Source organism: Colossoma macropomum, unplaced genomic scaffold, assembly GCF_904425465.1.
Source record: "Colossoma macropomum unplaced genomic scaffold, Colossoma_macropomum, whole genome shotgun sequence".
Classification (NCBI taxonomy): domain Eukaryota; kingdom Metazoa; phylum Chordata; class Actinopteri; order Characiformes; family Serrasalmidae; genus Colossoma; species Colossoma macropomum.
This window is the reverse complement of record NW_023494803.1, coordinates 17,977,377-18,049,465: the sequence shown is the minus strand read 5'-3', so window position 1 is coordinate 18,049,465 and position 72,089 is coordinate 17,977,377. Positions and strand designations below refer to the sequence as shown.

The window sequence follows — 72,089 nt, the reverse complement described above, 5'->3', positions numbered from 1 at the left end:
CAGCTTTGGTAATCAGTGTTCCTCCTTTGTAGTGAGGAGAATTGTAGTATCACTCAGTAGTATCTTCTGGTTTGTCAGACACTAGTGGGTGCTCCTGAGCAAGTCCAAAATGAACTTCACATGGAACTTTTGTGCAAAATCTTGAACATTTTATAGAGGGAAATGTAATAATTGTCTGAACACAGAACAGCATAAAATATTTTAGTGCTGCTGTTATTTTGAGCACTTTTGAATTCCACGTATAGAACTTTATCACAGTGACATCAGTGAGCGCAAACTGTTTTTCTCAGTTGATGAGCTGCACCGTTCGTCAGTCAATCAGCACTCAGTAACAGTAATGATAGGTGCTACAGCCCAAAATCAGATAGACACCGTTTAGTTTTCTCTCATTTTTAAAGGAATGCATCTTTCTGCTTTCCAAAATTAAACTTATTAAATTATTTAGTTTTTAGCCATTTAGCTCTGTTTACCCCCATTCATTGAGGACTCACTCGCAGGCACCCTCTGGTGTTTTGCAGTGACAATTGGAATGGAAGTATTTATTACTGTTTTTTGTAAAGTTAAAGAATGTGTGCCTACATTAAGTCATCATTTTGTTCCATTAAATGTTTCTGATGCGCTCTGGGACAATGTGCAGTTTGTGGCTCTCACTACAGCCGAGTGAAGATGAAAGTATGGCAGGAACCGAAGTGTTGAGTGTGTAAAGAGGGCAGAGCTTCAGCATGTGAGTGTGGCTTTATAATGACTCCTTGAAAATCTCAGTCGTTAAACTGCCAGTTGGACTTCATTAATTGCTGCTAACAGACTCTCTTTTACTGGTTTACACTTTATATTCTCTGTAACTGGATATATTCTGCCCTCACTACAGTAGGCTGAGCAGGTCAACTGGCTAACGCTACAATAACAAAACACAGACTTGAAGTTCAAGCTTTTAAAGAAAGAGTTACCTAAACTTACATACTAAGTAAAGAATGTCACTTACGTGTCTGTTACACGCTTAAAATATCTTGATTTAAACTGAAAACATGACATCAAAATCATATATACCGCCATGCTAGTCCTGCTTCCTTAGCGCTAACATACCACAGTGAATTTATGAGCAGCATTAACGAAGATCAGATTTCTACATTAGACATTGCTGTGCAATGACATTGCTGTATGGCTTTCTGTCTGTACCTGACTTTCAGTGTAAACACAGTTAAGAAGATGAAATGAAATGACTTTATTAGTGTGAGTAACTGGTGTAAGCCATAAATAGAGTCTCTAGCGATTCTCTCACGCAGGTTCAGGTTTCTGTTGACAGATTGATCGATTACAAACATCAGCACCTGAGTATTTAAACATCCCAACAGTAAATATTATCAATATTTTTATTTATTCCCACCTTTCATGTTAGGATGTTATGAGCATTTAACATATTGTCTGTTTACGCTTTACACCGGAAATTCTGTCAATAAATCTTTCAAGACACCAAGGGGTGCAGGAATAAGGTGGATATGCTGCTTAAAATGTCAGCACCCCAACTTAAAACACCTTTCTTCATCAGTCTACGCATGTTTTACACTAAAATCCCATTTTAGAAATCATTACTTAAATGTACATTTTCACATATGGGCATTTTAAGGTCATGTCCATCTGTACACATCTTTTACAAATGAGTCCCCTGAGTTGAATGCCATTAAAAGCTACCGCACACAAAGTTATTATATGAAATGGTACAACAATGAGATGATATTACGATAGTTTTGATAAGGTTTTGGCCTAAAACAGAACTTTTTAAAATGGATTCATGCAGAGAGGTATATGCAGGGCCGCTTTTGTACCATTATGTAAACAGTTCTTTTGGATAGTGAATAAAATGGCTTTGCTTGTGTTGTAGGCATTGTGACCTCTGGTTCCTATCACCACTACTTTAATGAAATCAAAGTCAGTAATTTTCTCTACAACAAACTATTTCACATCAAACTACTCTGAATGACTGTTTACATCTTAACCACTGAATTAATGCAGAGATGTTAAAGAAAATCAGTGGATTTCCCCTTTAAGAATCTTTTATGCTTCTCCTATGAAGTTACCGTTTTGAGATATGAGGTTTTGTTACTACATTGACCACAGGAATATTAGTAAATATTTATAATTTGGCATAATTCTTTCTTAAAACTCTTTTCTGGTTGTCTAAACAGGATTTACTGCTGTTGGCAGACAAATTTTTGGCTTCTGCAACTATGAAGCCTTTCACACAGCTGCGGCTCCACAGCTGTGAAGGAATGTTTACCATGCTATCCACTAGAATCTACTAGTCCTGGGGTAGCTGTGGTGCTGTTGAAATCTTTGGGCTTGAGCAGACTTCGCTTTAAAAAAATGTATTAACATAATATTTGTATAGTTTAGGCACCCGTGGTCAAATGACATGTTTTGTTGATTTTCTAAATGAAATAATTACTGTTTACTTGCTAAATTTAACATTTATAAATTGAACTTAAATGTTAAAACATAAGATGTGACCTGTTCAAAAGTAATGGAACATTTTATATTTTATGTTTTCTCCCCTCAATATGTTAAACTCTGCAAATATGAAATAAAATTGTGCATTAATATTTGAAAAAAAAAAATTATATTTAAGTTTGTTCCCAGTAGAGAAAATCAGCAAACATAATTTGACTGGGGTGTTCAAACTCGTGCATATGAGTGTTTACTGCAACTTAAATACAACAACAGTTGGCCATTCTCATATTGTTGCAGTGCAACAGCTATGTAGCATAGCCTTTCTCACACAAAAACTCATTTACAGCAACCTGTCATTTGACTACTGTAACATTCAGTTGGTTTAGTTATCACTATCTCTCATCCAGACAGCTGTATGCCTTTGGATGTGTAGTCCAAGGTGGCTGACCAGCTCATCTTTTCTTCAGTATGGCTGATATTAACTGCCCACCTCAGGTTTGGAGACACATTGCTTTCTTTTATTACTTTATAATTAAAGAGAAAAAAAAAACTGTAAAGGTTTTGTTAAAGCAAAATAACTGTTTTCTAACACTTTCTAACTCATCAGTGTGTCTTCCTTGGTATGAAGTTGATATGAAGATTTGATAGTGTTTTGTTTTTTTTGACAAGAATTTGCATCACTCCCAAGATAGTGGGGGAGAGCAGGGCACAAATTAATGCAGGGTGAAATGTAACATGGATATATCATGTAGTTAAGCATATTCAAGTAAAACATAGTTTTAGTCAGGTAATCATGGTAAACATCATTAGAAAATTCTGACAGATATTTCTCAAGATTCACACTGAAGACAGTGAAAGAAACTTTTTTCATTCAGTTTTTAATAACTAATTTGTGTGTATACTTCAGAGAATTCACATCTACAGTCATATGCAAAAGTTTCAAACTCTCTGTCAAATGACATGTTTTGTGAAATTAAGTTAACATGAAAACAGTGAAAAGAAGTTAACACACCCTCTACAGGGAACACACTTAAATATGACATTTTTCTGCAAATTTTAATGCACATTTTCTATTTATTTGTTGAGATAAACATATTGAAAAAAAAACCTTAATACATAGAACTATGCTACAACTTTTTATTTTTCCAATATGTTAAATTCAGTCAACTTATTTAACACATGTTAACTTCTGTAATTTGTCCAAAACTTTAGTATATGACTGTATGTTATTTTGATAGCAACATTTTGAAGCATTTAAATAACTCAAGTGAGAACTAGCAAGGCTAAAGTACAGCCTCCACACAGTGGGGCAGTATTAAAACTAAACCTCCCTAATAAACTGAGATACGACATACATCATTATATCAGTTCATTTTTTAAAATGATTTTTTATGCCCAGATTCATCAAACGTATATTGTACTTACATTTTATTGTGCTCATATTTCCAAGCTGGCTTAGCACCATTATAGTTTACCTGCTCATACCTACTTTATAATTAAATAAAAAAAAACCTGCAAAAGTTTTGTTAATGCAAAAAAATATCTATTTTTAATGCACAGATTTATCTTACTTTTTATTGTGCTGATATTTCCTCTTCTGTTTGAAGTCAAAAATAAATTAGCTGCTTTTGACTCTCTTTTCATTTATTTTGATACATATGTTTTTATGTATTTAATTTGGAAAGCTTGTCTGGTTTAAACAACATAGAATTGTATTGAATTAAAAATGTTTGCTTTGCATTCATTTACCTAGGAGTGGGCTACTTGGAAAAAATAGTATATTGCCATACTTAAAGAAGCACAGTAAGAAGAAATAAAGAAAGACACAATACATATCATGATGTCTTGACACATGGACAAAATGCACTAGCAGTGTCACATTTAAAACCTGCTATCAAAAACTATGAATGCAATGATTTTTATTAAACATTTCACAGATTGTTCTGCACTAAATCCAGTTAAACAGGTCTAATTATGCTCTCTTTTTGATGAAACATGCAGTTGGCAAATGTTCTTTAGCACTGACGATATTAATGACATGCTCAGAATTGCATTTTGTGTGTAATGCTAACAGAAATGTCACAATAACGATAAAATATCATCAGGTTTACCATACATATTAACAAGTGTTACAACCAGCCCATCCATTTTCTGTGAGTTTTTCAGACCACATCATACATCTTTATGTATAAAAGTTACACATGCAGGCTCAAAAAGGTCTTGCTTGATGTTTATGCCTCAAATGCAAAATCAACATTATGCTGATGAAGATATGAAGACAATAGTGAATAATTCACTTACTCCCCAGGTGACGCTTACTTTACCAAGCTTTGACTGAGTTTTCCTTGAATACTCCTGCAAAGTGCTCACAATCTTCAGATTCATCAGCTTGGGGAATGGGTCCGTAGCACAGCCAATGTTACAAAACGTTCTTCCACATGTTGCATGCAATTACACATTTCCACCAGAGAGGTCTTCAAATTCCCAAAAAAGAGAATCTCAATGATTGAATTATGCAGAAAATTTGAAAAATCAGTAGAATTTCTCTTTAAGATTTAAGATTAAGATGTTTTGAAGAGCTAGGTGTACACAGACAGGTCAATATAAAATGGTATAAAACTGTATGGCAGAGTTTTAGTAAGTGCACCAAAGGCTAATTATGTAGTGCTACGGAGCTCAAAGTTGTAATACTCCTACGTTTTCCTGTAATGCTGCTCTCTAGCTGTGTAACTGCCGCGGGCTACAGATTTTCAAGAACCGACAATAAAACTGCTACAAGTGTCTTGACCAGTGTTCTGCTCTCTGTCTTACCGCACGTAAATTTCCCTGTAAGCTTGCCACACCACTTCTACTTTCATGAGGTAGTTTCTAAACTACTGTATCGCCTCCACTTGAAGGAAATATAAAAAGGCCCAACAAAGTTGAATGTTGCTTTTGGCAGGCTGCTGCTCCTGTGTGATACAGCGCTGGTGCACTGGGTTACAGCAGAGAGGAGCAGGGCTATTTATTTTTACTGGCACTGTGGCTTAACGCTACCTTGGAGGTGGTGTGCTGTTCAGGACTATATATCATACCCCCTGGCAGCCTGGAGGGAGGAGAAGAAAGGGCTGGGGAGAAAAGGTAGAAGCAAAAAAGGGGAGGATTTAGAAGGGAAAAGGGGGCCTTCACTGCTGGAAAGTCAGCCAAAGTGCAGGCTTGCTTTAATGGCTCCTCGTCTGCTGCTTGCTCCCAGCTCAGAGAACTGTGGCAGACACCCTGTCTCCTGTCCTCGCAGCTCCAACTCTGTGTGGCAACTTTAATATGAAAAGCAAACAGACGTTCTGAGTGTGCGTATGTACCTGTCTTTCCCTCCGTCCCCTCAGCACACACTGTGGTGTTTTTAGGTAGTCTGAGCTACCTGTGCTTCAATGCTATCAGCATCAATGCCATATTAGCTATTACGCCTCTCCGTCTATTGTATTCTAATATAAACTAATTTAACACAATTACAACGAGTGCTCTACACTACTTTTTTGTGACATGTGACATGGATGTGCAGACAGTATCAACAACACTGACTGGGAAGCTCTTTCACTGTGTTGTGCTTAGTCATACTGTCATTTTTAGGATTGAATATTTCAGTCGTTTCATAAATACTCTCATTTTGTATGCACCCACATACAGCCATGTGTCAGTCACACATAGCAATGTTTAGTGCAAGTAAGCCTTTCTTTGTGCACCACTAGCACAAATGCAAATTCATGTTAATATTGCTAGCACCAAGCTAACCTTTGTTCACCTCAGCAATTCGTAGCAGCTGTAGCTAAAACACAGTCAACTGATGACTATATAGACATTCACTTAACATTTCAGTCACATTTCATCTAATCCTTTCAGTATAGATTAAAACTTAGTCTGTAACCAATTATTTCTGAAGGGGCCTAGTTAGCCTGTAAGCAGGTCAGCCTACTTTAATATCATATTTTGTTTATGAAATAAAGGGCAATACTTGTGAAATATACCATGTTCTATTATATTATTACACTAAATATAGTGTGTTATACAAGGAGATTCACTCGAAAGAGGCCCTAAATGTTCTGTTGTAACTTCTGTTAGGATGAAGCAATCTGAACTAAAAAAATACGCTACATACCTTGACGTGTGTATAATCGATTGTATTACATGCGATGCTGGAAGTGATCTCTGTTTACTGTCAGACACATGAAGGGGTATGAGGGTATGCACCCGGAAGTTACAAACGGAGATTAAACGTCGCGACTGCTGTCCGGCACCTACCCCATCGCTCTGATGCAGGGGCTTCCCGGCTTGTTTGAAGCTTCATATACTGAGGAGCACATTGCACGTTGTTTCATTCAGATTGCTTCATCCTAGAGAGAGTTATTGCAGAATATTCAGGGCCTATTTCGAGTGAATCTCCCTGTATTATTTTGCAGGTAGAGTAGGTAGTTATAATGGCAAACATTAACATCAAAGTATATAAGTGAAGTTAAATCATGGATAAATGCAACTGGTAAGATGATTTGCTAGCAGGTTGCTATGAACATTTCAGTTAGTAGAAAACTGATAACAAATGATAAACTGTGTGAAGTGTGTTTCTAAACCAAAACGTTTATTGTTGGAAGGTTTTTTTATATTCACAAATGTGAAAAAAAAACATGTGAAGAGTCACGTGAAATAGCATACAGCTTTCATCCTCCACTTTAAAGTTTCTGAAAGTCAAGCTAAAGTGACGCTATTTCCGGTCAAGGAGCAAAGTGAATAGTTTTGAATATAATAACGATAACATTCAAATAACATGTGAATAACAAATAACAAATAACAAATAACATTCAAATTACCTTGGATTTTAAAGTGATCAAAGCATATCTTGATCAAATTTGCTGTAAATACACCATCACAGTATTTTTGTCACTTCTTGTTCTTCCACAACACTTTAAATATTGCATAAAACATCTAATAAAATGTACACTGTTTAAATTAGCACTATACAAGTTACTGTCATGTATAAAATTGCAGAAATGATCAGTTTGACTTTATAAAGTGTTTGCAAACATTTGAACTGTGGTGTGTTTTGTGTTTGTACAAAAAGTGTTTTTATATAATTGGAAGAAATGAAAAGAAAGAGCTGCAGTGTATGTGTTTTTGAGGACACTATATTTAGCTGGTACTCCATGTCAAAAACTTCAGGCCCAAAGTAGCCCTGCAACAAACACCAGCTGTATTAGTCACCTGTAGCAGACAGCCTGGAGTCAAGCCCAGACATCTACAAACTGCCCTTCTCTGAGGTGCATGAGTACTGTTCAGAATTTTCAGCATCAGCTGAGTGACCTCATGTGTCATGCAGAAACTGCTACCAGATGCTGCTACCTGCAAGAAGTCATCGCAGATGAAAAGGAGACTTGGGCCCAATCCCATTTCTTCTTTTTACCCCTACTCCTTGTTTTCGAGTGTCACCCTAACCCCTTTGAACTGAGTTACAAGGGGTAGTGGTTGAAATCTTGCCCTACGAAATGGGACAACCCTCAAATAATAATAATAATAAAAAAACACTGCTTCATTAACAGCTACTAGCGGTGCTCTGTAGGCAACCCAGCCCGTCTTCAGTGATAGCAGAGAAGGGAAAAGTTCAGCGACCTCGCTACAGGGCTTTAGTTAACGAAACATTAGCATGCTATTAGCGATGTTTTATGCTTGTTATGAAGAAAATGACCATAATACATTGAAACAACATTAAACTAAGAAAATACGACAGTTATTGTAATTTTTTAACGGAGAAAATTCTCACATGTGTGGGTTTCTTTGGTCGCTCGCGCAGCCATCTTGCCGGTTTTTCTTTTTTTCTGATGACACTCCGTTTGGAGTGAGCCTCTGAAAAACCTCGGTTTGGAGGGCCATATAGCCCTAACACTTCGCCCTACCCCTCCATCTCAACAAAAATTGGGACACCCTAACCCTAGACGTGAACGTGCAAAACAGAGGGCTAAGGGCTAAGTAGTAGGGGTAAGGGGTGAAATGGGATTGGGCCTTAAAGGTAGACCTGGAACAGCATCATTGTCCACCAAGTGAAGTGAAACTCCCAGTACATTTGTCCAGATAGTACTTTCTTGAATAAAATTGCATTATTTTACTTTTACCTGAGTTTATTCATTACAGAGTAAAACATCTACAGTTTTCACAACTGAACATCCAACCTGAGGAAACTGCTTAACTACCTAATTAGCTAGGACACTGGCTAACTAGTCTTAGCTAATTAGCTAATGTATTGTTTTACTATTTTCTTTTGTCAGTTTGAAAATGTAAACATTGCTGTTATTAAACTTAAAGCTGTTATATGTTTGCTACTTTAGCTAGCTAATATAGTTGCTAGTTAATGTATCCTGTTAGCTTTAACATATCTAATGTAAACTAAGGTAAGCAAATATTTTAGCCTAGGAACCTGATAGACAGTAATCACAAATCCCAGAAAAGGCGTCCCTCTGCCATATTGTTGATATTGCATCAGCATAATATGAATAAGCAGTCAAAATATCGACAATATTAAGATACAGTTACAAGCTTGAAATTGTAATAATAGCAGAACCCTTTTTGGTGCTATACAGAACCATATACAACAGTCTCCATCAATCTGAAGAACCATTTCACCATGCAAAGAACACTTTATGGTTCTTTGAGTTTTTAGTTGTATAGAGAACATCTATCTTTACTAAAGAACGCTTGAACTATTAAAGAACATGAGGGGAGGGGCATATTTGACTATAAGAGAATCAGGAACTGCTAAAACACTTTCATATTCGTTATCAAACTCTCTGTCACTTTGAAATTTTCTTTCATTTATTGGATATCAGGATTGCCTAAGAGTATGATGAAATGTGAGAGTTTGATAGTGAGTGTGAGAAAGTATGATAGTGTGTGTGAGAGTTTGATAATGAGTGTGAGAGAGTCTGATGGTGTGTGTGTGAGAGTCAAGTTTGAATGTTGGCCTAAAAGGCCTTTCATGATGAATAGTGTTTATTGAATATGCTTAAAGTATTCCTGAGACAATGTGCTGATATCCACTCAGATGCGGGCCGGTTCTTAGTGCAGGGGTGTCTGAGGAGTCGAAGGTCACGGACATCCAGTTGTGTTTTTGGCCTTGCACGTTTTTGGCAAAGAGGCAAGGCTCAACCCATTTTTGCTCTGCTCATGAAGGTCTAGGCCTTTCCTGGATGCTCCTTTTATACCTAAGCATGGTTGCATCAACCGTTTAAGATGTTTTTTGAACACATTAATATTTCTAGTCTTAAATTGTTCCCAACTTTTTTGGAATGTGTTACAAGCATCAGTTTCAGAATAAGCCTGTATTTATTTTGAAGTTGATAAGGTGAAGCACTAAATATCTTTATATTGTTTTCATTTAAATACAGGTCAAAGTGGATTTACAAATCACTGTTTTAATTGCATTTTACATACTGTCTCAGTGTCAATATGATACTGGTGACCTACGAAAATAAATGACCTATTTTAAGTTAAAGTTTGAAACAGACTTTTGCATGGATACAAGTGAACAACTTAGAATTTACCACTGAGCGAACACTAGCTTGTAATGTGTGTGTGAGACAGGGAGCCAGAACATGGAGCTCTTTAAGCTGAAACATTGGACAATTGTTTTGCCATAAATTCTCTTATGGCAGCCTCCAGTTTTGGCACATGGAGGTTTAAATTCTTTCATTGCCAGGTATTGGGTTTCCCCCAGTTACCAGCTTCTTTATTTAACTAAATATAAAATATCTGTTTTCATTTGCGAAATCTAAACATACGTTAAGTTCAACATTTATTAGAGTAATGAAAGGAACCTCATTAATTTCACATCACATTCTACAAGCGTAGTGGTGCAATTTGTCTTCCTTTTCCTTTTTAAGCTCAGAAGCATTTTGAGCTGATGACAGCTCACTGCTTTTTAGGCTGTTGGGCATGTGTTCATACATATTTGACCACCAGTTAAGTCTAATCAAAAGTTTGAAATATGAAGTAGTTGTGGGCAGTGCCACAATTCAGGTTTTGCGAGTTAAATTGGCTTAGCTTGGAAAAAGAAAGCGTTCTTATGCACTTTGACGTTTACTTTTTTGTCATCTCTGCTAAAATTATGTCCTTTGAGCATTGCTGTGTATGCTGCAATCTGTGAAGCCAAATGTGGAGGAGCTGCTTCTGTTCTTTAATGATGTCTCAGAGTGTCCCATTCAAATGTGTACAGAAATTGAACTGCTGGGTTGTGTTCTGAACTCAGGGGACACGAGTGAAGAAGAACCAGAGGGAAACATTATGCATGCAGGCAAAGGCTGAGTAGCTTATTGAGCAGCTATTCACTTTCTCTTTACGGTAGGCACTGACACCGACACCAACTACCCCACAGCCCAGCACAGAATAGCATGAATAACACGTGCACGTCTTAGACCGAAAAACAGAGCCTCTTTGCACCTCCACTTAGCATGGTCAAGCCTCCCACGCTCCTACAGTAGTGGGGCCTGTGTCCGAACGCCACAATATTGTTGGTTATTACTATTTTTCTCCATTCGTTGGTGAATGGAAACATAATCAAATCTCCGAAGGCATTTTGGAGGTGGGCAAAAATCATTACATTGTGAATGAAGATTAAGGGAAAACAACAAAAAGAGCCTATATCTACATTTTTCTTGCATTTAATTATTTTACACCTTGTGGTCCACTTATAAAATTTGGTGGTCATAATTCTTTTTACATAGCCATCTTCCAACTTCTGTTTATTACAAGAAAACAGACTGGTTTTGTTACTGTGCCTGTAAGGCTGATATATGTAAATGAGCTCTGTTCTGATTGTCCTGTATTGTGCCTCATTCCAAAAGCAGCCCAGGATGAAACACTCCTTATAACTTCAGCATTAGTTGGCAGAATAGGCTGAATAGGTGGCTGTACATAAGTATGTTGCTTTTTGTGATATCACAGAAGCAATCAATCCAAAACAGGTTGTTGTTTCAACTTTGTTTCTATTTATGGACGGTATGGAATGAGGAGAGAATAGCATGCTTTTAGCAATATTTTCATACTACATCAAACTCTTTTACTTAAAAAAGACCCTTATATAGACCCTTTAAATTATATTAATAAGAACAAAGGCATGAACTAACAAGGTTCATTTTGATTTCAGGCTGACTTCAAGTCTATACTTAGGCTAAATAAGATATTTAAAGGTGAAACACCATTGGCACCGCAGCTTAGTCAAGGACTAGACTCTATCCATGTCCACCAATCCAGGTCTTTTGTGTATACCTTAACAATGTAATGTTTGTACGTAGATATTTAAAAATTTGTTTCTTGGTGGTTGTATTCTGGTAACTGGAAAAATGATTTTTTTTGTACTGCAGACTTTCTTAGTCTTATTACATTATTGCAGAGCACTTTACACAATTGTGCATGTAAACAAATTCTGAGGCCGATGTAAGTCTATGGTGTACATGATGTAGCCTGAGCTAATCTGTGTTCACTGGATTCCAGTATTATTCAATCAGTGTTTTATTGTTCTCCATCTTTCATTTAATATATCAAACATTTTATTGTTTTTTCTTCAGAGGATGGCAGTGATTTATTTTGGATCACATGACCTTTTTTGGACCCCCTTACAGTAATTTGGTTTGTTCTAAATCCTGGCTTAGACTGAAGAGAAGAAATAAGAGTGTTGCATGCAAAAGTTACATAATGCTAACTCTGGTTGAGATATGTATGAGTCAAATGAAATAAAAACAGATATAGTATTATGTGAAAAAATAGTATTATGTGGTACAGATGTGTTGCCCATTAAACTATCAGTCATGCACAGTCATGCTGAAACACATTTTCCCAGATTTTTGGTGAAGCACTATATAAAGGCCATGAACTGCTTCTCTTTCAAAGTGGTTTAATATCTACATATAAAATTATTTGGACAGTAGGCCACAGGAATTAATTAGCCATATTGTTCCCTTTGTATGTTTCTTTTTGCCATAAAATGACCTCTGCATCCATGGAGAACATTGACTCAGTAACGCTTAAAAAAACCTGAAATTAAAAAAAGTCTCCTAAGTCCTTAGGCTTGGTGTAGGAACTGCAGTTGAAGGTCTGTAATATCAACAGGCTGAGTAAACCATGTCTCTGCAACCTTTTGTTAGTTAGAGAATTTGGTTAAATGTCTTTCATCCCTGCACTGTTATTCTTCCTGATCCGCTCCTCCGCTATGGCTTAGCACATCTTCCGCCACCTTCTTGGAACTTTCCAGAGTCTCTTTGCTGTGGAGCAGTTCTCTGGGATGATTTTGTGAAGCATCACACCATGTTTGCTATAAACTAGTCATGCCCAATGTAATGCTTGTTTATCTTATTAATACTCTGCCTATAGAATACATGTAGACATGTACCAACTGCCCCCAGTCATGTTTGGACACAAATTCTTTATATCCAGCTAGCATTGCTTATTACAGTATTTGAATCACTTATACCAAAATATGTCTGATTTCCTTCTCCATTACCTGAAATTAGTACATTTTAATTGTTTATCTCCCTGTAACATTTTATAATGGTAGTTGTTTTTTTAAACAGAAAACTTGAAATGTTGTCCCCATCTTAAAAGACTGTGACGTTTAGAAGTCTTAACCCCTTAAAAAGCCACGGCCTGCCAGCAGGCCCAAAATTTTGTTATACAATTCTATAACCTAATAATAGCTAAACTACTTTGCACAGAAGTTCTTATAGATACTGAATAATAAGCATTTGTATGTAATAAGCCTGGGATTTTTTTTAGATGGTTGTGCCACTCGGGAGCCCAAGAACACAGATGAGTGGAAGTCAAGAGAGTAAATGCTATATATTTAGGTTTGCACCCTATTCTGACCCAGATATTAGCACTATATGCCCACCACCCCACTGTGACTGCCTCCCTTAGTTGTTGTGGCTATGTCCACCAAACCTTCAGCTTGGGCCATCTGGTAGCATCTGTAGCACTGGTCCAGTGCAGCCATACATGTCTGAGAACATGTAAATATGAGTTACTTTAGTTTATTCCATTTAGATTCATAAACATTTATGTAAATGTGGCAGTTTAGCCAACGTGGCCAACTTAAAAGGTTCTTGAAACTATATTTACATAAATCAAACAATAGAATAGAGAAGGGTTTCAGTCTCTGGACATTAAAGTGACAGGTTTTCATGACTAATAAGGAGGTCTACCCCTTCAGATGAGCAAAGAGTAGAGCAAAAGCTTCTCTAGTTTATGTTCTGGGTTCAGATTAGCAACTGTACCTTGCTATACTGGACTGCTCAGTGGAAAAAATCCATTAGTTAAACATTTCCCATCAACACATTTGGCCTAACATTTCTGATGAATGTACTGTCAACGCTATACTCACTGCAAGTTTGTTCTGATAAGTTGTGTCTGAGTTTTTCCTTTGCTTGATGGAGGAAAGAACTGCTCGAAAATGGTTGTCACTGGCTGAAATGTGTGTCAGTCATTATTTTGCAAAAGGTGAATTACCATATATAACACTATAACAGCAATATGATATATGTGATATTTTGTCCCCTTCATGCAACCCCAATATAAATCATATTATCATATTAGTATCCTGTCTAGGTCTCCTGGCTTAATACTGGACGAGGTGGCAAAATACGGAAATTTAAAACGTGGGGTGCAGAATAACTATCACAAATCTATCAAATGACACCAGTGATTGTTGTTGGTATGGTGCCTCTGATAGCATTTATGCTCTTGGGAATAAAAGTCAGACTGTTGTGTAATAACTTTTCTCCTATTCAATCAAGGATCACTGCACATAGCCATGTGTTTTATTATACATTACCACCCCACCATAACATATAGCATGTACATAACTTCCAGACTGTGCGTTTGCCCGGGCCTGACCTCTCTCACCTGCTTGTCTCTTTGCATGGTGGCCTGCTGATACACAGTGTGCTGCCACAAAGCTAATGAGATATGAAATTAGTCATGAGCACAGCATGACAAGCAACTGAACTCACTGTACAGGTACCAATCCCACTGGCATATCATAAATATTTATGGCCCCTCAGTTCGTTGAATTATTCATTAGACCTGTAGCGCTCATCAGAAAATGACAGATTGAAAACAGAATTGTAAACTTTCACAGATTGAAAACATTATTTATGGTTTCACAGTAATGCCTTATATAAAGTAGCTTTTCTTTTCAGGGAATTGTGAGGATAGCTGAAAGTGGGTAATTAGAAGCAGTGGCCCGTCAGTTTGACTTACATAACTCGTATCTTGTGTGCTCAGTTTGGTTATTGTTTTGTCTGGTTTTAGCGCTTGTGTGCATCTACCCAGATCCACAGACGAACCTCAGTGCCCATGTGTTTTTCTGTCATTTATTTACACATTTATAGCATAAGATGTCATTTGACCTGAGCAGTTTGGGTTATATAATGAATGTAGGTTGCAGGGGTATTTTACAACTTTACAAAATTAGGAGATTTACCTTTTAGATATGTGCGTTTTTTGTTTGAATCATCCTTTTTTATATTTCTGTGGGATTAATTATAATTTAGTTGCCCAACATCTTTCCTAATTGCAATGAATCTCTCAAAGAGATTTCTAGCATCCTGAGATTATGAAGGATGTTAGCCTGGCTACTATGTCTTAAGCTTTATAGTGCAAACACAAGAGAGTTCAATTTGAAATTACTACCATGGATCGAAAGTAATTTATTGTAATTAATGTGTATCATATAACTTAAAAAATGTATTTATTGTTTATTTAATTAATTACCAAATTCTCTAAAATTCTTTCAAAACTGCTGAATTTGCAGCCTTAGGTTCAGCCTTAATGTCTGATGCCATAGGATGTTATATACCAGGTCTGTGTAATAAAGGGTAACTAGAGTTTTTGATACATACAGTAGCTTTTTTGGAGCTTCAACAGGAGTCTGCATTATCACAGGTAAATGAATCCATATCAGAAATTACAGACCAGGTTAGGAATGGCAACAAATGGAAACACAGAACAGAATTAAACAGTGCTATTCACAAAGCAGATCTCAGATCAGATCCCTCCTGTATTTATGACAGACATGTCAGAAAAACTGATTCTAGATCAGAACTCCTACAAAGATACAGATCCAGAAAACTAGAAATATGACTGTTATCACTGAGAACACATGCAAGCCATTATGAAGAACTGTGTTATTTATGGGCCCTAAAGGTCCAAAAACAAGACTTAGATACAGGTGATAATGAGCAGGTGTAGAACAAGAACAGGAGAGAACCATTTATGAAAGGAAGAGACAAGACAGTGGGGGATGAGGGAGGTGTAACACTGCAGCAGAATCCAGACACTCGCGGTGTAAAAAAGCGAAAGGTGTTTTAATGGAGTTAGGCAAAAAACAAAACAGTTCTAGATTAAATACAGACACATTTCATGTTTTACGTGAAGCTTGTGACAGATATATTAGCATGTAATTTACCTTGTAGCAGTTTCACAGTGACTCTTTCAGTAGAGAGGTCTTGCATAGAGCTACTGCTGTTTTCCATTTCTAACAATGCATTGATTAATATATAGGACTTATAGAAGGCCTAGAGGGATATTTTTCTCACAAAATTGTGCCTGGAAATCAAAACGTGATAGGTTGATTCTGCTGTCACTTCCTCATTATGATGATGGTTAATCTAACGCGTTAGGCCTTCTTCTTAGCTCTTGATGTCTTAACCAATTGGAGAGCTCACTTAGCTATATCTATCTAGATACCACAGAGAAAAAATATTTCAGTTTATGTGAGGCTTTGAGAATTTAACCTTCTTGCTTCCATCCAAAACAATGAAGCAAGAGTAGTACTGTAATACTACTCTGCAAAATTTAAACACCAGCAAGATTCTATTGAATAAAATGACCGGTCATTGTTTACTGATGCAAGACAACACGTTTAAATCTTTTGTTTAAAAATTCAAATGTTTAATTAAAGAACACTGCTCTAGAATATGATATGCTTTAGTGTTCAGATTTCCCTTCACTGGAACTAAGGGGCTAAACTGTGAAAAACAGCCCCAGACCATTATCCCCCCTCAGCCAAACTTTACAGTTGGCAGTATGCATTCAGGCAGAGTTTGAGTTCTCCTGCATCCACCAAACCCAGATTCATCCAGATGGGAATTCACGATGCTGGAAAATGTCCCAGAATTAAATTTTTTTACTAAAATTTGCAAAAAATTCCTCAGGAGAAAAAGCATTAGATAAAAGGTGACACAAATATCTCATGTCTCCTTTTTGAGTTGCAGATACAGATAAAGATGGGCGTTAGTATCTTGGCAAATCTGAGCACAATATGTTGTAAATGTAAAATGTGAGGTGTAAGATATATAGGCCTACAGCAAATATAGAACTAAAACTACAGCAGCCTATTTCATCTGGTTAGCTAACCTCTTAGAAGCCAACAAATTACAGGAAAAAAGACTCAAAATGACAAAACATACTGCAACAAGAGTTACCTAAAATTAGGTAATTTAAGCAATTGTGTGAAAAGATTTGTGTTTGCTCGAAGTTCATTTCAGTTTTTTTTAAAAGCACAGTATTGTTCTTCTGAACAGTTTGTTTTACGTCAACATAAACAGTAATAAGGACATTCGTGAGGAAGGTGGTGATGCTGTAATTGTAATGACAGTTGGAATAATATGTTAAGTCCTGTGTAATGTTTATGGTCATGACATAATTCCACAGGGGTTTCAGAGAGAAGGAAAACATTTTTGGGTTAACCAGAGCAGCCGAGGAACCCTCACGGAACTACTTGAAAATAAATTGAATTAAGTTAGGTTTCAAATAACTTGTGCTTTCATAATGTGCACAGTTAAGTTCTTGGGCTGATGAACTATTTAGCGGTTGAAAGATGATTGATCTTATGTGGTTTAATTTAACTGAAGTATTTATTCATTTCACATGTACTGAAATGCTAACATGAGGGCATTGTCTAGATAAGTTACCAACTGCATAGCAATCTCAGAGGAGTGCAAATTATTTGGGTCCAATATTCTGTATTTTTTCACAGTTTGTTTGTTCATTAAAGCATAATATACTTATATTATTACCACATCAAAACCAGTCAAAAGGATACTGTGCAAGCATGACTTTCCTGCTTTGTACACAGAAGTCCTTTTGTTTGCTATTGGCAAGCCATTCATTGCTAATCTTCAAATTGAAGTTGAAACCCCCACATTTTTGGTAAGGAAACAGTTTCTAAATAGGGAGTGATAATGAGGTGTGATTGCTTATAGGTTAATTCACAGATTAATTTGTAGAGCCGGTCCTGGCTGTAGCCCAGAGCAGATGTTCTGTCACAGTGTGCTCAGAAGCACAGTTGCTAGCTCGCTAACTTCACAATAAGATTTGCTATGAGATGATTCAATTGTGGACAGCCTTTCAGGACAGAAGCATGCATGCCATCCATCCCTTCTTGGCATGTGGTTTCAGTTGTCTCTTTGTCAGGACTAAATATGCAAGTCTATTTGTTTGCTATTGTTTATCTCCCAGCCTGGAGACCATTTCTTTTTCTTTTTTTTTCTCACGTGTCTTTCTGTTAGCCAGTGCTTCTGAAGTCCTTAGTGTACATAGCGATCATCAGAGTATAACTGCGGCTAGTACTAGATTGTTGGTAATAATGCTGAAATGAGTCCCAGACCCAGGAAGCCGCATGCAGACACCAAGCGCTACTTTGCACTAGTGGTTCGCGTGTGAAGAGTGGGGCGAAGGTGGGAGGAGACTTCTTCTAGTGGATGGTCTCTGTCAGAAACAAATGTCTTCAAGGGCCAGAAATGTATCACTCCCCCCCTTTTCAGAGTCTCCTTCTAGTCAGACACACTCACCGTTTTGTTTGTATAACTTAACGAGATCTGCATGACGTCCTCCTCTGATTTACTCCCAATATCATGCTTTAAAGCAGCTGGAGGAGGAACTACGTTGGAGGTAGAAACACGGACAGGGAGAATGGATGGAGTGAAAACTGAGGAGGGTTGGAGCAGAGGGGCCATCCAAGAGAAGAAAGATAGATCGACTGAGTTCTTTATTAATTCCAGAGGGAAATTGTGCCATTACAAAAGCATACAAGGCACGGCAAAGTTACAAAGACACAATAAAAACAATGGGCCTCATTCACCAACCGTTCTTAGGAAGAAATTTCTTCTTAAAACGAACTTACGCAGTTTTCACAAAGATCCTCACATTCACCAATGTTTTCTTATTTGGGATTTTTTTCTTAGGTAAGAACAGAATCTACACATTCAAGAGCACAAAGGTGAGAACAATAATGCAGTTAAAGAACATGCCATGAATCTGACATAGACTTTTTCTTAGGACCTTTCTCAAGAACTAATTTAAGAAAAAAAACATAGGAAGATATTAGTGAATGAGGCCCGATATTGGATAGCGTACACATTGTATACTGTAAAATGTGTATAGTGTATGTAAGTACAGGGTGATTCAAAAAGATTCATATGATTTCAAAGTGCACCTAGGAACCAATCACATACCAACTGAAAGAGGAGGTCACCGGAAGATGGCGACCCCTGAGCAGAAAGCGATTTGCGTTCTCCACTTCAATACGAGTGAATCCGTCATAACTGTGCAACGTGATTTTCGTCGGCAGTGAATCTTCAACAGCTCAGAGCATTTGCCGTTGGTTCCACAACACTGGATGGTCTCTGAAATCATATTGAAAGAGCCGTGAGTACAGTGACACCCAACAAGCTGAATCGAGTATGGGATGAATTTGACTATGGCATTGATGTCGTCTGTACAGCTGGAGGAGATCACATTGAGCACTTGTGAAATTACATCATAAACTTTATGCTCACTTAAACCAATTACAATTTACTGCATTGTTCTGTAATGATTTACAAGTGAAATAAATCATTTTAATATCCCTGTATAATGTTGCTGTAGTCATAACCTTTATGGAACAAAAATAATGTACGTTTTTCTTTACATCCAAAATATTTGTGCAATATTTGCCAGCATGTGAGACGTCTTAGCACTAAACTTAACAAACAAAGAAATTGTGTATCAAGTCTATTTAAGTGACAAGAAAATACTAATTTGTGTTATCAGAGACATAAAGGATTTTTTTATTTCCTTTGTCCAACATGGTAATCAAGTTTAATCATAACCTGCATAATTCAGCTGTTAAGTAAAGATCAGGCTAAAGAAAGTGAGCCTTTTTTTATTTTTTAAAATGATTTTATTAGTTAACAGTCCCTTTTAAATAAATGCAGTAAATAAATAAATAAAATAAAATAAAATAAAATAACTACCACTTCAGACTAGAATTAGAATATATCTAATGGTGTTAACCATACATATCTGTAAGCATATTTGCTTGGCATATGGGAAAATCTTATTTCTCCAAAATGGTAACAAAATGTTCAAAACTTTACTGCACAATAATGTAACGATTCCAAGTAATTTTGGACCATTTCTGTTGATCACTTTGTCATGAAGTGTTCACACAATGCAAAAGTCAGCTGGCCCTTTGGAATGCTCCAATGCAGCACTCTCTCCTGAGACCAATTCTGATATCTGAGCTCACTGGCCAGTATAGAGACAGTCAATTGTATATCAAGATTTCTTTCTAGGATTGTAATATATTTTTAAATTGACTAAGAAATAGCAGTAAATGTGGATTGCTCAAATTTGTCCAGTGGCACACTATAAATAATGGTTCATCTGTTCAAAATAAATAAATAAATAAATAAAATCACTCAGGTACAAGTTTTTTGTACTTTGCATACCACTGTGTCTGATATCTCATCTGTTTATACAGGTCAGTATGGGGGCCAATATCGATCCAGTGTATCAGATCAGTGCATCACTAGTAAAAACTGAAAAAAACAAGATAAGAGCTTTTGATATGGCAGCAATAATAACTAATTAAACTGAATTTTATTAAAAGAAATAAATACAAACATAAATGGAGGAAGACAAAAATATTTATTTTGTCCAAAAATGTTTGATATCATCTATAAAATGTATCCCGCATGGCAGATGCATTGATGAAAGCTGGCAGAAAGACCATCTTTCAGCAGGGGCTTGTCAGAGGGGTTTGTGAACTGTGTGTGTACTGTAGCCACTCTCTGAACGGCCTGTATCATCACCCCGACCCCCAGAGCGCTGCAGTGTCATGACAGGAGAGAGAGAGGGAATAACAGTGTGTGGCCTGTTCCGAATTAGCTGGTGTGAAAACAAGACTCCCTCAGAGTCTCCCATCACACTGCTGCTTTCTGCATGAGGCCTGCACCACATGCAGACTCTGTGTGTGTGTGTGTGTGAGTGTGTGTTAAGGATAAAGGGTGTGTGTTTTGGGGGGATGGAAATATCAACTTAGTAAGTACATTTAGGATTCATGTACACATAAATACTGATTGGTATTTTGACAGTGTGTTTATTCTGGCAGAATGCCAGTGACCACATAGCATGAACTGTACCCCTTTACTAGGGAGTAACCCACTGTTTGATACATGCACTTTTACAAATAAAAGTTTTTAAATGGTTCTTGGTTTGGATGTACGGTCATATAAAAAAAATCTCTTAATTAAATATCTTTACAGTATTTGGAGATTCTTTAAGTGCTTTTTACACAAGCCACTAAAGGAAATTTGTAGGAGGTTCCTCAGCTGAAGTAAGCATGTTTCTTTTATTTTTCTTCTGTAACTTTAAGGGAATATATAGTAGGAAAAAAATAAATGAACATAGACAGCAATGATCTGCAAATCCTTTTTGACCAGTATTCAACTGAAAACAGTGCAAAGACATTTATTGTTTTCACTGACTAATTAATTTTTTATTTTTTTTTGTATGTTTACATTTATTCTAAATAGCCTACAACATGTTCCAAAAAGACGGGACAGAAGCATGTTCATCATTATGTTACATCACCTTTCCTTTTAACAAATCGGGAACTGAGGACAACAATTGTTGTAGTTGTAAAAGTGGAATTTTTTCTCATTCTTGCTTGATATTACACCTCAGCTGTTCAACAGTCCAGGGTTTCCATTGTCATTGTGTTTCATAAAGCCACACATTTGATATATGGCTTCCCCTTTGCGTTTTATATATATATATATATATATATAATATATATATATATAGAAATATATATTATATAATTTTATATATATATATTATATATATATATATAAAACCTTGCCCTTTATGCACAGAGATTTCTCTGGATTTTCTGAATCTGACTGAAACTTTTCTGAGACTATTTGCTGATGTAGTTTTTTCGGAAAATGGTGTCTGAATGCTCTTTTACTTGTTACCTATTCCCTATTACCCATCCATTTATTCCACAAACTTCCTTACATTGGCCCTGTCATAAAGTTGAAAAGGTAAAATATCTAATATGTCTTCTTTGTGCTGTTTAAATTAAATATATGTAAAAGACAGTTTACATCACTGCTTTCTGTTTTTATTTGGATTTTACCTACTCTCTCTACTTTTTTGGAATTGGGTTTATATGCAAATAGCATATGATATATGATATATGATTTACAAAACTGGATTTAATAATGGACTGGGTTTTTGTCTTCATGGGCAAGCAAGTCAAGACTCATGCTATTTTTTGACCGGGACAGTTGTATACAATTTTTTATATTAAGAAAGGTGTAGTGGGGCTGTCTGTTTTACCTCGGCATGCGTCTTTTTCACCCCTCATTGCTCACCAGCAACTCAACACAGTCACAATATTTCACACACAGACACGCATACAGTGTCCTGACTAGTTAGCGACAACAGAGTTGTCGGGACTTTTTTTTACAAATATAATTATATTTATTAAAAATATCAGAGTCTATTTCATTCCACTGGGAGAATAGCCACTAGGGGGCCTGCAGAAAGATGCTGAACTGTTTTAAAATGTTCTTCACACTTAAAACTTTACACTACAAGAACCATCCATTGAAACTTACTTTAGGGAACCAAAAGTAGTTGTTCTGTGATACTTCTCATTTATTTTGAAGAACTTCTATAAAGTGTTCATTGCATGTGTCCAAGTACTACTCCAAAAACCGCACTACTAATCTGCTCTGGTAAAAGTGAAAGGATATTTCAAACAAAGATGTTTGCCAAGAAAATGATCAAGCTCCATCGCTATGGCTGAAAATTGAAAGAACATTGGATCCTGACGCTGTCACTCATGCAGTGTTTTCACATGTCAGTGGAGAATTTACAGGGACTGGGGTCACGACTATAACTCATTAGTGTTGCAGTCATGATTGAATTTTGGGGGTTTGGCCTGAAAGTTGAGGTCTGTTTGCCTGACAGGACACTCTACCTTGAAACAAGTCATTTTATTGGACGAGCTGCAAATACTGCCAGTGTTTTCAATTTGTCATTTTCAGACAACACAGGCATCTCTAGCTCCTGCTGTTTCAGAGCCTGGCTCAGTACAACCCACATTCTTTTTAATCTAAACAAACTCAAATTGAAATATGTATCACAATGGGTGTAGAGTTAACTGTATAGTGTACTGCTAAGTTTAGAGCTGTAAAGTGTCTAGTGGTTATTTTGTGAAACATTTCACCCTTTCTGTTTGACACTGAAAGAGCTGTTGTTGCTTCTGGTTCATCGCAAGCCTGTATATTCTGGATACAATTTGAAAATACAGTAAAGCCCTCTTGTTAAACCATTCTGAAGCAGTCAGGAACAGTGCTGGAGTGGGAGTTACATGATGCAGACCAACCCACAACAAACTCTACTGTATTTTTTCTGCTACACACACACAGCATTGTCTTTGTGCAAAATCACTTTTTCTGCAATGACATGAGACTTGGTGAAAACTTTTTTTTTAAATGTAACATAATCATGACAGTCAATATACTACAAACTAATGCCAGCTGAGCAAGTTAAATTCAGGATTTCTCACTGCCCACCTGCTCAGCTAAATACACACCATCACACTAAATTTGATATGCTCTTGATATCTCTAGGCTGATGTTATCTTCTTATTTGAATTTTCATTCTGCCTTAAATAGTGCAGCAGTTACACAGCATCACCCATAGATGCACCTGAATGTAACTGCTACATCATTTAAGGTGTAAGGGGAAATAATAATAAGAAGCTTCAGCTTAATCTAATCTATAGCTACTGAACAAGACTCAGTTCCAATTAGTAAACTGGGGTTATGCCACTAGATGTGGGGGCTGGTTTAACTCCTAAAATACTACAGATGTACACTTGGATGTAACATTTATAGTTTGTCTGAGCATTCATGTGCCTATGTGTGTGAATTCGTACTTCAGCTCACAATAACATAATAAAAAAGCCCGAAATGCTACTGGCCTACTTGAAATTTTATCAACTCTACTAATTACCCACTGGTCGTAATTTTTATATAAATATAATAAACTTTTCAGTAACTGCTGTTTCTTTGAGCCACTGGTTGTAATGTTGCCTGTGCAGGTCTCTAGCAACAGTTTTGATATCTGTTTAGATACTAGACCCAAAATGCATGCCAAAAACAGTGAGCTCCAGTGACTTAGAGGGGAATTCCATTGTTTTGTTTTGTTTTGTTTTTCTGCATAATTCAATGTTAGAGTTGTAAACAAAGTCGTTCAGAGAGTTTTGAAATACTGTATTGTAGAGAACCTTGCAAAATATCTGATTTCTTTGCAGTGGTGGTCATGAGAAGGAAGGTTAAAAGGTCTACAACACTTGCTACAACGTTTTTATATTTCCTACAAGTAGAGGCGATACAGTAGTTTAGAAACTACCTCAAGAAAGCTGAGTCGGTGCGGCAAGCTTACAGGGAAATATATGTGCGGTGAGACAGAGAAACACCGATCAGGACACTTGTAGCGTTTTACTGTTGGTTCTTGAAAATCTCTTGCCTGCCACAGTTATTCAACTAGAGAGCAGCATTACAGGAAAACGTAAGAACATTAGAACTTTGAGCCCTGTATTGATACCTATGTTTTTTTCAACAGCCTTCGGTGCACTTTGCTCACTAAAACTCTGCCAAACAGTTCTATATTGCTTTATGTTGGCCCATCTAAATTTACCCTAAGCACCTAGCTTTTCACATGATAAAATAATAAAATAAAATAATATAAAAGAATAAAAAAATTAAATAATAACAACAATAACTTGCATTAACTTACACCATGAGTTACTTCTTAACCTTTTTAATTCCTTGGAACCACCGGTGGTTCCAAAACGCATTTCGTCATATTCTTTACTTCATAACTTTCATATTTTATAAGCTTCATTCAAAAAGTGGGTGTCATATGAGAGCTGAGTCGTCTTTCCAGTCAAATAGAAGGGTAATGTAGTTTTAAAACTTTATAATAGAAGAAGCTGAACTTATAATTTTTTTTCTACTGAAAGTCGACCCATTTTTTCCACAAATCTGAGCTATAAACTGGATCTCAGATGGTGTCTCTTCAGTGATCTGCTCTGTAAAAATTATTTTTTATAAAAAAAATACAAAGAGCGACAAAGATTCTTTGGCTTTCAGCAGTAAATTGTAAGTATATAGCATTATGTTTATGATCATAAAACACATTTTCTGTTAATATGAGAGGGAACTTTTACAACAAAATTCATGCAGTTACTGAATAATTTGTCTTATGATTTGGGCATGTAAATTCAGATGGAAAAAATCATTCCCACGAGCATAAGAGGTTAAAGAGGAATTCTACTCATTTTTCAAAATTTCTGTGTAATGCAATCATTAAGAATTAACCAGAATTGTTAATGGGGGTTTCATCTGAAATGGTTTATTAACATGTACTGACTCCAATTTCCTTACAATGGTGGTTATCGGAACTGGGATTTGCAATGTCTATAATACAAATACAGTTTAGTTTATGACCAGTGAACATACACATCTTCTGTTTACATATATATATATATATATATATATATATATATATATATATAAATAAGTAATGTTGATAACACTAAAATGATGGTAAATTGGGGAAAAAAGTTTTCTTTGGGTACTATTTTACTTTACAACACCGTACAGATACCACTGAATCAACAGTGTGTTTTAAAAGTATTTTATAGGCAGAAACTTTGCCACAAAAAGTAAAGAAAAACAATGTCTCAGACAGTGTATCCATAACCATTTCATGTGGTGAGTTAGCTTTTAGAGACATTAAACTCCTCAGATGTCTGGTTCCTATCACCACCACTGTGAACATGTCTCACTTGGCAAGTTCTCCTGAATGGAGCATTCCACATCAAACCACTCTGAATGGCTTTGTTTACATCCTCATAATGTATTTTGTTTACATCTTAAGGATGTAATTATGCAGAAATTTAGAAATACTCTTCAAAAAGCTCAGATTTATTTCCAAACAATTCAAAGAAATATATTGTGAAGCATATATAGACAGCTTGGGCGGCACGGTGGCGCAGTGGGTAGCGCTGTCGCCTCACAGCAAGAAGGGCCTGGGTTCGATTCCTAGCCAGGTGACCAGGGTCGTTTCTGTGTGCAGTTTGCATGTTCTCCCCGTGTCTGCGTGGGTTTCCTCCGGGTACTCCGGTTTCCTCCCACAGTCCAAAAACATGCAGTCAGGCTGATTGAACGTGCTAAATTGCCCCTAGGTGTGAGTGTGTGTGTGACTGTGTATGTCTGTCTGTCTGCCCTGCGATAGACTGGCGACCTGTCCAGGGTGTATCCTGCCTTCCGCCCAATGACAGCTGGGATAGGCTCCAGCACCCCACCGCAACCCAGAAGGATAAGCGGTTTCGATGATGGATGGATGGATGGATATAGACAGCTTGTGAAACAAAACAAACAAAAAAAACAACATTAAACTAGTCCCACAGTGCATCTGTAACATAAGATAAACATGAAAAGCAATTTTCACATTCACTAATAACAAGTAGCATTATAATTACTGGATTATTGCAATTCTTATGCTTTAACTTAAATGTTGCTAAATGTTTTGCAGCCACATTATAAACACAGTTCAAACACAAATGTTTCAAAAATCTATTCTTAGACAAGATGCAGCAGTTTAAATGTCTGCTTTCATGACTACTATGATGCCAATCTGGTGCAGTCAAGAGAAATAGCTAAAAATATCCAACAATATGTAGTTTAGGTTTATTGTTTACTATGGTTTATGGTTTCCACTTCAAAGTTTTGGAAAGTATCACTCTCTTTTGTCCAACAAAAGTCTTTTCTTTTTATGGCTTCTTGCAAGTTAAATGCATAATTATCTGCTCGTTTGTTAAAAAATATAGATAATAATGGAATCAATTGCATGAACTGCTTTCTAGGTTGCTTTTTTTTCTTTTTCGAAACTCATTTGTGTACAGAAAACAGACATTTACGCATAAGCATGTACTTCATAGTGCATAACACACTCTGCTACTGCAAGCAATAGGTTTAAATCTCTCAAAGGGGTGGCAAGCCTGACACTGGCATGGGGTTTAAAACTCATTTATGATTTTATGCTGCATTAAGTAATTCTCCCCTGGGTTTTGCAGCAATTGTGTAGTTAAGTGGATTCAGTGTCAAACCATACGAGTACTTTAAACTTAAGTCTTGACTACTTTTATTCTCAAAATGTAATTGATGTAGTAAGATTGCAGCTATCAGGAACACTTCCACCTTAGCAATTTGTTCACCAATGCACCTCCTCTTCCCAACAGAAAATATCATCACGCTGTTGGCCAGATCTTTATTAACGTCTCCATTCTCATCCAGGAACCTTGATGGATTGAAAACATGTGGGTCCTGCCACTTCTGAGGATCGTGGTTGACAGACCACTGGTTGATGAACACCACTGTATGGGTAGAGCCTCGATGGTCACATCTGAGGTGGTGGAGTGGGGGATGGTCATGGGCACGAAGCTGGTGTAGCGCAGGGTCTCGAAGATGAAGGCATCCAGGTAAGCCAGGTTGGCTTTGTCCTCCATTGAGGGCAGTCTGTGATGGGCCAGCACTTTATCAATCTGCTCCTGGAGCTCGGTCTGCATGTCTGGATGTTTGACCAAAAGAAGCAACATCCAGTGTAGAGAAGTAGAGACTGTATCTATGCCTGCACCAATGATATCAGCCACAGTGCTTTCAGCATGTGCCTCTGTCAAACCTGTGTCCTCATCTGCATGACCTACCGCACCAATAAAGGCATCGCTCATGTCCCTTATAACTCTGGGTCGTATGTCCTTCTGTGCTCTTAAACTTTGTCTATCACAAAGCTGAAAAACTCTTAATTCAGGTCTTTGAAGGTTTGGAAAACACTTTGCACTGGATTGGGGAAATACTGAAGCCAAGGAATGACATCCACCAAGCTCCCAGCGCCCACCGTCTCGCTAAATTTATCCACCTTCCCCAGGAAGGTCCTGAACACCAGGTCGTCATGTGCGTATCGTTTCCCAAAGCAGAGAGCGCAAATGATGTTAGCTGCAGCGACTCTCAGCTCGTGCGCAGGATTGAAACACTGCCCCTCAGAGTTTAGTCTCTCAAACATTTGAATCAAATCCAAAGCCTCGCCTACTATGTGGCTCTCAAACGATTGCTTAGTTTGGCTGTTTGCTGAGAAGAACGCTCAAATGGTGATCTGAGCCAGCTTTCGATGCGTCTTCCACTGTCTTCTGTAATTGCTAAATGTCATGCTGAGACCTCCAGAGACTGAATGAAAAGACACAATATTGGGCCTACCTGCAACTTCAGTGCTGTGCTGAAGCAGTGCATTGCGAATGGTTGTATCGCCGTTGAGGACAACTATGTCGCTGCTACCCAGTCGGATCGGGTACACGTTGCCATACTTCTTCACCTAGCATAGCATTGCCCACCAGTGGCCAGGCAAAGGGTCCAGGCAGCTTCTTCTTGAGAGTGACATTTCGGATACACAGACCGACCTCCAAGCACAAGAGGTAAATGAAGGAGCCCATGAGGGCAAGATGGACCTGCCCACTCCATTCTTTTACCTCTGACAGATCCATGAATGCTCCTAGATAAGATCCTGTGAACAAAACTAAGTGAAGAAAGACTTTTTTTGGGTTGTGAAGGGTCTCAAATGACAATACTGTATTATTTTTATGTGTTGAAATTCTACATAACAAATTAGTTCATTTCTGGAAGATGAAGATATTACTTCACATGAAAAACGAAAGAACATGTCCAGCACCTCCACACTTATCTGTTCGCTTTCTCCTGGTGTGTGAGGCAGACAGATCAGAGCTTTTATAAACAGGCAGTTATGTACAGAGAGCAATGTAGATTTCAGCCTTGGCACTGACCTGTTATAGACCTTACCACTGTGGGAGGGATTTGCCATGCAGATTGCTGCTGCCTCTCTCCTCCAATTGTACAAAGTGCGGAATCTAGGATGCCATAAATGTCTGGATCACTTCTTACATCTTGTTTGTGTTAATATGAGGTAGAATGAACAAAAATTTCTTTGCTTTGTTTGGTGCTATTTATAAATTACTTTTGGACACTTACGAATTTGCTTATTTATGAAAAGCCTGAACTTCAATATACAGCAGATTATTTTAATGTCCTTCTTTGTATCAGATACAGTATGTAAGACAATATTAGCTAAAGAAGAGGCATGATTCACTTTAGGACAGTTAATATTTGTTTTTTACATGGATGCGGTTATTAATTTTGTTAAACAGCAGTTGTTTATTAGTCTGATTAGAGATGTTAAAATACTAGGCATTTTTTCATTGTTTTTATGATTATTCCATATATTATCAGATATAATTACATATTTGAGGCAACTGCTGTGTGTGCTCTTTTTTCCACCATGTAATACCCACTTAGTGCTAGAAAAATAATGTCATAAATTGAATGAAGGATGCAGCCTATGAACACTTTGAAGTTTTTAATGATCGGCACGATGAAAAGATACAAGCAATCTTAACTTAAATGTGCCCCATAAATATATAAACAGCACATATTTGCCATGAGATTTTGTGTGCATAATGGCTATGTTATGTAAGTGTAATGATATGATTTTGAGGATTGTGGCTTACCCCAAAGAGCTAAGCAGTAAAGAAGAAACAGAAACTTCACCAATAAAAGTAGTAGTAAGGCTGTGCAAAGAAACAATGGACTGAATGAGGATAGATGGCTGAATATGTGTAATGGCTGGTGTAAGTGTTTATATATGGAGACTCACAGAAGGTATGAAATAACAGCCCATGTATTCACATGATAAGCATGATATTATGAGAAATAAAATGTGATGCTTTCTGACAGAAAGCACAGTCAAACCTTCAAAGGCTACAGACCCGCTTACGCATGTTTAACTCTGGAACCTGGACACTGTAGTGAAACACTATAAGGAACAAGGAATATGACATATGGGTTGAACAGAGGAAAGCAGTTGCATATTTTTAGTGTTTTAAAATTTCACCTTTATTTCAATCACTTTTGAATTAGCTTATTTTTAAAAAGTGAAAACAAAACAAACAATGCATCATATCTATGACTGCTTGCCTGTACATTAAAAAAAATGGTTTTGTTCCTTGGCTTCAACACAGCTTTAGAAATTCCTGAACACATCTTGTATGGCTTGCAGAGCACTTGAAAACATTCAGTGCAAACATTTTAGCATGAAATACATGAAATGCATGGTTTAAAAATATCCCCTAGGAACCTGTTTGACTTAGGTTGCAATGACAGGTGAAATACAAAAGGACTGAAAGTGAGAAAATGCTTTTAGTAAAGTTCAGTAATACTACATTTCCTAGATTCCCAGACCCAGATTAAGCTTAAACCTTGCAATTTTATCACAAAGTCTAGGCTTAACCCACATTTGGGAAACCTTGAGCCACTAAACAAATTCACCTCACGTTCATTTTCCCCCAGTGATACAATGTCCTACTCACTGTATACCGACTACTGTCTAACTACTCTTATTAGATTTTCAATAACTACAGACAATAAGTGATTACTGAAGCTACACTTTCATTCACTTAGGGTACAGTAGATGGTGTTAACTATAAAATAGATGCTAATACTTAAAAATACCTGAAATATATCAGAGTACACATAAACTCATATGGATAAATGCATGAATATACAGTATTCCCTTCATAACGAAGAGGTGCTCCAAGCTCTAAAAGCAGCTCTCCTTCATTATGATCCAACACAATTCACAAACAGACAATATTTTGGTGAATAATCAATAATGCTTATTAAAAAAAAACAAAACTGGAAACCCTGTTCATATTGTTTCGACAGAGGATGAATACACAGTGTGAAATGTTAAACTGTAGTTCAACTATGTTCTCGGTTTCTCTTAAACTACCAGACAGAACACTTGATTTAATATAAATGCAACCAAAGCTTTTTCTCATTAACAAAAAAAATGTGTGAATAGTCATTAAATATTAAATATGTAATTTATAAACAACAGAATTCAGTGCATTATTAATACTCACTGTTACATGTAATACATTTGCAATCATTTCAGTCTTTGCTGGCCTTGAGTGATAACATCAGATGGGTGGCAGGTTAACTTTATTTCATGCTGGTGACACAAGGCCAAGGAGCTTCCCTCTGAGCTTGGCTGTAACCGTGTAGTTGACTGGCTTGAGCGCTAACCCGTATGAGCAGTCCATGGTGAGGGGTTGAGAGGGGTTGCTCTCAAAGGTGCATTGGTGCAGCAGAATAGCCAAGAACAAGAAGACCTCAGTCTTGGCAATCTGGTCACCAATGCATCTCCTCCTACCTGTGGAGAAGATCATGACGCTGTTGGTCAGGTCCTTGTCAAGGGCTCCTTTCTCATCCAGGAACCTTGATGGATTGAAGATGTGCGGGTCCTGCCACTTCTGAGGATCGTGGTTGACAGACCACTGGTTGATGAACACCACCGTGTCCTTGGGGATGTGGAGACCCTCGATGGTCACGTCTGAGGTGGTGGAGTGAGGGATGGTTATGGGCACGAAGCTGGTGTAGCGCATGGTCTCATAGATGAAGGCTTCCAGGTAAGCCAGGTTGGCCTTGTCGTCCATTGAGGGCAGTCTATCACGACCCACCACTTTATCTATCTGCTGCTGGAGCTCAGCCTGCATGTCTGGATTTTTCACCAACAGCAGCAGCATCCACTGCATGATTGTGGATACAGTGTCCTGCCCTGCTCCAATAAGATCTGTCACCGTTCCCTCCACAAAGTCCTCAGTCAGCATGCTGTTCTTTCCATGCTCAATCACGCCGATGATGGCATCGCTCATGTCTCGGGTTACGTCAGGGTTATACGTGTTTCTGTGCTGCACTACCTTGTCTTTCACAAAAGCAAAGAACTCATTATTGAGGTCCTTGAAGTTCTGGTACACGCTGCGCACCGGGTTGGGAAAGGACTGAAGCCATGGCATCACATCCACCAAGCTCCCAGCGCCCACCGTCTCTCCAAACTTATTCACCCTGCCCAGAAGGGTCCTGAACTCCGGGTCATCATGCCCGTACCGCCTTCCGAAGCAAAGAGCGCAAATGACATTAGCAGCGGCGACTGTGAATTCATACGAGGGATTGAAATATCGCCTGTCGGCACTCAGTCTGAGAAAGCTCTGCACTATATCCATGGCTTCGGCAACCACGTGCTGTTCGAATACCTTCTTGGTCTGGCTGTTTGCTGATGAGAAAGCCCGCAGGGTAGACTGAGCCACTCTCCTGTGCACCTTCCACTGCTCACTGTAATTGCTGAAGGTCATACTTCTCCCTCCTGAGACTAACTGAAAGGAGATGAAGTTGGGTCTCCCTGCAAACTCTTTGCTGTGCTGTATCAGAGCTTGGCGTATGGCCGCGTCTCCATTCAACACCACTATGTCATTTTGGCCGAGCCGGATCTGGTAGACATTGCCGTACTTCTTGGCCAGCTTGGAGAAGGTGATGTGGGGCATCTGGCCTAGCTGCATGGCGTTGCCCACCAGTGGCCAGGCGAAGGGCCCAGGCAGCCTCTTCTTGTGGGTGAGATTCCTGATCCACAGGCAGGCCTCCAGGCAGAAGAGGAAGATGAAGGAGACCATGAGAGCAGGTTGAACCTGCCCACTCCATTCTTTTATGATGCTGCTTGTCTTCAAGTCAAACTCTGGCTCTGGCAATGCCATCTCTGCCTCTGACAGCCTACCTTCTCAAAATGAATCAAGACGAGTATCTTCTCAGTGGAGAAAGTTGTGCCAGTTCAGAGAACTTGAGTTTCAGGATCCAACAGATGATTCAGAGTATTAAGGTATCTCCTGCCACTGCAGACCTCAGCTGGAATAAGCCTTCTGCTCAGCTTTTGTAGCCACTAAGCTGAAAGGGGGCTCTACCAACGTCTTTTATATATGTTTGCAGCACAGGGGCTGGGCTCGATCTTACTCTTTTTACTCCTCCCATAGCGGTAGCCCTGGAGAGCCGCTTACATTATCTTCGTGCCCAGAGCCATCAGCGCGCTCTGCGCCAGAGTGGAAGGAGCGCACAGACGGAAAGAGGAGGCGAGATTCCGAGCAGCTCGAGAGCCTCCCCGAGGACAGAAAGCAGCTTCACCTTTTCAGCGGACTAAGATGTTCCTTCATAAGACGTTTTCACGCGCGTGCTTTCTTGGCTTGGACACAGTTTCGTGCGTTCGCGTAAAAGCAGCGTGGAGAGAGGTGGAGAGAGGTTCTCCGCGCAAAAGGCGCGCGGGTTTGTTTTGGCCGTTTTCGTGATGTCACTTGCTTTAACGCTAGAAACGCTGAGGAATGTATAATAAAGATTATCTCGTGTGTTTAAATGCTCTCTGTCCGTGTAAACTGTGCTCACTCGCTGCAAAGTTTAACTTGGAGACTTGGCTCCGGCAGCGTCGCGTGCGTGCTTGTCTCGCTCTTGGTCACCCAGCATTAGGAAAATGTTATTTTAGGTGTGATGCAATCTGACAAAAGCGTGTCATTCCAAAGGAAAACACCGAGAGAGGCTTTCATAATAGACCTTTCGCTTCTTTGGCAGCGCGGGCGGGAGATGTTATGAACTTTAAATAACACGAATAGCTCCACAGTGCCCTGTGGAAACTGATTTTTCGAGGTTGCTGTTACAGATTCCCCTGTTTGCGCGCGCTGCAGACTCTGGCATGAGCTCCGTATTTCCGCACTGAGCGCTGATTTACTGTGTTCAACGCATAAAAAGGGAATCGGCGTCCAAAATATAATCGATTTCAGCCAAACGCTCAGCCATCTGAAGGTATGAGTGACTAAGAAAATACAAGGCTGTAAAGTTTCGTTATTGATGTCACTTGGCCAGAATGGGTGATTTAAAACATTCTCTGTCCACAATAATCCCTCCTGGTGTTTATTAAGCACAGATTGAATTCCTATTAATATCTATCAATGTGAGAAATGACTTCAAGGGAAATTCCACCACTTTTTCAATATTTCTGCATAATTCATACATCATTGAGGTGAACAGTTGTGCAGAGCTGTTCAATGTAGGGAAACTTTTACTGGACTTTTACTCGACTCTCACTGGATGTCTATTCAGTGGTGGTGACAGAAATCAGGGGTCACAATGTATATACTGCAAATATAGCCCTTTTTTTTCACTGACAAAAACAACCAGTGAACCTACTACACGTGTGTTCAGAGTTTTTATACTGTCACTTTCAAACAACAGCAAACAAAAAACAAAAACAAATGTGTCAAAAATGGTGGCGTCCAACATTGGAGAAGGCAAAAACGTTCTTTACCTTGAATGTATGTTAGTGTACAATGTAAAGCAATTTTATTCCAAATCATTTTGTACCATTTCTGCAGCTGCTGTGCTCAAATGATGAAGAAAAATAAAAATAGAAAAAAGAGTTTTTTTTTGACAGCAGCAATGAATATTGATTAATGATTAATGTTCATAATGATACAAAAGAAAAAAAGAAAAAAAGTCTTCTTGGTGATTATTTTGCCTTACAACGCCCTGCATGTACTCTGGATTTTAAGAAATACAATTTCGGCTAAAATCTTCTCTTCAAAGTAAATTTGGAAACAATTCATGTAGTAGCTTTCCACAAATAGTGACAAATTTATTTATTAGATTTATTATTACTATATTTATTATATTTTTATCCTGATCAACACTACATATAAAAACTCAGAAGACATGTAGGTTCACTGGTCATTTTGGATAGTGAATAGTGTGGTTATATTTGCATTGCACACATCATGAGTCATGATTATAATCACCATCACTGTAGAGAAAACATATAAAAGAGTTGGTAATATTATAAACTATATAAAGAGAATCTGTACATTACTCCAGATAGAGCATTTCACATCAAACCACTCTGAATGACTGTTTACATCACAATTATTGAATTATGCAGCAAGTTAAAAAAATGGATGGAAACACACTATATGGTAACATCATCATTATCATCAACCTTCATTCCCTCCCTGCAACACAGTGAGGGGAGATTAGAAAATCGGCATCTCCACTTGATGCACATTTGATGTGAATGTGCTGTAAAGCATCTATCCTAACTGAGACTTTCTTTGCAGACAGCTGTTTAAAGTATCTGCATATTCAGACACTTCTGTGTGATTTCCCCATATAATCTACAGCCTGATCTCACTGCAGGTGAAATTTATTAAAATTTCATATCAAAAAGACTCCAGCCAAAGCATGACTACATTAAGATTCTGCAAAAGACACGAAGGTAATGAGGTGCTGCCTCTGACCCTGTTTTGTCAGTGATGTAACAGGCTGCAGATTTACATAATGTGTTTGTGCACCTCAAGTGCCCTGCATAGCAACAAGTGTCTCTGCTCTTTTATATTTTGCTAAAACTAGCGTTGATAAGGATGAGGCAATCAGGCTTGAGATAATAAAGAAGCACAGATGCAAAGTTTTACCAAGAACTCATCATTATATCGCTGCTATTGGAACAAAACCTCGTATCTCCATTTTTGTTGTTATTCAGTTTTTGACATAATTTGACAAAATACATGTTGCCTTTTACACTGTATGTAAAGTTCATGATGAATGGACCAAAAGAAATGGCCCAAAATGACTTAGAAAAAAATCTGGTTCCATTGACTTACATTAAAATTAACGTAGGTTTTTTCCTTCTCCTGAAAAGCTATCATTTTGGAGATACAAGGCTTTGTTCCAACAACAGTGATATATATATATATATATTTTAGACGGTAGGCTTTCCAGCCTAAAACTAGCATTAAATTTGTTATTTGATTTATATAATATTCTGTACTGCAGCACTGAATCCCTCAGCCTCGCCAGTTTGATGGAATGGACCCTTTTCTGATATCACAAAGAGTCATGCTTACTTCTGGTTAAGCATTAGCTGGGTAAAACTCCCTTCTGCTTCATACAGATGGTATTTGATTGATGTCACACTTGTCGCCTCCATCATACTGTTTAAATACCACCGGTTGACACAGTGATGACAGTGGTGCTCGTAGAGCCACTGTTTGTACACCATCAGTTAATAAAGCAACCTGACAGATAAAATAACCATGGTGCATGGTTGTAGTAACAACAGCAAAAAAAACGGTATAAACTTTTATAGTGTTCCTGCTGTCCTGTGTCGAGAGGGGAAAGAGGCTGAGGAGCTGAGCCAGTGGAGAAATCTTTGGAAAGCGAGAATCAACAGGAAAAACTTTCAGACGTCTCCCTTAGGTGAGGTGGAGGTTTTGTGAACACTTAGGTGAAGGATGAACTCTGTAGTCTTGCCTTTGATAATTTTAGAGTGTTAGGAATTGTTGACAATTGATAATTATCACTGACTGATGATTGAGTTATGCAATCTAATGTCTAGATCTCCTAAGCTTTGGCCAGACAATGAATGCAGCCAGTGGCAGAATGTTTGCAGGGCTCACATAACTTAAGCTAACGTCATGTTAATGCTGATTAACCTCATCAAACATGGATACGTAGCTGTTACTCACTTGTGTGATCATGATGATGTTTGATGATGCAAAAGACAGAAGCTGCATCTCAGATCATACACTACTATACTATACTATACTGCACTAATGAATGTACTGCTAATGGTGGTGTGCTTTTTTTGACTAAATATTCAGTACTGTAGAATGTGGTTTGAGCCAGAATATCACTGAGCCTTCCACAAATGAAAGCTTTTAGCTATGTGACGTGCAGGCTCATGCAGTACTTGTCTAGTAATGTCAATGTAAGACATTGTCTAGTAATGTCATTGCAGGCACTCGTGCATAATGAGGACTCAAAGAAAACTTGATTTGGTACAGATTTGGTAATGTCACCTCTGATCAAACAGAATTTGTCTTGATATCTGGATTTAAATGTTGTAGCCAGAACTGAATGCTCTTAGGGGGCATAACACTAAAATGGTAATGTGCCCAGGCCACTCCCCCACCTTCTCTAAAAGAAAGAAAAGACAAAAAAAATGTAATGATTTTAATATGTTGGTTGATACACATTTAGGGGTTAAATAGTTAACAATAAGGAAACTGTGCCTTGAATGGTCAATCTTTGCTGGACTTAAACTTGCTCAAAACACTAAATATAACTAGAAGGTAATTAAAATATAAATATATATATATATAATTACTGTCATTTTCACTGAAACTGCTCAACAAATGGTTTACTGGATGGAACACTTATTAGTTACCCGCTTTGGTGAGCTCACCTTGTCTCGTCATCAACTGCATCAGAAAAGGAAGAGGTGCTTGAATGCTTGAATGAATAGTTTACGTTTTACAAGTTAGCTGCTGGGCTGAGGCTAACTTTGGTTATGATCACAGAAACTCTGTCTGTTTAAAAAAGCTTACTTGCTGCATTGAATCAAATCCTGTGCTTCTGTATCAGCCTGCACTTGTTACAAATGACTGTAAATGTAGCTAATCGCCATAAACATGGCTAATCACTAGTTAGCTAGCTAGCTTACCACAACACATTTTCTGTTTGGCACTTTGGCACGTTAGGTTCACCTGTTTTGTGAAAGGGTCAGAAGTTGTTTTCCCATTTATAGCTTTCTCTCGCTCCTTCCATTTCTGAAATTCTGAGTTTGGTTTCATTTTAACCAGGCCAGAATTGGCAGACAGCCATTAACAAAAGACGTGCGTGCCGGAGGATCAAACGACTTTTGCCTTTGAGGCAGGGGTGGGGGGGTTGGGGAGATCAAGGAAACAACAGTAGATAAGCAGAACTCATCATGGAAGATGCAGTTGTATCCTATTTATTTCCTTGAGAGTATCAAACTTAGAAACCAAAATCAGTTTAATTCCTAGGCTTTTGGAGGGCCGCCATCCGGAGATGGCCCTGGTTAGTAAGGTCCATCATTATCCATGGTCTGATGCCCCTGACTACTCATACATGTTATACTGATGGAATATGAACAATACTATCTACAACTACTACACAACCAATATCAAAATGTTACTGTAGTGCACCATTGTGCAGAAGCACTAAGCTACACCAGCCATATTTTAGTTTTTGTGCATCATCACCACAAATAGTGAGAATAAAAAGTGGATCTAAGCACTGATTTAACTTTTAACAGGACTAAAATGCTGTCTGGGGAGCCCCTGTTTACTGCTGCTGCAGCTGGCTTGCATGAAGCAGTCACTGTGTCTTTGTATACATGCCAGCAATCATTTTTTATAATATTTATGTTTAATAACATTTTAATAATATTTATGTTTAAAAGATAGTAGAACTTGTATATTCGGTGTGTATTTGATATACTTTGATATTTAGCTAGCTAGAAGCCATTGCTAACAGTAGCTGTTCCCAAACAAGTGAGCCATCCTTTGCTGCTGACATCAGCTAGCTAACACAAAGCCTTTTATGTGACACAGGTACAGTGTGTCAGTGATTTCTGTTACATTGTAAAAGGAAAGCAAAGCTTTTATATGTAATATGCATTTGATAGACATTTAAGCTCTCTTTTTGTTCATCAACGTTTTCTCACTGTAATCCCACTTTTTTGCTTTAACCCAAATAAAGGAAGGCTGTTGTACGCAAAACTGAATATGTCCCACATATTACTCGACTATTTGCACACTCAAAAGGAATTTTTGAGGTGAATCAACTTATTGCAATTTAGTCCGTTGCCATTGGCAAATTTGAAACCGCCACATTCAAACTACGCTGCTGTTGGTTTTAAATGTTTATCTCTCTTGAATGCTACACAAATGTGTATGATACGAGTGAAAGTAAGCTGTGTTGTTTAAGTGAAACACAGTGATAACACAGTTTTATTGGATAAAACTTATTTCTTTCCTTTTGGTTTCTGGCTCAATATATTTGCATTTGGAATTTCTTTCGCCTTGTTTTACTTACTATCAAAGTGTTTACACTTAGTCATTTTATGCATCTTGAGTACCAGGATTATATCTGGATAAGGTCAAGCAACAAATATAAGTGTAAACGCACCCAAGATGCATTTTAAACAGGTGTATGCTTTTCAAATATGTTTCAGTTAGCTGCCTAGCCTTGTGTTGTTGGCTAAAAGCACGAGTTTGTGTTCTCCCTGCTGCTGAGTGTGGGCCTATGCTGATGACCACATTCACACTAAGGATTAACTCATCACTGTTTGGCAAAATGGTCAATATTAGTTCATCAGAAGTACTTACGTAATTAGCTATTAAAATAGATAATCAAATTAAGATTCTAGGTTTGACTAGCTCATACGAGTTTATGAGTTGCAGAAACGTGTTTAAGTTAAACCAACACAAAAAAATGGAAGTTATTCCAACATGCAGTGTTTAATATTTTAAGCACATTAGGCACTTAACTAATTTTTTTAGGGCTATAAGGTGACCTCAATTTTTTTAAGTTATGTGAACTTATTTGGGCTTACAGTGCACAATACCCAGCATGCATTACACAAGTACGTCATACAACCAATGGGATTCCCCCACTGATGATTCTGATTACCGATTCAGAGGCTAATAAATACAGATGTGAAATTCACCTTCCTAGCAGTAATGGTAGATAATTGGCTTCCTTTTGTTTTAACTAGCTAGTAGGAAAACAAACAACATAATTAAAAAAAAAAGTCCACCCCAAAGCAGTTGTAACTTTTCAAATGTTCCTCCCACCTTCAAGATACGTCATCAAGAGGTGGTTGTCCTAGTATTTAAAGCAGACAATCTTACACTAGAAACTACTTTGAAACCACTGCTGGAAGCAAGACGCCATGTTTACAACAGATGTAGAAATGGTTAAATGTTTAATTTTGGCTGAAGTTCCTCTTTAATGCACAGTATATCAAGGAAATTTGTACTAAATCACTGAATACTTCATATCGCATTCATATCAAGACTCATATCTAGACACCTCTACTGTGGGTGTGCTACTGTAGGTATGTATAACACAAAACATCTGTCTCTTTGGTTGAAATAGTAGCTAACACAGCATAAATGATTTCTGCTCTGTAATGTTTATGCCTTTGTGCTGGGCAGGACGTATCTCAGTCGGCGCTAAGACATGTGCTTGGCCTGGAATACAAAGTAAAATGTATTCCTTATGGAAATCACAGTTCCAGCCATTCTATTAACCTTTCAGCTGCACTAATTTGAGTTCCTGAGGCGAAACATTTCTTCCCCAAGCGCCAGAGAAGAAATTAGTGTTTCTCGTTCCTCACCAGCAGCGGAGTTTGTTTTTGCAGGGAGTTAATGGCCGTAATTGTGGACACTAAAACATTTCCGAAGTGAAGCCAGTGAGTTTAGAGGGACAGAGTCTACTAATAATCTTAAACAGTCACTCCCTTTTAATGGACTTGCGTGTGTGTGTGTGCGCATATGTTTACGTGTGCTCATTAAGGTCACCTATGTGCAGGGCTACCTGAAATTAAACATATCTGTTTGTAAGCTCGAATTTATTATTCATAATTGCCACATAAGAGTTTGACAAAAACCTGTTTAAAAAAATTATATGGAGGCCACAAGTTGTGAGAACTCGTGGCCTCAGTGCATTATTTAATGGCCACACCTTATTTAAAAAATAATCACAACATCACTTTAGGGGCTTCATGGTTACCAGTCTGGAGCAGTAGGAAACTTATTTGGACTGCTCTTGGCCTCAAAAGCAGCATTTGCGCCTGAGTTCTAAAGTTCTACTTCAGACTACACCCTGTCCACAAGCTTACAGATATTGTTCCCTCTGCGTTTTGGCCTCCAGTCCACACAAAAATGGTGATTTTGATCACTAAAAATGAAAATGCTGACATCATGCTATTAACTCGAACATGGTTGTCACTGTTTTCATTTACTGAGCGTGCAGAACTCTATCTGAAATATGAGTGACGACTGGGCCCTGAGACACTTTTTTTTTCAGTGCTCCTACACAACTCAGCTCAATGCCTACAACACCAGGCCTCTTGTGTGAAAATGGTTTTTAATGCCAGACTCATGAGATGAAACATAGGATAAATGGTACATTATATGGCTTCCTTTCCAAGTGTCAAGTTTAACATAAAGCATGCTATCCTGTGACATGTAGGCACACCAGTGTTGGGCTGAACTAACTGGTTCAGGGAGCTAGCAGGTTCCCACAGTGTTCTTGGCCTGGGAGCTGGATATGCATGACAGCGAAAGCACTGCATAGCTTTGAAGTGTTTTATTTTTTCCCCCCTTTTTTAATCAGAGAACGTTATCAGAGAATCAAAGAAACGGGAGAAACAAACAGGCCCTGCTTTTCCCAAAGCAGCATCATGTTAAAACCGACTTTACTGGCACACTTAGGAACCTCAGTGTTGTCATATTCTGCAGTGTGAAGGAGAAGATCCAGAAACGTGTGGTAAAGTCCTCTAATGCAGTATCTGAACTTAATTACAACATCAAAAATGTACTTTATAAACTATAAAACATTAAAAAAGGAACAAATGTGGGTCCCAAATAAAACAACTGGTCATATATCCTGTTCATGTCTGTCAAGGATGGGCAAGAAGAACTTAATTTATCCAGAAGATACACAAATGGTAAACTTATGTTGCTTTGAAAAAATGTCTCCTCCTGGCCCAGAGTCTTCATTTCTGGGGAATCCTCCAAACGTAGCATTACACTGCTTCCTTCTGCTCCATCTTCCACTCTACACACATGGCCTCTCGAGTTGCCATCAGTACTAATTAGAGCCAGGCCTTGTGGTGTGTGCATATGGGTTTGTCTACGTGTGTGTGTGCGTGTGTCTCTTCCATGTGGCTGCCGTGTTTGCCTGTGATTATCCCTTGTAACCTGGCTGTGAAAAGCTGGCCCTGACCCCAGCCTGACTCTCCTGGGGGACGGAGACTGGGGCAGTGTGTGTGTGTGTGTTTGAAACCCTGGCAGTGTGTAGCGTGTGCAGACAGGTCTCACTGTGGACGCAGCCTGTCCGGCTCTGGAGCTAATCATTGTTTACTAGTCTCATTTCCACTTCTCAGTGAGCTACTGTCACGCATGGCCCAGAGGAAGGAGAGCAGAGAATAGGAGGAGTGGAGAAAGCCTGGGGGTCCGACAGGCAGTTTAGGATCTCGTGGGACTGTAGGGGCTGGTAAAATCTCCTCCAAAAAAAAAAAGTCTCTCTCTCACACCTCAGATGATTTTGAGTTATGTCAAACATGATGTTCAGCTGATAGCCTCCCTTCACTGCTAGTAAAATAAATAAGTGCAAGGCCGTACCAGTATTTTACATAGATGTAGGTAGAAAATGTCTTAAAATACATTTGTATCTGTTTATTACTGTTTATTACTGTACACAATGATGGTAAACATCTCATTTAACCAAATAGTGAAAAACTATATTTTTGTCAAAATTCCTAAATTTAGAGGGTGTCATTAATTTTAAATGATTTTTATATTTTATATGCATGTGAGAATTTAATTTGTCAACATAGACAGAGTCTCTGACTAATTTTCAGCTACACAAAATGTAACAAACTCATTTCTGACAGCAGTTAACAACCTCTTCTGTTAATCCAGGTTTAGATACTCCGGCATTGATTAATTCTTGTGTATTTGCACGTAAAAGAGTGAAGATTACAACAATATGTGAAATATGGAAGTTGAGCGGCTGATATTATAAACAATGAAAAATTATGCCACATAAATGTAGAACGTAAAAAGGGATTCATCTTTATTAGACAGAAAATGCAGGTCTAGATCAGACATTTTTGTTGCTGAGGTTTTAGGGATAAACATCTTGTTAATAATAGGCTAAGCAGAAAGTTCACTGGCTGCATTGCTAGCCAACTTAACATTTTAGCCTGCAACGCTATTTACTGTAGCATAGCTTAAGTTATATTTTCCCTGTTGTACATTCCATACATACTTACTGGCCACTAGATATACTTACCTTGTACCTACACTCATTGTTCAGTATATCAGGTCCACTTACTATTTATTTATTGTTCTACAAGTACACACTGCAGATGTTTTTGTCTGTAATTGGTTAGTCATTATTTACCCTATTCAACAATGGTTAGGACCCCCACGGGACCACCACTGAGCAGGTATTACTTGGGTGATGGACCATTCTCAGCAGTGCAGTGACATTGACATGGTAGTGTGTTGTGTTCATACAAATGGATCAGTCCCAGATGATGATCTACTATTGTTATATCTTCATCAGTATAATGTTCATTTTGTATTTGAGACCTAAACATCAAGACAGACATTCTATTTAGGTCTATGTGTGTGATATTAATACATATAGATGTATGACGTGGTCCGAAAAACTGCAAAATCCTACCTGACATCTCTGACTTTTTATTTCAGACTTTACCAGGTGAATCTCAGCAGCCCACATACGTCATATTGTTGCAGAGTTTTTTCCTGACTCTGTAATGCTACTTGATTTACCTTTAACAACAACAACAACAACAACAAAATGTACATAGTGCAGCTTTAAACATTAATCACATTCTCACATTCATTTACTGTTAAAGTGCTGTCAAAGAGAATGTTCTTTGACCCTGACACTGAACTTACAAATCACTAATAAATCAATTACCTTTTTTTTCCCTGTAGTTTGTATCTGGCACATGGGAACATAACTGATGTCATTTCATTGACTGAATTGGAGTAAAAGGTATGAAAAAAGGTATTCTTTGCTCATTGACACATCACACTGCTGTGGGCACCAACGCTGCAGTTTTGTTTTTGGAAGTAGAGGCAAGGTAATGGATGTAATGGAATACATGTAGTTGGAATATGTATTCACAATGCAGAAATTAAATTACATTTTGTAAAGGCAGTATTCACAATTGCATCCATATTGCATCCATATTAAATATATTTTAGGTTTTTTTAACTCTAAAAGTCTAGATGGTGCAAGCTTCCAGCCATATATGTTGAATAAGTAAACTATCATAAAAGGTAATTTAGTTATATGAAATTCTAAATAAAATAGTTTGGCATGATTTTACTTTATTTTATGCTACAATTTATGCTTTATTTCATGCTACAAAATTAGGCAACTTTAAAAGCACTCAACTCACTGAAAAAAAAATGGATACAAGTTGTTATTTCCTCAAATGTCAGAAGGCACAATCAAAAACAATAGACTTTTATTTTCACATGTTTTTACGAAAGACGGGCCAGCATTCTGCATCGTAAAGGAAACCCCAAGTGACCTTCGTGGTGCAATGCATCCATATGTAATGTTGTAGCTAGCAACAGCTAATGGATGTGTCCAGAGCAATGACTTTTTAACATGATGATGTATAACATGTAACATGATGATGACAAATTTAGGACCAATCAATAAATATGCTGGTATGGATACACAGATAACTGTGGAGTTTTTGCATGTTTCAGTGTAGAGTAGAGCAGTGTGTTTAATTAATTTGAATAAAACTGAAAACAAACAGCATATTTGTTTGTTTGTTTTCTCCTTCCAACAACCATTTTTTTTCTTTTTTAAACAATAGTGAATTACTAAAACCCTGCTATAGGCCTACTGGATGTTGGAGCTGAAAGTTAAACCACATCACACAACATTTTAGTGTTTTTTGATTTATTAATTAATTTAGTAAAAAAAAGTGATGTTAACAATTTGCCTTTTTTTATTTGGGTTATATTTTTGTCCTTATGCTATCTAAGTGGTTTCTGTCATTTTTACCAACACCTGCTTTACTGTTCACAAGTTTGGAATCACTTGCTATCATTGTAATTTGTCCTTATATTATAAATTATTCTTACCCAATGTAGCTGTAACTCTTATAAACTAAACACCAAAGTTATTTTCAGATGTATTAATTAGTATTTCAAGGAGTTTTATATACTGTAAATTCTATAAGGTATACTTTTTTTGTCATCTACAGCAAAATTTGATCACCACTTCAAATATGAGGCGTTCTGAACATAGTATAACTTTAGGCTCCACATAGCTTTCTGAAATCCTCCTTTTGCAGCTCCTTTCATCATCATCATCATCATCATCATCATCATCATATTTGGGACACTTTAGATTCCTGAAAGCACTGCACAGGACTAGCATACTGAATTAATTTCTCACAGTTATCTGAAATAATACAGACATCCAAACTGGTTGTATTCCAAACTCTTGAATGGTATTGTACACTTGCTTCGGTGTAAATATTTGGTAGCTACTAAGCTCAGTGTAAAAACAACTTTTTGTGCTGCAACTTGTTTTGATTTAGTAATGCATAAACCTGAATTTAGTCAACACTTACCTTTTAACCTCTATACAGCTGGTGCAACTGGATTTCAGTTTTGAGTGTTTTTTTTTTCATTTTTGCATTGTAAACAAGTGACCACTGAACGTAGATAAGCTACTTTGTTGCAGGTTTTGTGTACATATTTTAATGCTGTTGTTTTGCACTGTTAAATTCTCATATCAGTTAGCAACAACCCAGATTTTCTCAGCATGACATAAGTGTCTCAAAACTCATCAAATATTAAATTCATCGGTCACATTAATTAATCATGATCAACAGCTCTATATTCATAGAAAAGCAAGTGAGTTCACCCTGAACCTCCCTGACATGCATAAATCTCACAGTTCACCTGCTTGACATTGACATTTTCATTACATCAATCCAGTGATCGTTTCTTTTACAAATCCCCCACAAAAGGTCCCCTCATGATTCTTAGTAATCTTCAAGCTGCGCTGATGGCGAGTTTACAGAATCACTTCTTTTCTAACTCTTGCCTGAGGGTTAAAATGGTGTACTGTGAATGTTTGTGTATTTTGCCAGCTTCACTAAGTCAAAAGGCTCTGCTTAGCCTGTACTCTGTCTGATTTCACATCCCTTGGGTTGTGGGAAAATTCTCCACAAGTCCACCAGAAGACCATCAAACCACAGGAACTTGTGGCTCCCCTGATAAGCAGTGCCTGGTCGGCACGACTCCTGAGAGCTCTGACATTGCGTGACATTTCAGTGAGATCAGTTGCAATAAATACGGTGTGATGCGCACTGCTAAGTCTGACACTGGCTGCTTCGGCTAATAGGACTATGGCACATGTCTCTTAGATGTGTAAACAATGGATTGGACTGACTCTAAGGCGAAAGGGCAGTTTTCAATTACTAGTACCCTGCAGTGACCAAGTCTATCACTTTTGAGCAGTATTAAATACATCAAACAAACTGCCTTTCATTATGGCTTTACAGTGTTGTATGTTGCTGTCAGGGTTGGAAAAAGTACAGAAAAAGTATATTCAAGTGAAAGGAAGGGTGGAAGTATAAAACACACACACACACACACACCCACACACACATTTATACATATATATATATATATATATATATATATATATATATATACACACACACTTCAGTGAAAGTCAAAAAGTGTTAAAGTGTTATTTTAACATATACTCAAGGATGTATGTATGTAAATGTAACAGGAACGCATTGTGCAGCGCACCACTCTTAAGGGGCAGTATGTAAGATATAGGGAGATCTATTAGTAGAATTGCTATATAGTACAGAAAACTATGTTTTCATTAGTGTATAAGCACCTGTAACTACGAGCTGTTGTGTTTTCGTTACAAACCATTCATATCTACATAGGGAGTGGGTCCTCTTCCAACTAGTTGCGGTGCCATATTTCTACAGTAGCCCAGAAGAGACAAACCAAACACTGGTTCTAGAGCAATGGTGCTGTCAAAAGGTACCAAGAGGGACCATGGCCACCCTGATACAATCTCTGGCCCCACTTGTGCCCCCCCCCCGGCAAGTCGCATATGCATAATATGCTGCATAACGTGTTTATCTGATATATGACATTAGGTACTAGAGCTGTCAATGACTATTCTAAATTCAATTATATAATAAAACAGACATCTGATTGTGATAATTAACATTCGATTTGAATAAAAGCAGCATTATCACCACTGCACTGAATGCATGACAACCAGGAGTCACACAACATCACTTTCATGATTTCAGCTGGACCTACATTTTATTTTACATGAGCAAGAAATTCAGGAACAACTGTGCAGTAATAATGCCAGAGAGTTCATGACCAAACTTGGCTGCCTACCATTCCAGCACTACCAACCTGAGGGCACATCTTGAAAATATGCACCCAAATGCATCTGATTCAGTTCCTCCTTAAATTCGTGTTCCTCCTAAAAAATAATGCTCATGGGCATACGCACAGCACTGAAACAATGGAAAGCGAAATAGGTGAAAAAATCTTATGCCTCAATTTAATAGTCTAATCAGTGGCAAAGAGAAGATTTACACCTTTTTTACTTTCCATAGCTGCAGTGTTGTTTGGTGCTGATTTCTTCTCAGTGAATGAAGCTCCTGGGGACTTCATTTATGAGGGGGAACGTGAATTTGAGGGGGAACTGAATCTGATGCAACAATGTTATTGTATTGATTTGCCTCCTTATGGACATAATGCACTAAAATAGATATTCAAATGGTTCGAACCTGTGTGTGTTTTTTACAAGGAATAATCAAACGTTGTTTTTTTGACAGCCCTAATGCACATCATATAATTAGTAACATTAACTGCAAAATAGGAAACCATCAGTATGCAATTCCTCAACTCTCATATTGACATAGTTTTCAACTACTCTGTTTACTACAACAGCATAATAGAATTCCTGAAATTCAGTCATGGCTTTTGGTTTTGGTGTCCTACCCCATGGCCCCATCTGGCCACCCCATAAAAGAATTTCTGGGGGCACCACTGCTATAAAGAGTGCCTTTTGTGTTTTGACATTGAAGTGAATTTTGACAAATGGAGGGTCGTACTTATTATTTAGCACAAGAAAAAGTAAAAGAGGGTGAATCCTCATTGTCAAAGAAGTGAAAACATAAAGAAGCGACAGACAGAAGAAAACCTCTGGACGGCCACCGTAGGTTATACTACAACCTTGAAAAGGTAGGGGTGAGAGAAGGGAATTCAAGTGGTTGCAATATGCAGCCTCACCTCTAGATGCCACTAAATCTTACACACTGCTCCTTTAAGCCTGGTTTACACTAGCTGTCATGATAATGCTATCATAGGCAAGAATCACAAATTGTGAAAGAATTCTTTAATTGTGAGTTAAAATCGGGGGTCTTTGAACATTTAATCCGACAGGTTCCACACTGACTGATTTACTCCCTCTGCGACCACAGACAGTCTGCAATAAAGTTCTGGCAGTGTGCCAAAATCTCGCAGTATGGCCGCTGTTGCCAAACACATCTAAAAACAATGAATAACATTAAATGATGTGTATGTGTGTGCGAGAGGGAGAGAGATCATAAATTAGGGTAAAAACTTTATTGCTCATAAGTTTAAGAATATTCTCTTACATAATTAATCTTGCCCAGCTCTCAGTTTATATATACAGAGTGATCTGTGATCTGAAGTGAAATAGTAGAGTTGGCTACCGCTCATTGGAGAATGAGCATTCCATGTAGCCCTTTTCCCCCAGCCAAGAACAGCTCCAAGCTCTCCTTCTCAGCAATTTAATACATAATTTTTGTGAGTGAAGGAGGGAGCTGGTTGTCCGTGAGGTGCTTTGCATCTAAAAATGAAATGTTTTAACAAAAAAAAAGTTTTCTTTGTTTGGTGGTGTGTGGTGCCGTAGTGTGTGTGATGCAATGACTAATATGCAATACTGGTCCTAACATGAAGATAAATTACCGCAGTTATGGGCAGTTTTATTTTACGCTGTTATGAATTTAGTTATGTGGTTTATTGCAAACAATAAGTTAAAATGTTCTTTCCTGTTCATTACAATTTTGCTTTCCCTCAATTTATTTAAGAGCTTTTACTTTGATTTTTTTTCTTTTGTGTCTTGCCATGAAGTTTGGTTTATTTTTCTTCATCAGTGCACTTCGGGCATACTGTTATTTTTTGTCACTGCAGTCTTTCTTACCATATAGGCTATGTCTACATCTTGATTACAGCTGCTGCTGTTTGGGGGCCAAAGTACCTGCAGTTACTTCACCACAACTAAATTACCACTGATCCTAATTTAATGCCCTCCCCTGTGACTCTCTGATGTGTTGTGTAACCTCCTGAACTAGCCACACACCAATCTGAGGAAGAACTTAAAGGAAATTCCACAGATTTTTCACATTTTCTACATAATTCGATCTTTGAGATGTAAACAAGGTCATTTAGTGTTTCAGGTGCAATTCAGAGAAAATTACCAGCTCTTATTTTCTTACAATTGGTGACAGGAACCAGGGGTTATGATGTAAATACAGCCATTTTATTTACAGTATTAAATAACCAGTGAACCTACATGTGTCTTCTGAGTTTTTATATGTAATGCTGATAATGGTAAATCCATAAACATATTTTATATATAATAACACATTTCAGCTGTGAACACATTGTAAAGAGTATGTTTTAGACAAAAATCTTCTTGCAAAACTACTGTCTTGGGCATCAGGCAATGTATTCATAACCATTTCATGTAATAGCATCTTTGGGAGGTAGTTTTTAGGGGCATTAAATGCTTCAGATGCCTCGTTCCTATCACCACCATTGTAAAGAAATCTGAGTTGGCAAGTTTCTCCAGAATGGCATGTTTCATGTTAGACCACTCTTAATGACCTGTTTACATCTTAACAGTTGAATTATGTGAACATTTTGAAAAACCAGTGGAATTCCTGTTAAACGTAAGTTTTGAAAAAGCCTGGGGCATCTTTTCTGAATTGGTATGCTATCATGAAATGAGTGAAAAAAATCTAAAATATTGTATCTAAAATATTGTATCTGACATAATAAGCAGTCTGGCACATCTTTTTTTTTCTATTTTTTTTTTATAATTATGTTTATTAAATTTTTCTCAACGTAACAAGCATACACCATACACACATAACAAAAATAAATAAATAAATAAATAAATAAATAAACACAACAAATATTTATGCTGACCAACATATCAAAATGCCACAGTAAACTATACAAGTGCTCTCACCAGAATACTTGAGAGATCTGACCCAATATACAGCAGAAAAGGTTCCCAAATATTGTAGAAGACATTTGTTTTTGAACGTAACAGGTGTGTCAAGTAATCTAGAGATACATGTTCCAATACAACTCTGTGCCAGCTTGCTATGGAGGGTATTTTATCTGTTATCCATTGTAATAAAATACATTTCCTTGCACAGAATTGCAATTTTTTAATTCTGTAACAAGTCCACAGGCAATGGGTGAGGCTACCTACCTCCACTTTACATTTAGGACACATAGGAGAAAAACCCTCTTTAAATTTACTACGGTGACTTGGAGATATATGCGCTCTGTGTAAGATTTTAAACTGGATAGCTTTGCTTTATTACATATACTGATAGAGTTTGCATTCTTTCAAACCTTGTTCCACACATCCTCCCCTATCTCTATATCAAGTTCAGTTTCCCAAAACTTCCTCAAATAATAGTCTGGCACATCTTTGCCAGACTTTTGGTAAATTTCAGGTCATAATTCCTCTGCGGTTACTCAGAAGAGAACCTCCTTTTTAGTCTTGGCTTCGCTCAGTGTACGGATGCAAATTTGGCAAATTCTCTTCCCCGATAACCCACAGTTATTAGCTAGTGTTTATAGCCAGTGATTAATCGTTAGCAGACAGACCTCAAACCATGGCGATTATCCATGAAAACAACCACAATTTGTATAAACAAGGATTTGGGCTTTACTAAATGGAAAAAACATAGCCTAACATAACAGATATGACAATAATGTAGTTTACTTACTTACAATTACCACATATTATTAGCCCAGGTTAACAAACACATATGGCCTGTTATATACACATATTGAAGTTCATATGCAGAGTTTAAACAACACTCGACACAAAGTCGGTAGCTCACAGCTTTTAGGCTTTTTTTGTCATCAGGCAAACTACATAGGCTAACTGTTAGCCAACAAAGACATTTTTGGGGCTATAGGCTACACTCAACATACACAACATGGTTAAAAACAGTCAGTTGTAGTCCACCTACAGTGATAGTGCTGTAAACTGCATTTAGGATGATCTCTGCTTTATCAATGTTTCTGGTGCTACTGGTTCAAGTTAAGTGGTGTTGAGAGTCAGAGTCGCCTCCATAAAAGTGCAGGCGAGCATCACAAAGTATGCACTTAAAAAAGGTGGTTCTTTAATAAGAAGAATGGTTCTACTTAGAACTATGAGTTCTATATGTAACCATTTTATGCTTAAATGCTTCTTTGCATGGTGAATTGGTTCTTCAGATTGATGGAGAATGTGATGTATATGGTTCTATATAGAACCTTTTTGAAAATGGTTTTATATTGCACCAGAAGGGTTCTTCTACTGTTACAAACTTGTCACCCTTTTTGGTGCAATATAGGACCATTTTCAAAACGGTTCTATATAGAATCATATACAACACATTCTCCATCAATCTGAAGAACCATTTCAACATTCAAAGAACCATTTAAGCATGAAATGGTTCTATATCGAACTCATGGTTGCTGGAACAAGTTTGTGCTTGCGTTCCCAATTCAGAAACGGTTCTCAATTTGAAAGAAAAACACTTAATCAAATATCAAGTGTTTATAAGAAGTTAAATTAACTTTCTAATCACAAGTATTGGTAGAACTTTTATGTATTTGCCAGTTAATGGTTAATTGCTTAATCATTAACGTCTCTTGCCATTGTTGCACCAACGTGTTTTAAAAATTGCTTTACAAATAAATTTAAATTGAATTAAAATGTTGTTATCAACAGTAACAATAACGGTGACAAAAAGTGTTCTCCCAAGTGACGCCATAGAAGAACCACTCTGATTCCCTAATGAATTTTCAATGGATGATTCTTTACATAACCATTTTCATAAATGAGCTGTGTGAGTGTAAAGAACCTCCACATAATGTTAATGAAAGTTTTTCCTAGAAGTGTACGTCTAAGCCAAGAGCCATTTATTTTTAAAAGTGCGTACAGTCTAATTTTGGATTTACATCAATACACAAATATTTAGTCTGTGACCAAATATAGCCAAGCCCACCAACAAAGCGACTCAAATACCCAGAAGCTCATTTCCCACCCTGTAAAACTTTTCAAACTAGGCTAAAGTTTCTTTGGGGGGTAGTTTCATAATTTCTTGACAGGCCCCCTCCTTCTATAAGTCTGCGTGCCACTTTTGCTGAGGCGCCGCTATGTAGTGTCATGTATTATGCACAATTATTTGTTCCTTTTTCCTGTGAGTTTAGTGCGTGCTGGGATGAGCTCGCGTGCCATGCGGGCCTAGCGTGCGCACATCTCGGTCACTGGGCCCCGACCTCCCTGGGGGAGCAGGGGGTGGAGATTCTGCCAAGAGATTAAAATGAGACGGAGAGAGAGATTGTTGGGGGGGGGGAGTACCGCGAGAAATGGCTTCCAGATGACCCCGATTTTGTTTGAGTTTAGCTCATCTGTAGCTGGCTGATGGACCGGCCAGGGCACGCATAATTAAGCGCTCAGCACCGTGGACCATGTTCCACATAACGTGGCAGAATGACCCTCACCAGGACTGATCAAACATTGCAGCCTATGGTGCGATTGCAGAATCCTTATGACATCCATAGAATGATGTCAGTGTACACAGTGTAACCTAAACCTACACCTATACTCCTACAAAGTAAACTTCCTTAATGATCCTTTGCTTAGATGTACATTCTAGAAAAAATCTTTTAATTGGTATAAACTTTCAAAAGGTTCTTTACACTCACACGTTAACATTTAAAGAATTCTCCACTGAAAAATTCTTCAGGGAGCCAAAAGTAATTTTTCTCTGGTATCACTACAAAAAGACACTTTTTGGCATCTTTATTTGTGTAGGCACTCCTTTCGGTGTATAGACCTCTGTCTATAGTTGTGTCATTCTGTAGGTGATGATGTTAATATTAGGAACTCCAGGTGTAAGTGCCTTTTCTCTATGGGGAAAACTTTCAAAAATCGCCACCCAGCAGTAATCAAATAATGTTCCAAAGCCAATCCATTTTGTGCTACATACATTTTCCTCCAAACTCATATGTTTGGACTAGCAAACTCTCTAAAATACCACATGCAAACCAGAAAGCTTTGTCAAGTGTGGTAGTTAAGTTGCTTTGGCAGTAGCAGCCCACAGTTTGAGTAGCTGGTGTCTATATATAATAGTGTTGAAGTGTAATAGTAGATTTACTTTTGTATGTTATTTCAATGGACAGGATTGTTAGCTGGTTTCTAACATGTATGCAGCATTATTGGTATTTCAGCTGTTAAAAATGTAATTCAGAGAGTACAGTGACATATTGGGGGTGGGATGTACACAGGGTATAATATTGGTGATTATCACAGGTCATGATGGTGGCGATTTTCAAAAATGTCATTCATTTTTTCCCCCACTAAGAAATCTGGTCAGACCCCCAATTCAGCCGTGAAGCCAACTACAGAACAACACAACTTCAGAAGTCTATTTTTTAGCCAATTATGTTGTGATGGTTGTGACAGTTTTGTATTTTCCACATGTGAACTGAAATAGGTTCCTGCTGAAAATATCTTTATATTTCAAGAGCATGCCATATTTTCCACACTGGCTTACACTTCCACACACACATATGTTGACTTGAATGTGGTCTCTTTGTCAACCAAACCAGTATACAGCATTCAGGTCTTGAGGAAATACCATTTTCAATTTTTGAAAGATGTTTGTGTGTGGTCCACTGAAGTTCAGAAAACAGAATAGTTCAATCAGAATAGTATGTGTAGTCATGGTAAATTATAGCAGTTCGCAAATTAAAGTCAGCATGTACACGCTTCCTGAAAAGGTTTTAACTCACTCGCAACTGCTGTAAAATATCAGTACAGTTCGCAGAAACATTGCCCACAATACACTCTGATTTTTCTAATTAGCTGCATTACATTCCAGGAAGCCGGATAACAAATGTGTTTTACGCCTTTGCAACATATTGTATCTGGTATAATTAAGAAGCTATTTGGCTGCAGCACAAGAGGAAGCAAAGTTCTGTATATTTCTCTGACAAACTAACATGTTGGAACATCGTCCACTGAGGAGAAAATACCTTGTGTAAGATGACGAGTCCTCACCAGCATCCAGTGTTTTACCAGTTAGCTGTAGTTTTAGCCTCCACCACTCTATTTCCCTTGTTCTCTCCATATTTATACTAAATAGCATGCCTGCCTGAAGACTTTTAGTTTGGCAGCCTTCGCCTTTCCCTTACAATGGAAAGCAGGAAATTCAGTCTAAGTTCAGTCTAATACTTCTAATTCACACTTTGCTGTTCAAAGTTAATTTGCTGCAATCTTATTTGTTTATCCCATCAAAAGCATAGCTTGTAAGTGTTTAAGATATCATACAGGCTCTAGATTAATGTTTTATAAGTATTTGTGTGATTCATGATAACTTTGGCATGTTAATCTTAAGTGTGGAGCTAACCGAAACCGTGCCTTATCCTAGAAATACAATACAAGCTAGAAATCTGCCAAATGTAAACAAAAGCACAGTGGATGCAGTGGGTGCATAGCCTAATGTAAATCAATGGAATATAATATAATTGTTCTCAGTCCTGGTCCTGGTCCACTGCCTGGAAGGACTTGTTAATTAGTTTATTACTTGCATTAGATGTGATGGGAGAAATGTGCAGGGCAGTGATACTCCAGGACCACAGAAACACTGCTTTAATGGATACAGCTAAGGAGAACGAAGTGTAGTAAACAGAGAGCACTCAATCTACTCAAATAGATCACAAAGAAACTTTACACTTGTGCTGGTCAGTTACATACTGCTGGACAACATATCATCTGTTTTGCTATACCAGTATTAGTGTCACAACAATATTGATTTTCAGTTTTAGTAGTATCACTGACAACAATAACTTAGGTAAAGGACCTTTAGGACTTATATGTGTAATTGATCACTGTTCTGGTTGTGATTGACTGCCCTGTTTTGTGCTCGATTCAAAAAAAGGCCATTGCTGAACCATCCCCTACAACTTCAGTGTGAATGGGTGGGGCTAAACAGCTGTAAGCTGAATAGCTGGATATATGTGAACACATTGTCTTTTGTGAAATCAAAATAGGCTGTTTAATAAATAGCTTTGTTTTAATAAATGAACTGTATTGACTGGCAAGTGAATAGTATGTTCTGAAACTTTTAGGTTGACTTACCACATCAAACTATTTCATTGATGATACATGATATGAAAAGGGTTCTATAAAGCACCAAAGTGTTCTTCTATTGTTACACTTTTAAAAACGATGGCTTCTTTAGTAATTAAAATGGTTCTATATAGAACCATGAACAATCAAAGGACCCTTTGCATCATGAAAGCGTTCTTTGGATTGATGGAAAATGTGCTATAGATTGTTCTACATAAAACCTTTTGAAATGGGTTCTATATAGCACCCAAAAGGGGGTTTCTGTTGTTACAAACTTGACACCATAACAATAGAAGAACGCTTTTTGGTGCTACATAGAACTATTTTTAAAAAGGTTGTATATAGAACCATCTACAGCACATTATCCATCAGTCTGAAGAACGCCCTCATGATGCAAAGAACCCTTTAATCATGCAAATGTTTCTTTTAAGTGTTTTCTTTACTAAAGAACCTTTGAAGAACCATCTTTTTTAAGAGTGTAGACTTGCTTGTGCTTGTTACAGACTATGCAAACTGAAAGCAATGCAAAGTTTTTGTAAAATCAAACTACCTCCAGTGCTTTAACTGCCATGTAAAATTTGTTCATGCATTGTTCGTTTATTATTTGTACACTTTCCACACTGGGTAAACTAGCATTTTTGAAGGATAGTATTTCTGCCCTTGATAAAAGTTTTTTTTGGACACACTACTAGCTGCATTGTTACTGATACCGCCTAACATTACTGTTATGTTACACAAGTGGGATGTTTGGTGTTTATCACTTTGTCACTTGACACATTTTTCTCATGAGAGTTCTCGTCTGTGAGGGGAACTGATGGGCCTGTCGTGTTTTTGTCTTCTAACCATCCCTCAGATGCACTGCCAAAAAATTCACCAGTCACTGATTTGTCATGTTTTTACATATGAACGAGTGAAAAAAGACTTGCACCGCTGAATCAAGAACTACATAATTTGGCTTGTTTATCACTGTGTGAACAGTCTAATTTTTCCACTCTGGGCTGATATCTGCAGAGTGCGCACAGTGGGAGCATTCTGGGCAGTTTGAGTACTGGCAGTGAGTGGCTCTTCTGATTGTGTAATTGGGCGGGTAATGTTCCGTGATTCCCTCTCTTTTGCACCTATATGTTCCACTTGAGTGCCTCCCTGCCTTTTAGGATCCTGAAAAGGAAGCTGGGTCAGTTAGCGGTCAGACTAACCCCCCATAGTGTCCCCAAATGGCCTCCTCACCATCCAGTCCTCTCTGATACTTCAGTGTTAGATGAGCCTGCTTGTTTCTATTGTTTCCAGTACCCGCAATGTTCATTCACAATGTTCACAGGGCAAACGCTAATCAATGCTGTGCATTATTGGATAACAGAAAAAAAATGTGTTACAGGATGGGAAACAGTCACTCAATTGACATAAGAATTTTGTTTAGTATGCAAATAAATATCAAAATGTACCATGTAAAAAGACTTGGTTGCAAAAATGGTCATTGTGATGTCACAAAAAACAATGTGTTTACCTGTTTCTGCCAATTCTACTTTCACCAGTTGTAACCTGCCTGTTCACACTAAGGTTATTTGTGTTGACAAAGTTTTTAGCTCGGATTGCTTTTCCTGTAAAAATGACTTATGACTTATTAAACGTCACAAGTGGACTGACCACCATTCGATATCTTCAGTGCTGGGTCCTCTGGTACTTCAGAGACAATCTGAATTAATGACCATGCTGGCCACTGAGCACATCATGGAGACCTACAGGTTGAGGTACATTCTAGTGGAGAAGTGAAAAAGTGGGAAATGTGGGTGGCCTTTTGCGGTAGTGCAGTCGTGCAAGTACTCATTGCTGCACATCTTGACGGCACACCACAGGCATCTGCATGCAGCAGTGTAAATGGAGAAGGGGGAGAAGGGTGATCAGAATGGTCTAGACCTTGGCTCATGCTGAAGGGGAATACTCTGCTCTTGTCACGGAGGTGTGAAACATCCTCAAGGAATCAAAAGAAAAAGCCTGAACTCTGTCCTCACTCAGTCTGAGCATAAATCATCCTCAGCTGTCTCCATAAACCACCTCAAAACATATGTTTCCAGTGGAGCCTCCTCATTTTCTTCATAGTCTGCTGTAAACTCTTCTCTGATCTACAGATGCTGAATGTATTCTTTATAACATTTACAAATCTGTCCCTTAGAGATTATGCTGAGATGGTGTTGCAGGTTCTTAGACCTGTCAGTTAGAGTGCTTAAATTGCACTTTTAACAAAGAAAGTGACAAAAGAACAGTCATTTTCATGGTACTAGTTTGAGATTTGTGACAAGGTCTGTTATCATGCTGGAAATATTAAAAGATGGGTAAATTGTGGCCACAAAGGGATGCACAGGGCCAGCAAAAAAACCTCACATACACTGTGGCATTCAAACAATGTTCAACTGGTATTAGGTGGCCCAATGTGTACCATGAAAACATTTCCCACACTATTACACAACCACTACCAACTTCCACTCTTGAGACAAGGCTGGTTGTGTCCATGTTGTTTACACCAAGCTCTGACGATACCATCTGCATTTTGCAGCAGAAATCGAGATTCGTGAGACAGGGCAACATTTTTCTGACATTCAACTGTCCAGTTACGGTGAGCCTTTGCACATTGTAGCCTCAGAATCCTGTGTTGTAGTGGTTATTCAAGTTACAATTTTTTCTGGTTATCCTCCCCACCTTGGAATCACTGGCTGTGCGTGGAAGTGGTTCAAGTCCTATCTGGATGGTCACTCTTATCAGGTAACAATTGAGAGGGTCCACATCCTCTCCATGCAGGCTCTCCACTGGTGTCCCACAAGGCTCAGTGCTGGGTCCTCTTTTCACTTTACACTAGTTCTCTTGGTGATGCAATATCCTCTCATGGCTTCTCTTATCACTGCTATGCTGATGACACTCAACTAATGCTTTCCTTCCCACCTTCTGACACCCAGGTTTCCAGTCTCATCTCAGCATGTCTGACTGACATCTCTTCATGGATGGCAGCTCACCAACTGAAGCTAAATACTAGCAAGACTGAGCTGCTGTTCATCCCTGCAACTACAGGTCCTTATCATGATCTTGCCATCTCATTCGAGAACTCTCTGATTGTTCCGTCTGAAGATGCAAGAAGTCTTGGTGTGATTCTGGATGGCCAGTTATCGTTCTCAGCTCATGTCGCAAACCTAACTCGGTCATGCAGAATTCTCCTGTACAACATCCAAAGGATTCGACCCTTTCTCAGTCAAGAGGCCACCCAGGTGCTAGTTCAGTCTCTTGTTATCTCAAGGCTTGACTACTGCAACTCACTCTTGGCTGGTTTTCCTATGCAGGCCATCAAGCCCCTGTAACTCATCCAGAATGCAGCAGTTCAGTCACGTCACTCCACTGCTGTGCTCCCTTCACTGGCTTCCTGTAGCTGCATGCATCAGATTTAAAACCCTGATGCTTGCCTACAAAGCCAAAGCCAGACTGAAGACACATCTCTTTTTACAGCACTTTAAGTATTAAGTATTCAGTATTTATTACAATGTATTGCACTGCACTGTGTTTAATTCTGTTCCTTTCTCTCTAGGTATCAACATGGGCTTTTGTTTCTAGCAGTATTTGAGCTCAGGACTAGCTTTCTCTCTAACCTATTTGTAACTAGCAAAGATACTTTCTCTAGGTAGACAAAGCACTTTTTATTAAGTCACTCTGGATAAGAGCGTCTGCTAAATGCTGTAAATGTAAATGTAAATCTGTCGTCTTCCTGTCAGCTCAAACAATTCTGACCATTCTCCTTTGACCTCTCATTTCCACCCACACAACTTCTTCTCACTGGACGTTTTTTTGGTTTTTGCACCATTCTGTGTAAACTCTAGAGACTACTGTATGTGAAAATCCTAGGAGATCAGCAAATTCTGAAGTATTCAAATCACCCAGTCTGACACAAACAACCTTGACAGGGCCAAAGGCACAAAGACGATATATTTTCACCATTTTGATATATGATGTGAATATGAACTGAAGCTCTCGAACAGTGTGTGCATGATCTCCTGCATTATCCTGCTGCCACAACATTGGACGGTTGATTTTATAATTGCTTGATTGACCAGGAGTACAGGTCACCAGGTGTTCCTAATAAAATGTCTGGTGAGTATATTTCCACTGTAGATATATTCTGCTACTTCTGATTCTTTTCTAGCCTTGCACTGCCTGAATGAGTATCTAATGTCATTTGCAGCGGTCAAATTGTAATACTTTTCAAGCAGTGTAGTGGGTTATGAAGGCAACTTGATCCAAGGCATCCAAGCCAACTTTGTGTGTAATTCTTAAATATGGAACGAATAAAAATATCTATAATAGACATCTTAGGTCAGAAAACATAACAACATTATTCCAAAATGACTGGAAATAGGGGATATTTATTTTGTTTGACCAAGAGGATGGCCTTGCATTCCCCTTCAAATGGAGCCTTGATAATTCTTCAGAGACTAAATCCTTCAGGTTTTATTATGCTCTAATAAATTATTTCCCGTGACAAAAGTTCTTAATGGACCATTTCCTTAGGCTTAAGTTTTTCTTCCTGCATGGACCAATGTGTGGTAAAAAATATCATTTCAACATTACTATCCTTTCTCACCCTCCCTCTGCCCTTGTTTCTAACCACATTGGAAACCAAATTATTTTAGATTGAAATTACAATCAGTTTCAAACATGCTGCAGTTTCTTGATTATTTCCATATATCTTTCATACCAGTTTCAGTTGCTCTAACATTAAGAAGTGAAGAAATAGCTGTACGCTGAAACAATGCCTGAAGGCTTTCTTGGAATGAAGATTTCTGGAGATAATTAATGCATCAATATTGATATTTAAGATTTAAATTCACCTTCATTCTATATGTTCTCTGAGCTTGCCTGAGCATTTTGGTTAAATCAAATGGCTAAAAGGTGAGTTTATCATAGCATTTATTTATAAAATCATACAGCTAAAAAGTAAGCTTTTAATCACTTTTATTGACCATTTATGATCATTTATCCTTATCATTAGATAACATTCAGTGAAAATGAAATGAAACTACAGAATTTTAAACAACCAATAGAAAATTCAAATTTAATTGGGAATAAAAGGATGAAAATTACATATAGTAAAAAAATCAACTGAGTGCTGTTAGTTGTTCATCCAAGGTATAACTTTAAAAAAAAAACATAATTTAAACCAGAGCTGCCCAGGGTTGTGTCATGACTGGACAGAAATCAGACACTCGCAGATTAAAATGAGAGGTTTTAATAAAAGGCTTAGGCACAAAGGGGTAGTCAAAAACAGTCCAGGTCAGCAACAGCAAAAAACAGAAGTAGTAGAGGGGCATACCAAGAGGCGTAGTCGAATAATCAAGCACAAATCCAAAACCGGCAAAACAGAGTACAAAAGGGAGAATCAACACACGGAGTAATAAACAAGCTAAGGTCAAAACACGAGAAATCAAACAGACAATGAACGCTTTGTAGTGCTAGTGGGCTAGTCAAAACTCGGCAGAGAACTGAACAACAGGAGAGTACAAATAGGTTGGGACACAGGTGCAAACAATCAGTATTCAGGTGATTGGGAACATGGGTAAGTCACGTGACTCTGGTTAGGAGTCTCATGGGAGTCAGAGGCATCATGGGAGTTGGAGTTCTGTTCGGCTTGGGAGCCGAAGGGATGCATGACAAGTTAGCCCGTGAAGCCATTTAGTTTGGCCCACCAGAATGTTCCCCTTATCCAACAAGAGAACAAACAGATTTTTATACCATATATAAATGATTATATTCTTATTTTCTTTTTAAAATTATATGGTTAGGAGTGTTACTAACAATATAGTGCACATAAAATACATAAAAAGACGGTAACGCTTTCTATGAATGTCACGTTTGTAAGCATCTATAAACACATTTATAACATGTTATAATGCATTCATATGGCATTATAAACATGATTATAAACATTTACAAAAAATGAATTACACTTTATAGCCATGTTTATTATACATTATGAATTGTTATTATAATGCATTATAAGTAGTGTCTATAGCATGTTATACTGTCAGTGCCAATGAAGTCAGTCCCAGCTTGGAGAGCATAAAGTAAAGACGAATACCAAGCTAACGGTGGTGTACATTGACTTTCCCACGCTGGGTAAAACACTAATGGCAGCACTAGTTTAAACTCTGACATTTGAAGCCTGTAATGTGCTTTATTGTGTATGTTTTAGTGTTTCAGTAAATCCTTCAGTAAATACTTCAACTTGTAGCCTCCATCTTAACACTGGAGGAGGCTTTAGTACAGTACGCTTCACTTTACTTAAAGCGGACAAATACAACTTATGAGCTCTTATAATTTGCTATGATCAGTACTTATAATGTATTATGTTAACAATTCATAATGCATAATAAGCATGGCTATAACGTGTAATGCATTTTTATAAATATTTATACCCATGTTTATAATGCCTTATGAATGCATTATAACATGTTATGAATGTGTTTATAGATGCTTACAAAGGTGACATTCATAGAAAGTGTTACCAAAAAGACCTACCATCTTTTTTATTAGATCACTCACCCACTGACTCATCCGTCCAGGATTCCCCTTTGTTGTTGTTTTTTGGTTGCCTGTCCAGGAAAAAAAAATTATTCCAGTCATGGAAACAACATGTCCAGGAATCCAAGCATTTTCATAAATCCAAGCATTTTCAGTTTGTATTTCTCATTAAGTTTAAACAGCTTCTTTTTATCTCATCTAACCATTTGTATGTAAAGAACAGGTTTGATCAGATCAGATTTCTCTCAACATGGGGATGGTTGTTTGGCACTGATGGAGACATGCCTAGGTACTATGCAGCATTGCAACATGATAACTGAGAAGCTTCTGTAGTTGAACTGAAATCTATCTACCTTAGACTGCATTGTGAGCATGGGTCTACTGAATGTAGTAAAAAATCAAGCCATAAACTGTGAGAGAGTGCATTAGCCCATGAATCACAGTAAAAACAGTTTTACCAGATTAGTGAGCTGCAGCTCCTCTCACTGAACATGAACTCACAAAGCCCTTACTGTTTGGAAAATGTCTCACCTCCCAGCTGAAATAAAGATTTCGATTGACTCTTCTAAGGAGTCTGACTCTCTCTGTTTGTGTTGGTCAGCACTCTGTGTAGTTTAATCTGTTTTCAATGTATGCGTCCTGAACTCAATCCAAAAGTAGAAGGCTATTGCCAAAGTAACAAAAAGTGGTTCACATGGTTCAAATGGAGGTTCTTGCCTCTTTGGTTCCAGCGGCCATGCAAGCCAATGATCAAGCGTCAAGGAATTTTACAGACTTTAGGCAGCAACCCTACACATGCACTCATCTATGTTTAGCAGGCTCAAATTCTCCATAAGGGGGCACCATTAGCAGTCAGACAGCTTTTGATGCTTCGTAAGAGAACCCCCTTAGGACAAAAAGCTTGTGCAGGGTGCTTTAGTCCAGTTCTGTTGCACTTCTTATCATACTAATATCACACACGTGATCAAACATACTAATCAACTAATGTAGTTGTTTGATGTCAAAGGTTAAAGGATTAGGAACCTTAAAGAACAGTCCACACTGGACCATTTCTCTACTCCACACTCCAGAAAGCTTACAGTGTCAAATTAGCTTCCAACAGTGCTGCTGCTGAAGTTCTTCTGTTGGCACCATTATTCTTCCAAAGACAGACATAATGTTCTAACCAGCTGTCAGGGAGAATGTTCAGAGATAACCCTAGATCAGATTTATTCTACTTATTCTACTTCTTTTTCTGTTGTACTGTGTTACTTGACTGTTTTGAGAGTTGGCCTCTTGCTTAAGCTGCACAATTTGCTTCTTGTATCTAGCCTTTTTCAAAAAGGCAGAGAGAATTTTATCTTTAACAATGTCATGAATAGAAGGGTCCAAAGAAACATCAGTACTAACCTCTTATGTTGTGACTGGCTTTAAATTTGATACTGACAAAAACAGAGGTTTTTTCATGCAGAATCTCAATTCTAATCTCATGTTAACAGAAGAATTGAGGAGCCAAATCTACATAAATAGGCAAAACAGTTTGAGATACGAGACAGTTCAGCGATGAAATCTGCGTGCTAAAGTCAGTTTGAGCGCTGTGCAATCTGTACAGTTATTTCACACAAATGATGACCAATGACTGCATCCTGTCTGTCTGTCATATTTTTCTTGTGATTCCTCTTCTCTCATTCGCCACAGCCACGTTGTGGTGAAGGTTAATGTGGGAAACATGCCATTTGGGGGTTCTCTGTGGACAACAGCTGCCAGTAAACAGACAGATGCACATTGACTGCACGCATCCCCAAGTATGTAACAAATCCTAGCCATCAGTCAAATCAAGTGCTCCCTTGTCAACGTTCATATTCCAGTCTCTCAGCAGTTAACGTGGTTATTTCAGTATGAATATGCAGCATGTGCATATCTTAGCAGATTAGCACTACCAGTACTGCTTTGATCTTGTACTTTATCCAGGCTGCTCTCACTGGCCATCATTCTCTTTCCACTTGGGTAAACCGTGGCCAGGAAAGAAAGCAGGACTATCATTCACCTCCAAATGGTGAAATCTGTTTGGTTTTTTCGTCTTGCAGTTTATTACCATCAAACAGCATTACATAGGCACTTTAATGATGTTATATCTTTTCATTCCCTGGTGCTCGACAGAGATATAAATAGTGAGCGAGGCCTCCTTTCGTAATGTCTCTTTTTGCCATTTCAATGTCATATGCCTCCTTGTGGGAATTGCAGGGCTCAACAAAAGGGCAAGTGAGGAATTTCCCTTTATAAGGCATTGACTACGCAGCACTGAGGCAATGTAAACACATGAAGTGCATCTCCTGTGCCAACAGACAGACAAATGGTTAGTGATATTTACTGTACGTCTAAGAAAGCACACTCTAGAGAATGATAGCGTCTGCAGTCTTTGGTGAAACTCAGACATGGCCTAATGTTTTTCATACTGCTGTTTCACACAAGCAACATCAGTTAAAAGATAAGATACAGAGTTGATGACAAATCATGTCTGCTTTCCACTTTTGTTTCTTTGTTTTCATGACAACCACAATAATGTAAAATAGGACTGTATTTAAATGATTCGTAAATGGTTAAATGTCAAAATGCTATTTAAAATGAAAGGACAACGTTAGTGTTCTCTGGCCCTCCGATTTATTGAGATTTTATACGGCCCTTTTTGTGTTTGAGTTACTACTTTACAAAATGATCCATTTAGTAGTTCCTCTATGGCACTGTTCCAAAGAACTCCTTTTTGCACCTTTATTTTTAGGAGCATAGCTTATTTGAGCACCTCACCTCGAGGGGGATTCTGGTCCCAGTGTCTCTGCTCCTCTACCTATTCACTGTTCAGGCTGTCCAGGCCAGTACTGGCTACTTGTGCTTTGCGTAGTGAGGTTATTCACGACTCTGAGTACTGTTCTATTTCTCTGTGTGTCACAGTGTGCCACTCACAATTTTCTCATTGCTATTTTAAATTAAAGCCATATGGAGACCACAGAAAGCCACAGTCGATGACATGTGGCTTGAAATTTATACCAAGTAAGGCAGTTAGTCCAGGGTTCAACATTAACATATTCTTTAACTTGCTGTCACAAACAGAGTTTATACTGAACAAATTTCACCCTCATCCCTGATTTCTGTAAACAGCAGTGAAAAACAAGAATGATAGAGTTTTGTCTGGTAGGTCCTAGGTAGGTAGGTCCTACAAGCTGTGTACAGTATCTCCAGTATGAAGGGGTCAACATCAGGCAAAGGAGCTTTTTCCAGGAGGGAGAAAAGTTTTTCACTGTCTTCATCAGATTCTCCCACTTTACCAACACCTTGAATCACTACTCGCGCTACAAAAGAGCACTAACAATGTGATTGGCTAGATTTAACAGTTCCACTGTATTTTGATGGTCCCCTATAGATGGTCTACAGTTATTTTGATTATTGACAAATTTTAAGGTGATAGTCAGTTTATTATCAACAACATTGGGCCTCATTCGCCAATGTCTTCCTAAGTTTTTTCTTAAATTAGTTCTTGAGAAAGGTCCTAAGAAAAAGTCTATGACAGATTCATGACGTGTTCTTAAACCACAGGACTGTTCACACCTTTGTGCTCTTGAGTGTGTAGATTCTCTTTTTACCTAAGAACAAATCCCAAATAAGAAAACATTGGTGTGTCAGAATCTCTGTGAAAACTGTGTAAGTGGGTTTTAAGAAGACATTTCTTCTTAAGAACGCTTGGTAAATGAGGCCAAGGTTTAGGGTTAGATTACAGAGTAGGCGTAGGTTTTGTGCTGTTGTTAAATTTAGTGTTAGGTTTAGAGTTCAGGTTAGATTAAATAGAATCTTTTGGGATCAATTTCAAGTTCTGTTGCTTTTAATAGATATTTAGTAAAATACTACTCAAAGATAGACTGAACATCTGCAAAGCATCTACAGTGAACCATCAAAGTAAAGTGTTACCAATTTAACAGCTGGATTCACAGCTGGATTAGAGGAGTTTCCTGCAGCGAGGGGTTGTTTGCATTTAAAAGCAGATGAAGGCAATATCACATAAGTTTGTTCAAAGTACCCTATGGCTGAACATCAGCCTGTTTGGGCAATGGATTTTTAATGCTGCTGTTCCGAATTTATATTTTACTTTCCCCAGACAGTCAAGCAATCATTAATGTTGAACACTGCAGTCTTTTAGATAAACAGACAAATACTAATGATCTGCCACCTTCGCTAGCATTACAAGCCTTGTGTTTTTTCATCTAGTATCTTTCAGCTTGGAAACAGTGAGCTTGTGAAGAGGGAGTCAGCGCATGTTAAATATGATAAATTATGGTTTTCTTTAAATTATGTTTTATTTGGTTAAATCTATACAAATAGAGTGTAGAAATGAACTTAAGCTTGATGTTTATCAGCCCTTTCACTGTGGAATAGCTGTGCTTTGTGCTGTATCTGCTACATGATGTTGCGCAATGTGTCCAGTGTGCAGTGGCCTTTGGGAATGAATGTGCCAAAAAGGATTGTTTGGAGCAATGCTATAGAAGGACCACTAAGAAACATTTACCCAAGAAACATTTTAGGAGATGGCTCTTAAGAGAATCTGCAAGTTTAAAGAACCACCACATAATATAAAAGTTTTAGGAAGAACCCTTAAATTGCTTAGAACCTATAAATTATTTGAAAATTCTATAAACCTTTAAAACACTATTGACACTCACAAAGCACTTTTTAAAATATGGTTTCTTAGGGGAACAAAAGTGTTTCTTCTATGGCATGGCTCTGAGAACCCCTATGTGGAACCTATTTTTAAGAGTGCATCTTGAACAATATGCTTTTATAACATTGCTTGATATGAATGCATTAATCTGGCATGTGGTTTCACAGTGTTGCCTCAAAAACTAATAGTATATAACTAAAACTAATAGCATATACTAATAGTTATTTCTTTCAGTTTCCTGACAGCCTAACCTCAACTCAAAAACACAGCCAATGCCCCCACATAGTTTACTGGAACAGAGGTTCACAGATGTAATGACGGAATACTTTGTCTGCAGTGTCCTAACATGTCTTAAGTTTCTTGTACGACACTTTATACTACAAATGAAATATAAATGAGATGTCCCTCCCTTTGGTTGGTGGATGCTCTGTTTTTCTTATGTAACTTGTGGAGGAGTTGGACTGCTGCCTGGTCTGGTCCAGTGATAGCAGGTCCCTGTCTCCTCTGTCTCTTTGGCTAACTGGTACATCTTTTAAAAACTGGGTTATTCAAGGGTTCTTTAGGAAAGGGAGTAGTTATATATAGAACCGTGACAACTCATGGTTCAATCAGAACCATTGGAATGCATGAATAGTTCTTTGCATAGTTAAACAGTTCTCCTTCATGAGGGAAACCCTGTTGCATGTGGTTCCTTAAAGAACCTTTTTAAAAATGGTTTGTATCTAGCACCAAAAAGGGTTCCACTACTGTTACATGACACAGAATCTGTTTTGATATGATATAGATTGTGGGGCTGGGCAGTACTGATAAAATGCAATAGCACAATATATTCCAAATGTGTCATTGCATAAGATAATGCTTAGGTTTGCATTTGAAAAATGAAGGAACCCATGCTCCCTGAGTGCCAGTATTCTGTGCTAAAACAATATCTTTCACTTAAAATGTCTTCTCCAAAAATGACCCTAATGGAAACGCCATTATGATGCTTACATTGTACTGTAAATATTAATCAGACAGAATGAAAACTTACTATTTACACCTTTAAAAGGGGGTTCTTTAACAAAGCCAATGGTTTTATATATAGTACATGCTGAAGCACCCAGTCATTTCAGTTAACTAAATTTAGATTAAAAGATAAATCTATCAATTGAGCATGTGCATGGGTACTCGGGTACTTCAGTATTACAAGCCTGTTTCCAAAACAGTTGGGATGCTATGCAAAATGGAAAAAAAAGGATGCAATGATATATGCTCATTGTCCATTTTATCAGCTCCACTTACTATATAGGTGCACTTTGTAGTTCTACAGTTACAGACTGTAGTCCATCTGTTTCTCTGCATACTTTGTTAGCCCCCTTTTACCCTGTTCTTCAGTGGTCAGGGCCCCCATGGACCCTCACAGAGCAGGTACTATTTGGGTGGTACTATTTGGTCATTCTCAGCACTGCAGTAACACTGATGTGGTGGTGGTGTGTTAGTGTGTGTTGCGCTGGTACGAGTGAATCAGACACAGCAGTGCTGCTGGAGTTTTTAAACACTGTGTCCACTCACTGTCCACTCTATTAGACACTCCTACCTTGTCAGTCCACCTTGTAGATGTAAAGTCAGAGACGACAGCTCATCTGCCGCTGCACAGTTTGTGTTGGTCATCCTCTAGTCTTTCATCAGTGGTCACAGGACTCTGCCCACAGGATACTGTTGGCTGGATATTTTTGGTTGGTGGACTATTCTCAGTCCAGCAGTGACACTGAGGTTTTTAAAAACCCCAGCAGCACTGCTGTGTCTGATCCACTTGTACCAGCGCAACACACACTAACACACCACCACCACATCAGTGTTACTGCAGTGCTGAGAATGATCCACCACCCAAATATTACCTGCTCTGTGAGGGTCCATGGGGGTCCTAACCACTGAAGAACAGGGTATATATATATATATATATATATATATATATATATATATATATATATATATATTCATGCCAGCAACACATTTCAAAAAAGTTGGGACAGGGACAACAAAAGACTAGTAAAGTAAAAAACATTTAGTGGAACGTCTCACAAATAATTATGTTAATTGGTAACAGGTCAGTAACATGATTGGGTATAAAAAGAGCATCACAGAGAGGCTGAGTCTTTCAGAAGTAAAGATGAGGAGGGGTTCACCACTCTGTGACTGCACAGGGAATTAGTGCAACAATTCAAGAATAAACTTTCTCAAAATCAAATAGCAAAGAACTTGTGGATTTCATCATCCACAGTACATAATATCATTACCAAGATTCAGAGAATCTGGAGAAATCTGTATGCAAAGTACAAGGCCTAAAACCAGTATTGGCTGTCCAAGATCTTTGGGCCTTTAGCTGGCACTGCATTTTAAACGGACACGATTCTGTAGTGGTAAATCACTGCATGGACTCAGGAACACTTCAAATTATTGTCTGTTCATTTCTGCCTCCACAAATGCAAGCTAAAACTGTACAAAGCAGGAAAAAAAATATTTAATATATTTAAACAGGATCCAGAAATGCTGCTACCTTCTCTGGGCCCATCGTTAGCACATCGTCCACTGAAGAGAAAATACTTCATTTAAGATGAGTCCTCATTCTAAAAATGCAGCCTCCATTGCTCTGTTACTAATAAACCATGTTTTCAAATGTGTTCCTCTCTGGAATACACTATCACTGCAAAAATTGAAAAAAGTTAACTTATCAATATCACTAAAAGTAAAAATCAATATTACTGGTATAGTTTACCCTTTTATCACCCAGCACATCTCCCTGGTCTTGATTTATCTTACCTCTGAACAAATTCATGCTGATTCACAATGTTCATTGGTATTTAATGTATTTAATGTATTTAATGAATAAACTTACAACAGTGCTCACTGTTGTAACTGTGGTCTTGTTTAACCCTCTAGCATTATTTAACCCATCTAACTGAATTTTTGTATCATTATATTTAGCTGTTTTTTTTTTTTTCAGGCCAGGCTGCATCCCTCTTACCAAGAATAAACAGGTTGAAGGAGGCTGCTAACTGATGGAACGACACCAAAGCATAGAACAATAGACCGTTCTTTCTGGGCCATTCAGAGTTTGTCTCTCAGAATATGAAATCTCTGGTATTATTTACTGACATAATATGCATATGAATGTGGACAGAGGGATAAATGCTTTTTAGTCTTTAGTCTAAGGTAATTGTTTGGTTTTAGTTTCTCTCTTTTTTTAACTTCCTCTCATTGTTATTAGGCACTTTCCTCGAGTAGAGTTCATTTTTGGCTCAGAACTCTTCTGGCGATTTTTGACAAAGTATTAATCAAAGTCAGTGCTTGACCTTCAAAAAAATTTATTTTCCCACCTCAGGCTGTTAACTTAGATATTGTATGAGCTGTTATTTTCTGAAATGTACAGCAAATTTTAGGGGCCTTTAAGAGCTGTTTTTCAAGTAAAAAATTTTTACATAAATCTAAAATTTTCTTGTGTTTTGTATATTTCTTATATATATTTCTTTAGACAAGTTTTTCTCTCTAAACAAAAAATAGTGCAGTTTGTCTCGTATTAGTAATTTTCACTATTTCACTCATTATCAAACTGACAGTTCTGGTAACATAACCTACTAAATGAAATGTTTTGAGATTATTTTCAGCAAAAATGACTGAATAACAGGGCAGAATCCTGGCTATCAGAGTTGAAATGAGTAACAGGGTTGAACTCAGAGATCATATTCCCCATTAAGCTGATATTAATGCAGTAAAAACATATAAAGTATACAACATAGAGCAGAGGCGAAATTTGAAATGTTGTTGTAATCAAAATGTTTTCACTAAAATATTTTTCAAGCCATTTTCATTTCATTTTCCTTTAAATAACTGAATGTTAAAAATGTGTAACAGGGTTGTGAATTCAGCCTGAAATGAGCATTCAGGAGTAGTTAGCCTGACAGGGTGCACATGTTGCATGCTAACTACTAATAACCATATAGTTTGCATAAAAATATATAATATATAAGAATGTTTCATATATTCTTTTTTCTTTCTTATATTCTTTTATATATTTATTTCTAACTATATTTTTGGTAACAGTGTTTAAGTTTTACTCATACAGCCAAATCAGTTTTTTGGCTGTGACTTGAGAAACTAGAATGAGAATTCTTACTTGTCTGATTGTCGTTCTGCAGCAAACAAGATGATGCAAATTCCTGTATATGCCATCATAATAAATGGAATGTTCCATTTTTTTACAAGGGGGACAGGTCTGTGTAACAGGGTTGTGCATAAAATGTGGGACACAGGTTTTTTTTGTCAAATTAAGTAAATTAATAGAGAAAAATAATACTTGTAACACTAAATTGCTTGAAACGTAGCCAAATAACATTATATTGATGGTGTTATTGCAAGATTTTAATGAATATATTTCATAGAGAAGTTATCAGTGAGGTGGGACAGTCCCAAATCACCATACTAAAGGTGGCTACATACATTTTATGAGATTTTGTGATCATTTAAACACTAATTTTAATAATTTTATTTTAAGTGAGAGTACAGACCCCAGATCAAGGTAGAGCTATGCTCACAACTCCACTCCAACCCATCCCAACGTTATTGGATGGAGCACCATCATTTCAGAGAATGCAGTTCCACTTCTCCACTGCCCAATACTAGGGGGGTTTTATACCTCTCTAGCCAATATTTGGCATTGGGTATGGTAACCTTGGGCTCATGTGCAGCTACTTCTGAGTGTCACATTCTACTGGCAATGCTTTTCTATGGAGATTATGAAAACTGTTCATTTGACACATGTATCTTCAATAGGTGCATCTTGAAGTAGCTCCATTCACTAATTAGAAGGCATGACTAGATATCTTTGGGTATGCTTTGTTCACTATTTTTTCCTGCTCTAACTCAGCTGATTTAGCTTTCAAATGATCATCATGTCTTTCAATTTATTGAGACGAGAATGCTACATTGAGTACAGAGTCATTATAGAAGTTAACCTCACTGAAAAATGAAATTCCAGTTTCCATGCTGAATTTTTGCTCATGTGGATAGAAATTTTATAACAATAAACACTTTACCTTGATTTAATTTGTCTCTCCAAGACTGGATTGGGATGTCTTTACTCTACAGTCATGAGATGATTAGGATTCTGTAATAATGAACCGAATACTCCATGATAGAAAGAACAGACTGTAAGGAGAACAGCTACCTTCAACAATGTATTCCATATGTGCCTCTTAGAGGCCATAATGCTTGGTGCACCCACCATCTGGTGAAGACCACCTATACTCTCAAACTTCTCCTGAAGCTTCTTTCTTCTCTGTATGGAAGAGTTGTTCCCCTCACATACAGCAACTAAATGAAAGAAAATACAATGTAAACAGTATATTAACCCATTAAACTGTAGGTTTATTATTCAGTTATTAATCTTAAGACAGTAAAGTAGTTGGAGTGTGACAGTATTGTCTTGTAACGTTCAGCAATTCAATACCCACATATATCCAAAATACATTCAACAGAGTATAGTGAATAAAGTACTTAGTTTAATACTGAGTATATAGCATGAAACACAATAAAAATTAAACAAACAAGCCCACTCTCTTTTGGTTTAAAAAAATTGCTTTTTCTTTACTTCCAAATTGAGAGCAGTGAGGAAAAGCGCATTCCTTGCAAGTGCATATTAGCTCATGGTTAACATTGCAGCTTGTGGTACTTTTCTAATGTTGATGGTCTAATAAACTGAAAAAGGGAACATTAACATATTAACATAAGGCAGATTTTACTTTGCTATATTTATATGAGATAACATATCATATTCCAGCATATTTTGTGGAATTATTTCTAAAACGTTACACCCTTAATAACTACTGTATACTAGTACCATTATGGCAGGGGTTGCAAAGACTAGACGACTAGTTGAGGGCTAAATTAAGAAAGGGCCACTTGAC

General features: G+C 37.8%; 1 protein-coding gene and 1 pseudogene across 1 annotated transcript; both read right to left on the bottom strand.

The window, feature by feature from the left end:
• Positions 1–26,900: 26,900 nt before the first annotated feature.
• LOC118823887 lies at positions 26,901–28,393 on the bottom strand (annotated as a pseudogene).
• A 1,404-nt stretch (positions 28,394–29,797) lies between these two features.
• Positions 29,798–32,719, bottom strand: LOC118823827 (cytochrome P450 1B1-like). The gene has a single exon (XM_036593666.1). It carries the CDS (start codon positions 32,513–32,515, stop codon positions 30,935–30,937), a length of 1,581 nt encoding a protein of 526 aa, XP_036449559.1. The 5' UTR covers positions 32,516–32,719; the 3' UTR covers positions 29,798–30,934.
• Positions 32,720–72,089: the final 39,370 nt, after the last annotated feature.

Excerpts from the sequence above, each read along its gene's own strand:
- LOC118823827 (XM_036593666.1), bottom strand. The coding sequence starts at position 32,515 with ATGGCATTGCCAGAGCCAGAGTTTGACTTGAAGACAAGCAGCATCATA.